Source organism: Salvia miltiorrhiza, chromosome 3 (assembly GCF_028751815.1).
Source record: "Salvia miltiorrhiza cultivar Shanhuang (shh) chromosome 3, IMPLAD_Smil_shh, whole genome shotgun sequence".
Taxonomy (NCBI): Eukaryota; Viridiplantae; Streptophyta; class Magnoliopsida; order Lamiales; family Lamiaceae; genus Salvia; species Salvia miltiorrhiza.
Genome location: NC_080389.1, coordinates 8,370,788 through 8,441,428, shown reverse-complemented (window position 1 = coordinate 8,441,428; position 70,641 = coordinate 8,370,788). Strand labels below are relative to the sequence as shown.

At 37.2% G+C, this 70,641-nt stretch overlaps 2 protein-coding genes and 2 long non-coding RNA genes across 4 annotated transcripts; all 4 read right to left on the bottom strand.

Moving 5' to 3' along the window:
- Positions 1 to 22,084: 22,084 nt before the first annotated feature.
- LOC131018256 (uncharacterized) lies at positions 22,085 to 22,945 on the bottom strand. Its single transcript, XM_057946979.1, has one exon. It carries the CDS (start codon positions 22,943 to 22,945, stop codon positions 22,085 to 22,087), a length of 861 nt encoding a protein of 286 aa, XP_057802962.1.
- Positions 22,946 to 34,457: 11,512 nt separating this feature from the next.
- On the bottom strand, positions 34,458 to 36,016 carry LOC131018255 (protein TIC 214; the record flags this gene model as incomplete). The annotated part of the gene is made up of 2 exons (XM_057946978.1): positions 35,989 to 36,016; positions 34,458 to 34,963 (listed from the first exon to the last, which is right to left on the bottom strand). Coding segments are annotated over exons 1-2 (534 nt in total), but the record flags the coding sequence as incomplete, so codon positions are not given.
- Positions 36,017 to 49,601: 13,585 nt separating this feature from the next.
- On the bottom strand, positions 49,602 to 53,255 carry LOC131017361 (uncharacterized). Its single transcript, XR_009099563.1, has 2 exons — positions 52,746 to 53,255; positions 49,602 to 49,900 (listed from the first exon to the last, which is right to left on the bottom strand). It is a non-coding gene; the product is annotated as an uncharacterized LOC131017361 (long non-coding RNA).
- A 2,335-nt stretch (positions 53,256 to 55,590) lies between these two features.
- Positions 55,591 to 59,244, bottom strand: LOC131017360 (uncharacterized). The gene is made up of 2 exons (XR_009099562.1): positions 58,735 to 59,244; positions 55,591 to 55,889 (listed from the first exon to the last, which is right to left on the bottom strand). It is a non-coding gene; the product is annotated as an uncharacterized LOC131017360 (long non-coding RNA).
- Between the last annotated feature and the right edge of the window lie 11,397 nt (positions 59,245 to 70,641).

Sequence of the window (70,641 nt, the reverse complement as noted above, 5' to 3'; positions counted from 1 at the left end):
CCCATATTTCCTTTTTCGTCCGTCCACGAAATGAGTACCCATTTCCCTTTTTGGCAAGTGTACCCCACACATCTCTTTAATTAATACACTCAAAAAGTGGGACCCTTAAACTATTTACACTACACTCCATACATTTCTTAAAACCCGTGCCGTCCACAAATGGGTACTCATTTCGTGGACGGAGGGAGTATTAATTTTTTTTAATTAATATTCTAATTTATTCTTATTTTTAAATTATTGAGAATATTTTAAATTTATTGTTATTTTCAACAATAATATATATATTTTTTAACTAACTATAATATTAATATTTTTTATTATTTTAAATTCGATCGTATATTTAGCGTCAGTCTTTCGTCGGCACCACAAGTCTTAGATATGACTTCAGCATATTCTAAGGTCATGAATAAATGATATTGTATATTAAAATAGAGTTTAAATGAATTAATAGGTGATAGTTATATCAATAATACGCGTGTTTTGTACTGGTGACCACTTGAAAAGAACTTCAAGATTAAGCGTGCTTAAATTAGAGCACAACTAAGATGGGTGACCCACTGGGAAGTTCGTCTTAACGTATGCAATTAAGTTCAAAATACATTAGAAATACCAAAATACTTGTGGAGAATAAAGCTAGACTGATAAAAAAAAATTATTTTTTTATTATTTTTCGAAAAAAAAATAGCGACGGAATTCATTTCCGTCGCTAATACCGACAGAATTTTCCGTTGGTATTTCCGTCGCTGACGCTTGCGTCGTCGTGTGCTTACCTACGGACGGTCCGTCGATATTTCCGTCGGTAATTAGCGACGGAAATGAATTCCGTCGCTATTTTTTTTACCGATCACTTTTACAGCTACACACGGCGGCCGTCGTTGATCCGTCGGTAAACGAATTTAGCGACGAAATTTTGGCGATTAGCGACGGAAAATTTCGTCGCTAATCGCGCAGTTTCTTGTAGTGAATAAAGTAGGAAAGTTCAGAGTAGATTCGGAGTGGGAAAAGTGTGTCCCTTTGGACACTTTGGCTCAGATTTTTCCACTGAAAGCTTGGCTTCTTCCGGCAGCTTAATGATCACAGCTCAGAGGAGCAGGGAGAACAGATCGGCACTCAGATCTCAGTTGAACAGCCACCAGCAGCAGGAATCTGATGGGCAGGATTCCGATGGCTTCACAAACAAACAGAGTATCACCAATCAGGAATTCGATGGACAGGAATCCGGTGATAACTCTCACAGCAAAGGGAATGCTTCGTTCACACACAGCAGAGAAATCACACAGAAGGAGTAGCAGAGCCTTCTCAAGAGTTTTGCCTGAAAACCTTCCCATTGCTTTGCGGAATTAGGACCAGATTAAAAGGGGGTGAAAGGCATCGGGAAGGGGGGTGGAGAATTGAAGACGGAAGGGAAAACGAGGAGACGGGCGGCGGAGGGGAATTGGAGAGGCGCAGATGGGAGGGTGAGAGAGAGAGTGAGATTAGGGTTTCATCAGAGCGCCGCAAGTGAGTGAGGGCGAGAAGGGAGGGGGTATATCTGGTGTGATAGTGGGCTAGGGTTTGGGAATGGGCCGCGTAGCAGATTTGGGCAAAAGAAAAGAGGATAAGGGATTGTGGGCTTGGGTTTGGGCTAAGGGAATTAATGAGAATTGGGCCAACACTCCACATTCCACCTTTGGCACAATGATCATTAAGTCACCAGGGAAGAGCCAGCCTTTGATTTGTGCTTTATCATCACAGCCATTTTTACTATCATCCTATCACAGAGACAAGATAATAGAGGGTGAGAAAAATATTATACATATTTAACTCAATCCCTACACTAGAGACCAACCCAAAGGAAATCACCACATTCTCAAACCTGAAAGGTTATCATTGAAGACACAACAGACTCAACAACTGAGACACACAGAGCAGACAACAAAAGACAAAGTAGAACAAGGCTAGCACACACAAACAGAACAAAGTGAAAAACATAAAAGGAAGACAAAGACAGGATAGAAGCAAACATACAGACCAGAACAAGACACAACATGCAACACAAAGACAACACTTAACATGCAAACAAGGGAGAAGCAAAGACAAGGAAGAGGCAAGCAGCCACAGAGGCTGAACTTGACCCACACAAGAGATGGGAAATCATCCAGGAGCAATATTCAAAGTTTCCATGCAAGATTCCAGCTTTGCAACTGGAAGACACTTAGTGCCCATATCTGCAGGATTGAATTCAGAGGGAATTTTATCAAGCAAAACATTTCCTTTTTCAACTACATCCCTAATGAAGTGATATTTTACATCAATATGCTTAGTTCTATCATGAAACACAGGGTTTTTGCATAATTGAATGGCAGATTGACTATCAGAGAAAACAATAGGTTTATCATCAATGAATCTGATTTCAGACAGCAAACCATCAAGCCAAATAGCTTCTTTCACAGCCTCAGTTGCAGCAATGTACTCAGATTCAGTAGTAGACAAGGCAACAATGTTTTGCAATTAGGATTTCCAACTAATGCAGGCATCACACAGAGTAAACACATAAGAAGTGGTGGACTTCCTATTATCCCTATCATTAGCATAGTTAGAATCAACATATCCAACACATTTAATACCATCTTGAGCTTTAGAAAAATTCAGACCATGATGCATAGTAGACTTCAAATATCTGAACAACCATTTTAAAGCTTCCCAATGAGGAATACCAGGATTTGCCATATATCTACTCAAACAAGAAACAACATAAGCAATATCAGGCCCAGTACTAATCATCAAGTACATGACAGAACCTATAGCATTAGCATAAGGAATGTTTCTCATTTCTTCAAGTTCAAGATCAGTTTTAGGACATTGCTTTTTACTTAATTCAAAATGAGAACCAAGAGGCACACTGACAGATCTGCTATTTTCCATGTTGAATTTCAATAGGACTTGTTTCACATAATCAGTCTGATGCAGCAGCAAGGTGGATTTCTCCCTATCTCTTTATATGCTCATGCCCAAAATTTTCTTGGCATCACCAAGATTTTTCATGTCAAAGTTTTCACACAATTTTTTCTGCACGTTTTCAATGGTTTGCAGACAAGGGCCAAGCAAAAGCATGTCATCAACATATAGTAACAGAAACACAGGAGGTTCAGAATTGGAGTAATACAAGCAATGATCAAATTGACTTCTAGAAAAGTTCAAATTCTGCATGCATTTGTCAAATTTGAGATTCCATTGTCTTGGAGACTGTTTAAGACCATATAGAGACTTTTTTAGTAAACACACATGATCAGGAAACTCCTCACTCACAAAACCCTCAGGCTGTTTCATATAAATGTCATTCTCAAGATCACCATGAAGAAAGGCAGTAGTGACATCCATTTGCTTGAGTTCCCAGTTAAAATGAGCACATAAAGCAAGCATAATGCGCACAGTAGTGAATTTAACAACAGGGGCAAATATCTCATTGTAATCAATGCCTTCCTTTTGTGTAAAGCCTTTAGCTACAAGTCTAGCCTTGTATCTAATGTTATCAGTTTCATGCTTGACCTTAAATAACCATTTACACTCAACAACAGAACAATTCTCAGGTTTCTTGACTAAAATCCAAGTTTCATTATCATGCAGAGACTTCATTTCAGAATTCATAGCAGTCAACCATTTATCAGACTCAGCAGAGTTAACAGCATCAGAATAAGTGCATGGTTCAGAGTAATCCACATTGTTGAACACATTGAAAGCATACAGAGACAAATTATAATCATCAAACCTAGCAGGAGGTCTGATATTCCTCCTTTCCCTGTCCCTTGCAAGTTGATAGTCATTCAAAAAGTTATTATCAGAAGGTGCAGGGTTGGTGGGATCAATGATGAGTTCAGGGTTGGGAGTGGGGTCAGTTTCAGCATGCTCAGTCAAAATATGAGGATCATTGGGCTGAGGATCCACCTCAGGAGGCTGGATCCATGGGTGGGGTAAACATGAACTCATATCTGTTGTAGTCATAAACATGCATTTTCTCCACCTCACTTGGAGTAGCAGAATGTGAGGATTCAAGTAAACAAGGAAAATTAAGCTCATTGAAGGACACATCTCTGCTCACACAAGTTTTGAATCCAGGAACTGACCTATCCCACAGCCTATAGCCTTTCACCCCTTCAGGATAACCAAGGAATATGCATTTCTTAGCTCTAGGTTCAAGTTTCCCAACATTTTGATGAACATAGGCAGCACACCCAAACACTCTCAAATGCTTTAAACAGATAGGTTTATCATAAAACACAGATTCAAGGAGTTTGCCAAGTAAGGGGACAGAAGGAGATCTGTTGATCAAATACACAGTAGTCATGAGGGCCTCACCCCAGAAGTGTTTAGACAAACCAGATGCAACAAGCATGCTCCTAACTCTCTCAAGGAGAGTTCTATTCATCATTTCAACCACTCCATTTTGCTGTGGAGTGTAAGGAACAGACTTATGCCTCATGATGCCAGACTCAGTACACCAGTTATCCATAGCATGATTACAGAATTCAAGACCATTATCAGTCCTAATACATTTAATCTTTTTTCCAGTTTGATTTTGAAACTGTGCAGCCCACTTTGACAACTTTTCAAACACATCAGATTTGTTTTTCATTAAAAAGACCCAAGTTTTTCTTGAAAAATCATCAATGACAGATAGGAAATACAAGTTTCCACCATTAGTGGGCACTTTAGCAGGACCCCAGACATCAGCATGCAGGTATTCAAGTATCTCAGTGCTAACATGCTTTCTAGGATAAGGAACAGAAACAGGAAAGGCAGACTTATGATGTTTTCCCATTACACATGGTTCACAGAAGGGAAGCTCAGAAATCTTATCATTACCAAATACACAAGTCTTTTTCAGAATTTCCATGCCTTTATTACTCATGTGTCCTAATCTAGCATGCCAGAGTGCAGATTTGTCCTCATGGACCACATTAGCAACAGGTAAAGGAACTGACTCAGCACATACAAATACAAGTCTCCCTTTCTTGGAGCAGTAAAGTAAAGCATAGAATCTTTTTCAAATTGAAATCTCAAGTAGTTCACAGAACCATTTAGCATTTTGTCAGCAATTTTAGACACTGAAAGCAGGCTGAATTTCAAGTTTGGCACAAATCTAACATCATTCAAGGTAAGCAGACTCCCATTTTCAAATTTCAGGCAGACATCACCCTTACCCAAGATATCACAACTTTGACCATCAGCCAAAGAAACATGCCCAGACTTGACCAACTGAAGGTTTTGAAACATATGCTCAAAAGGGGTCACATGAAAGGTACAACCAGAGTCAATCAGCCACTCATTTGAACTTACAGATTTAGACACAGCATTTGAGTAATTTATGAACTGAAAATCATAGTCATGGACCATATAGACACCATCATCTTTAAAAACATTGTTTGCATGCTGTTTAGGCTCATTAGGAACAAAGTTCTTATTCTTTTTAGGCAGCTTGCACCTATTTATGAAATGCCCAGGTTTTCCACAATTCCAACACACTTTTCTAGGTTTCTGATTAGGATTATGATTCCTATTTTGATTGTGATCAAACCTATTTTCTACCCTCTGTTCATTTGAAGTATCATTTTTATGATGATCAGACTTCTGGCCCTTAGTGAAATGATGATGTGGGTTTCTCTGATTATCCTTATTAACAAACATGACCTCTCCCTGAAGGGACTTGGGTTTTTGCAGTTTAAGTTCACTCTCTTTGGTCTTAAGACCATTGATAATCATATCACAAGAAACCTTAGACCCACCATATTTTAAAGCTGACTTTACTTCAGAAAATGACTCAGGAATAGAACTCAACAAAATCTGAGGGGCATACTTTTCAATATTGTCATCACCAGCAATTTTCAAATCATGCAGTAGTTTGTGAAAATCATCAAGGTTTGAGTCAACATCCTTTGAAGGATCCATTTGAAAATTCATAAATTGATTTTATAAAGACCATGCAGACTCTTCAGATGAAGTGGAGTAAATGGAGTTCAGATCATCCCACAAATCCTTAGCACATAAGTGATGAGACACTTTCCTAACCACAGAACTGCTCAGATTTAACAAGATAGTGGCCCTAACATTATCATTCATATCATGCAGTTTTTCATCAGTCACAGACTTGTCAATTTTAGACAACAGAGCTTTATTAACCTTCTCTTTGACTAATATGCACTCTATTTTGGTTTTCCAATCTTGAAAATCATCCCTGCCATTGAATTGCACCATATGCAAGTAGTTCATGATGTATGCAGATGTAAACATGGCTGAACACTCCAGCAAGACACAGAGCAGGCAACACCACAACAAAGGTCACAGGGACCTTAAGGAGGAGACACCTGGAGTTAAGGAGCAGGGAAGAGCCCAGATTGATCTGTGGAGCAAGGATTCACACTGGTCCCTCCAAGAAGTTCCAAAAGGACTGTCTGAGTCCAGAGGAGGGTAAAACTCTCAATCCAAGAGAGTTTTTCAGGACAAACAGAAACATCATAGAGATCAAAAAACAATCAGCAGAGACAGTAAGAAAACAAGGCACACTCAACCAATCTAGATAACCCCCTTTCTCCCTTGATTTCCAGGATACTCGCACGAGGAGACTCCTTTAAAGGAGAATCCAGACGAACTGGACCAAATACAAGGGAGATCTTACTTGGCTTTGAATGCCAGGGGTTTATCGAGATACAAGGCAGCAAGCGGAAGCACACAGAAGATCAGGATCGCAAGATACCAAGACCAAACAAAAAAACATGCAAGAAAGAAAAGCAGCAGGCAAAACCAACCCTAGAATCTAGGAGTTTCAAGATTAAGCCAATTTACCAGAGCCGTCTCTCCCAGGAAGGGGAGAGGCCGGACCTACCTCTTTCCTTGCTCGTCGGGAGCCAATCGGCGCAGCCCGAAGGGGCGGCGGGGTGAAGGAGGTGCGGTCAGAGGGTGCCCCGGCTAGGTCCCCGTGGCTCTGATACCACTTTAGGGTATCTTCGCCTAGCCGGAGGTTCACCGCTTGGTTCCCGACCGTCCTGCCGCCTTCCACGGCACTCTAGTGCCAGGATCCACTTCACGACTCTTCCTCTTCGTCTTCTTCTTCTGCTCTTTCTTCCTCTTTTGCTTGTACCTGTAGAACACCAGAAAAACAACAAGTAAGTGGGCACAAAAGGAGAAAGAGAAAGAAAGAAAGAAAGTAGGAAAGTTCAGAGTAGATTCGGAGTGGGAAAAGTGTGTCCCTTTGGACACTTTGGCTCAGATTTTCCCACTGAAAGCTTGGCTTCTTCCGGCAGCTTAATGATCACAGCTCAGAGGAGCAGGGAGAACAGATAGGCACTCAGATCTCAGTTGAACAGCCACCAGCAGCAGGAATCCGATGGGCAGGATTTCGATGGCTTCACAAACAAACAGAGTATCACCAATCAGGAATCCGATGGACAGGAATCCGGTGATAACTCTCACAGCAAAGGGAAGGCTTCGTTCACACACAGCAGAGAAATCACACAGAAGGAGTAGCAGAGCCTTCTTAAGAGTTTTGCCTGAAAACCTTCCCATTGCTGTGCGGAATTAGGACCAGATTAAAAGGGGGTGAAAGGCATCGGGAAGGGGGGTGGAGAATTGAAGACGGAAGGGAAAACGAGGAGACGGGCGGCGGAGGGGAATTGGAGAGGCGCAGATGGGAGGGTGAGAGAGAGAGTGAGATTAGGGTTTCATCAGAGCGGCACAAGTGAGTGAGGGCGAGAAGGGAGGGGGGTATATCTGGTGTGATAGTGGGCTAGGGTTTGGGAATGGGCCGGGTAGCAGATTTGGGCAAAAGAAAAGAGGATAATGGATTGTGGGCTTGGGTTTGGGCTAAGGGAATTAATGAGAATTGGGCCAACACTCCACAATAACTTGTGAAAGGATAGTACGGGGATTGGCGCAGGTTCATATCAATTTATTTGACACCAATACAAATAATTACATTATAGTTTAGTCAAACAATTGTGTTCACAATTTGCAATTGTCATGAAACAAAAGTGAAAAATCAAAACATGCGGAAAACAAAAAAAAGAAAAAGATATTCGCAATTCATGTGTTTAATTAAATACACATAAAAAAATGAATTTGATGACATAAATTGAAAAATGCAAACCGTCTCTATTGTTGATACAAAGTGTACTTATTGTTGATACAACCATCTCTATCGGTTGTCAATTACTTTTGATTTTAATATCCATCAGCGTCGACAAGGAGACGACGGGGAAAATTCACCAGATTCCGAAAAAGCTCCTAAAAAAGGACCGAAATCAACCCCGAATCTGCTTGAGACGATGAGCAAGAAGAAAACCCGTCCAAGGCAAAGACTTGTTTTCCTGGATTATGGCTGGTATCAATAACTGCTCGACATAACGGTGGGAAGAAGGAGAAGAGGAAGCTGAGCATCTCTATCCCTCTAACAAAAGAAGAGATTGAGGAGGATATTTTTGCTCTTACCGGATCGAAGCCGGCAAGGAGGCCCGAGAATAGAGCAAAAACATACATAAACAAGTAGATGTAAGATGAGATCTGATTCTGAGTTCTGAATTACAGATATGGATGGCGGCGGTCTTCTGCACATGGCTAGATGCAGTTTCTGAAAATTCTAAGCTGCTCTGCTACTAACTTTTCTATCTCCTGTTTCTGAAATTGGGGATAGCGATAGGGCCAGACGTTGACCGGTACCGTGTTCGGCAGTAGGTGTATACGGTGATCAATTCTCTGATGCGGTGGCAAACCCGTGGGAGCTGAAAATAAATGCTGAAATTTTCGCAGCAATGGATGCATTGTATTTGGGGTGCACTCTGAAATTTCCAATTGGGCCGTCTGTGAAGGCCCATCAGTGGTAGGGTTGGGTCGAATGAAGATAGCGTAGAGTTGGTGCATCTCCCTCCTTCGGACAGCGGCCTGCAGAGAAGAAAAAGAAATAGGTTGGAGATCGATAGATGGATCTTCGATCAGTCGATTCACCACTCCGGCAGAGGTAAACTCAATCGATTGAGCTACATAATCGTGAGTCACTGGTCCAAGTGTCTGAAGCCACTGGATGCCGAGCACGACTGAGGGCCCTGCTATCTTCAGAAGGTGCGTGGTGATCCACCGTAGCGGTATACCCTTGCAAATCAATAGGGACCGCCAAACAGACGCGATCACACACGATGAAGTCTCCGTTATCAACGAACACCCTAAATGGTGGTATAGATTGTGTGTTCAGTTTCAAGTTTTGAGCCACTGTTGGGTGTAGAAATTTCTGAGTGCTCTCATTATCCACAAGCACTTTAACGGCATGGCGGTGGATAGAACCACGAAGGTGGAGCGACCGCGGTCGGCCTAGCCCAGACAATGTATTGAGGGTGGAAATATCTCCACAAATTGCTGGGTCGATGTGTTTTCGTGGGAAGGGTCAGGCTCTACCGGGGAATTGACGATATCATTCTCATCGTCCGTTCCCAACAGACCATAGAAATGGCTCTGGCAACAATGAGAAGGAGCTCATTTCTGGTCGTAGTTGTAACAAAGGCCCTTCCTTTTCACATTTCTCCTTGAGCTCTTGTGGTGAGAAACGGCGGATGGGCCTGGGAGCAAAGGTGTGGATGGTGGTTTTGATGGTGGAGGTAGAGTCGGGGACGCAGTAGGGGCAGACGTCGTGATCAATGGCGAGGGAGACGGTGGATATGAGGTGAGTGGGGTAGCCTTCACTAGAGTATGCGCTGACCACCGTTGGTCAAGGCGGGGCTCTTCCAGCCTGGCCTCATAAGCGCGTGCTAACGTAAAAGCCTTCATGACTGTAGTGGGTTTTGAGAACAAAAGTTCTCGGCGGATGTCAGACTTGAGACCTGTAACAAAAAAACTCACAACTAAGGTTTCAAAGATGCCTTCAACCTTATTCATAAGGTCTTCAAATTCGGCTTAGAATTCAACCACCAAAGTTTTTTTGCGTGAGCTTCGACAAAGTACCTTGGGGGTCATCATAGATGGATCCACCGAAGTGATGGCGAACGCTGTGGAGGCACACCGACCAAGTCGATAACAGATGGTTTGTTTTCATCCACTGGAACCAGGCGGTGGCGCGACCCTCCATGTGGAAGGAGACAATCCGCAAATGTTGGGGTTCCAGTGTCTGGTGGTAGTTGAAGAATTCTTCGACGCGGAAAATCCATCCCGCCGGATCGGTACCGTCGAAGGTCGGGACCTCCATCTTCATAGAGCGAAATGTAGGTGTTGTTGGGTCAGGCGGTGGTGGCGGGGGTGGTGGACAGGAGCCGGAGGAATCTTCGTCGAAATGCAGCTTAGCGAAACGGGCATCCACCGAGGTCATGAACTTCTGGAGAGTAGTGTTGATTGCCACGAGTTGCCCTTCTAACTGGGATTGGAGGGCTTTGATCGCAGCTAGCACCTGAGATTCTCCCATGGGGACTGGTTGGTGGGTGAAAGAAAACAATGAAAGCACTAATTGTTAAGAGATAACAAGAATGCAACGGCTACTTCGAGTGAGCCAAACTCCTAAAGACGAAAGATAGGGGAAAGCACAAATCTTTTCAATAATTGCATATCCTTTTCATACAAACGTGGTGGACGTCGCCAACCACCAAATAATTCCTGCGGAATTACCAAAATAAATTAGTATAATGGTAAGCAGGGTCGATCCCACAGAGAGCAGTTAAAAATCATTCAAATCCCTAAATCTATGAAATCGGTGATGCCACCACGCCTTAACTTTGGAGAAAATATTAATTAACTAAGAATGCAAAATTTAATCAAATAAAAACTACTCTTGAAATAAATCAATAAAAAGGTAATTCGGCTCAAATAAATCCACACTAATTCAAAGCTCTGATCATCGACGCAATAATTAATTAATCCCTATTAACCAACTAGTAATAGGATACCGTGATACGCACTGACATACCCCAATTCCTACTTACTGTGTCGATAAACAGCTGGAGACGCCAGACCTGCTTATTTCCCTTAGTAAAATATAACCTAGCTGGAAACGCCAGACCTAGATTTAATATTATAATAGCATTAAGATGAAGGAACCCAATTTAGACCAATTATCCTAGATACGCTAGTAATAATTAATCCACCAATTTATTCCTACTACGAACATGGTAGTTTTATCACTAATCAGCCCTATTCCAACAATTACGGATTGGAGGTGCTAATTGACTGTAATCCAATTTAATCTAAGTTGATCAGGCTTAAATAAAATCAGAATTATCTTTAAACCCTAGGAATAAATCGAAATCAATAGGAACCAATTTTATAACCAATTAGGTCTCACAGATTAATAAATTAGAATTTCATTATTCTCGCCAAATTAAAAGTTTAGCTACTCATAATTAAACTAATAACAATAAAATAAATAAAATCAAAAATGAAACAGAAAAATAAATTACAAGTAAAATAAAAGTCACCACTTGAATTAAACAATAAAAAAAACTCGTTGCTTGATTATCTAAAGTAGCTGCCACTTCTGCCAAATCCCCAAAGCTAAGCAATTAACTTAAATCCTATTAAACTAACTAGTAAATACATGATGTGCTTCAAAATAAAAAGGAATCAAAAAGTGTGTCCAAAAGTCAACCTAATTTTCTAACTTATATACTAAAGTGGCGGCTAAATTCTAATGATAAAAGATAAAACAAGAATCCTCCTATCAATATAATAACTATGCGGCTATATGGAAACAAAAAGAGGCAGCACCCTAGTCTAGCCAAAACCTTTTAGTCATAGAAAATTCTAGCCATATAAATAAAAATATGGAAATAATAACATTTCTGACTAAAATACCCTTTTAGTGTGTAACAATATAAAATATACTATTACACACTTTCTAGAAACGAAAAAAGTGTGTAATAGTGTATTTTACATTGTTACACACTTTTTCGCAACCACACTTTTACATTATTACACACTTTTGTGAAAAAGTGTGTAACAGTGTAAAATACACTGTTACACACTTTTCGCAGTTACACACTTTATGTTATTACACACTTTTGCGAAAAAGTGTGTAACAGTATTAAGGGTATAATTGTACATTTACGTTAGAAAAGGCTAGTTTTTCCATATTTTTATTTGGGTGGACATTTTTTCCTTTTCTTATACAAGAACGGCTAATTGAGCCCATTAACTCAAACGAAAAATTAGGGAATTAAGACTCCCTTAAGCCACCGCCTCTCTAATCCCTACGGGCTTCGGCCTTTAATAAAATAAAACCCAAAATATTTAAAAATATGAGTTTTGGACTTAATTAAATTTGGAACAATTATCTTCAAGCCCAATCTCTAAACTCCTCCACAATCAACTCTAATCTTCATCAAATCTTTAACTTTCTCCGACTTCCTCCATCCACGAGCCTTCTTCCACACTTCATCTAATTCCTATGCCAAAATACCACAAACCATGTAAAATCATATAAAATAATGGCGAAACACACACCCAACTAAGTAGCTAAAATACACACATCAAAACATACTGCTACTTATTCACCAAAAACTACTACGTACTCTGCTCTGGCTGTCCCAAGACTCTAACAGAAAAGTGGGGACCAAACTCCACGTGTTCCCTAATTCAGCACGTAATCTCCCAAGCGAGCTGGCAACTTTGTAGCCCTAATGGGTCGACTCTTCTCCTCTGGATCATGATTGTTTTGGGCTTCTTCCTCCTGCTGCTCCCTTGGCCCAACTAGGGAAAGTCTCGTAGTTGTATCATTCGCTTAGTTTAATTAAAATTAAAGAACACGTCCAAAACGACGTCGTTATGACGCTTGTCTTGCCAGCGTGTAAAAATTGTCACGCATCATGTGATGTAATGTTAAATAATGTTCACATCATGGCCGGTCAAAATTATTTCTAATCGGAATTTTCGATGTGTGCAAATTTTAATTAAATCAAAAAATGATGTATTGTGGAGCTATTTTTTAAGGTCATGTGCAATTTATAAATTCCGTGATAGTTCGTGTATTTTTCGACTATTAACCCCAAAAAAGAAGGATACTCTCTACTCGCAATTCACGTGTTCAAAAAACAAAAAATGGATTTGATGACCGTAATAAATATAAAAATGCAACCCAATGTCTATGATTGATACAAAGCATACTTAATAAAAAAAATAATTTATTTATGATATACATATTAGTTCTTTTGGTTTCTAATACTCCCTCTGTCCCAGCCAAGATGACACATTTCTTTTCAGCACGAGATTTAAGGAGTTGTAGATTAGTGTTTTAAGTGTATAAGTAATAAAGTATAAAAATAATAAAGTAGGAAAGAGAAGGTGATAAAGTGATAAAGTAGGAGAGAGAATATAATAAGGGAATACTTAATTAGTGTTAATTAAGTATTTAAAATCCCTTATTTTTTCTAAATATAGAAATATGTCATTTTAGTTGGGACGACCCAAAAAGGAATATGTGTTATCTTGGTTGGGATGGAGGGAGTATATAAAATCACACGACCAGAAACGTGGTTTCTTAGATATAAATCCAATTAAAAAAAAAAACTGTTAAATAAGATGATCATTATTTGTCTTTAAATAGAGTTGTAATATTTTCAGTCATTATAATTAAGACCATTAATTAACAGACTCGTTTGCAACCTTCCGAATTAATTACTTACGTTAACTCCAATAAATGTAGACAAGTATATGTAAATTTTAAAAAAATTTGAGAAAAGATTTTTGGACACCAGGTGTCTTAGACACCTTTATAAAAAATCGGTTTTTGTTTCATATTTAATTTGACCGATTTTTTGCTATTTAGTGATTTGTCTAAAATATCATTTTCAAAAATATATTCAATCGATTTTGTTATTATTTTCGATTTTTATAATTTTTTATATTTTTTTTCCAAGTTCACTAATTTTTTTATATAAAAAAATATAAAAATCGAAAATAATAACAAAATCGGTTGAATATATTTTTGAAAATGATATTTTAGACAAATCACTAAATAACAAAAAATCGGTCAAATTAAATATTAAGCAAAAATCAATTTTTTATGAAGCAAAAATAGTGTAGTACCGCTTGATGATAAAATCTACCCTCAAATTTTTCTCTTTTTTCATAGGAAATCAAATACTAATAGTTACTAGCATGAAATCCTCAAGAATCGGAGTTGTGGGTGCAATTTTGATGGTCCTAATATTTGCTGCTAATTATGCAGTGGCATATGATCTCATTTATAGTAATTGTGTCTTTGGATGTACAAGCAATTGTGGGGCAACCTGTGAAGACTACTGTGATCGGGTCGAGAACCGCATTAATACGCCACCACCTAACATCCCGACTGTCAAAGGCTGACGCCGATTGATTCAATGATTTAAATATTTTTATCAAAAAATAATAGAATGGACCTTTGTTTCACATATACACAGGGAAGGGTTCAAATGAGAACTCTTAACTACTGTGATAATAAAACATTATTCCATATATGATGAATGGTTGTAGATGTGGTTCCTAAGAAATGTTAAATTTTTTATTTTTTGTTTTATAATATATTAATTGCAACTCAAATCGTCCAATTTGTTGCATCACCACTTTCAAAGGTACCAAACAAAATAAGGCTATTCATTTTTAGGATTTGGGACCACGCCCAATTAATCTTTCCGTTGACGTACGTAAATTATGAATTGACTTCAACGTAGATTTTTTCTTTTTTCACGTGGTTTTTTGTTTTTAATTTCCATATGGACATTTTTAGTTTAAAGAAGATTTTGTTATCACTAAAAATCATCTCATTCAATCATTTCATCGAACATTTCCCAGTCATCAGACCAAGAATATTACTCCTCACAGTTTTCAGCAACGTTTTAGGATAGTTTACAACATATTCGATTTCAACCAGAAAAGCCTCAGTAGAGACGACGACATGGATCTTCACATGGCTTCCGCCGATCCACACATATTACTCTGTCTTGGCTACGGCAGCGTCGTGCTTGACTCCCGTCGGCGATTGCTTCACCAGCGAATTGAAGATTACTGTTGCAAAATATTCATTCTTTATGATAGGTTTGTATCACTCACAAAAAGTTATGATTTCGGCTGAGTTTGTTAGATTATTGGCTTTTCAAATATGGGGAAAAGAACTAGATGAAACAATAATTATGAGATTGAGGTGATGATTTCTGCATCGAAAAATTGCTATTATTATTCATCAACTTATGTCCGAATGTAATTCGATGAAATGCTTGACAAAGATTATAATTGTATTAAAAAAAAAGGGTTAATTGCCCATAAAATACTGAACTTTCGTCCAATTCTGGTTTTGCACACAAACTTTGAACTGTAGCGTGATTATTACTAAACTTTAGATTTTATCTGATTTTGCTACTAATCTAAATTCCGGTCAAATATCAGGCTAATATGACGTGCTAATATTTGACGTGATGCATCTATTGTTAATTTCTTATTAATAAAAAAAAAAACAAAGCAAATAACCCAATTTGTCAATAACTTAATATATCAAATCAAATAATAGTATTTTTTTTAATTCTCAAGTTTAAATCAATTTTTGTCTAGTTCACTACTACACAACTGATTACTCCAATATATAAAATAGAAGTCATTCAAATAGTATAAATTATAGTTTATAAAAAGAATTAATCTTTAAATAATGAAAATTTAAGAAACTTTATTTCTTAGCTAAATAATTTTTTTATATATTAAGTTATTAATAATTAAAATGTTCTTTGGCTGACACACCTACATTCGAAGAATACCCTTACTATTATTGAATTTAATTAATTAATTAATTCAACTAAAAAAAATACTATTAAATTATTGACAATTTGAGTTATTTGCTTTGTTTTCTTTTTTTATTGATAAGAAATTAAATAAAATAAATTATTTTGCCTACTAATTGTCACGCAAGAATAAATACGCCACGTCAAAATTGGCGCGCCATGTTATATATTAGCTTGGTATTTGGCCGGAATTTGGATTAGTAGCAAAATAAGATAAAATCAAAAGCTTAGTAATTATCACGTTACAATTCAAAGTTTGTGTGCAAAACCAGAATTGGATGAAAGTTAAGTATTTTATGGGCAATTAAACCCCCCCAAAAAAAAAACAATGTGAAAATCATCAATAGGTTGTATTTATATATATATACACTTAACTTTCTAAATTACTCCCTCCGTCCCAATAATGAAGACACACTTCATTTGGGCACGGAGATTAAGGTGAGGTAGTTTAAGGAATAAAGTGTGTTGTGGGTATTTGATTAAGAAGTTGATTAGGGACTTTATTTATTTTTATTTTACATTATTTTAACTCTCACTCTCTCTCTCTCATCTGCTCCGCCGACCAACGCCGCCACCGCCAACTGCCACCGTCGATTCCCTCTGTTATGCCGCCGGAAAATCAAACTTAGAAGTCACTAATTATCCAAACAATTTAGCACCAAATCTGTGACTGCAAAATAAAAATTGGCAAAGAACAAACAATTCTCATTACAAACAAAACTATATCCATTCCAAAACAAAAATTGGCAAACGTTTGAAACAAAAATTGGAAGAAATAAAAATTGACACAAAACTATTCTCATTCCAAAATGAAAATTGAGGGTTCTGAAATTGGGGTATGAATCTTCAAGGGGAACTTAGGGATCTAGGTTTTTGGGAGAAGTAGAAAAGATTGGGAGTTGTGCGATGGCCGCTGGCCGGAGCTGCGTGGTGGTGGTTCGGCTGCATAGGGTGGTGGTGGTTTGGCGGATCTAGATCCGCCATGTATCTCGAGTGACGCCTCTCTCTTCCTCTCTCAAATCGACCCTAGAACCAGATCCACCGGTTTTCAAATCGAACCCAGAAATTTCAGATCCATCTTCTCTTCCTCTCTCAAATCGAACCCAGAAATTGAGGGTTCTAAAATTGGTGGACTGCGTGGTAGTGGTTTGGCGGTTCAGGGTTCCGAAATTGGTGGTTCGGCGACGCCAGTGGTGGCTCGTTGTTGCTGTTCTTCCGGCGTCGAGAGAGAGAAGGCGAGACAGAGGTGAGACAAGTAGCGCCGAGAGAGAGAGGGTGAGACAAAGGCGAGACAAGGGACGCTTGCGGAGGTCCGGTTGATGTTCGCCGGAGTTCTGCAAAGGAAATGAGAGAAGGGGTTTGACTGTTTGAGGGAGAATCGGAGAGAAAGAGGGAGGGGCTAGGGCTCGGCAGGGCAGCGGCGGTGATGAGGGAGAGAGGGCGCGATGAGGGTGGATGCTGCCGGCAGGGCATGCAGCGGCGGCGCCGTGGTCAGGGCGGCGGCGGCGCCAAGAGAGCCGAGAGAGAGAGACGATGAGTGAGAATATTCAAGAGAGGGAGAAAGGATTTAGGGTTTTATTAGACTTTTATACCCTAATTAGTGATAAATTAATTAATGATTGTTAAATTCTAATTCTTTCCTTATTTGGAAGTGTGTCTTTATTATTGGGACAACCCAATAAGGAAAGTGTGTCTTCAATAATGGGACGGAGGGAGTATAATTTTTGAAAGGATAGTATGGGGATTGGCGCAGGTTCGTATCAATTTATTTGACACCAATACAAATACTCCCTCCGTTCCCCATATTTTTTCGTAACTTTCCTTTTTGCTATATTCCCAAATCTATGCATACTCTATTTTTGGACACTATCTCAGACATAATTTTTACATTTTCAATTAAAAAACTGTTAAATAGGATAATTTATTTCTCTTTAAAAATAGTTGTTACATTTTCGGCCATTAAAAGGCCAATTAAGAAACCTCTATGCAACCTCCCAGATTAATTACTTGCGTTAACTCCAAATAAATGAAAGATGGAGACAAGGTATATGTTAATTCAAAACTATTAATAGTATAGTACTACTTGATGATAAAACCCACCCTCAAATTTTTCTCTTTTTCAAGGGAAATCAAATAATCAAACATGAAATCGTCAAGAATCGAAATTGTGGTTTCAATTATAATTTTCCTGATATTTGTTGCTAATTATGCAGCGGCAACTGATGACTATTATTATAACTGTGTAATGTCATGTGAAGACAATTGTTCCAATCACCCCGACAACTGTTACGGTTACTGTGAAGACTACTGTGAACGTTACCGAAACGACGAAGATACGCCATTCACGGCGGTGAAAGGCCGACGGCATTTGATTGAATGATTTAAATATTTTTTTATTTTTTGACGAAAAATAAATTTATTAAGCACACGAACATGAGGTGCTATAATATCTCGTGCAGCTTTAGCTATATGATGAGCAATAACATTTCTAGATTTAAATATTTTCTAGTGCATCGAAAGTAGTGGAAATGTTTCATAATTCATATAATAGGGGAGGGTTTAGATAAGAACTCTTAACTATTGTGATTGTGATGAAACAATAATTATGAGATTAAGGTGATGATCATTTTTGAGTTGAAAAGTTGCCATTATTCCTTAATTTATACCTGAAAACTATTCAATTAAATGCTTGAAAGAGATTATATTTTCCATGTCTCTGATCATTCTTATACAAACACAAAATTTGTATAAAAAATCATGAAACATTACAAACTATAAAAATGCCAGGATTTCATTTCATTACTCGTATACCAACAAATTGGTATGGTGGATCCCTTTCAAACACAAACATTATTTATTTAAAAATCAGCACGATCTGTATGCGCCGAATACAAACTTATTTATTACATCGAAATATTTAAGTACTCCCTCCGTCCACGAAAAAAACGGATATTTTCTCAATTTATATTTGGATCTGTTGACTTTGCTGTAGCTGGTGGGCCACCAGCATATGCGCACTTATATCGACACCCTCTTTCACAAGGGTCGACCTTTGGATTGCAATTGGCCAAGCAATTTTTTAAGCAAGTTTCGAAATTATCAGCAACAACTATATTATTATTAACTAAAAGAACTAGCACAGCTAAAAAAGCAACCAAATATGCAATTCTTGAGAATTTCATGTTGAGTAATAATACTGTGAAAAATATATTTATATGTGATGATTAAGGATGATATATATTTGAATATGTAGTTGAGGGTATATATAGGTTCGTCATTTGATTTGGGTAAATTATGGTTAAGGTAATGAGACGGATTAGATTATGGGGTGTAAGCTATTCTATCACAAATTAACAAATTGTTATATTAATAATTTTACTTATGTGATACTATGCAGGCAGATTTGATTTCACTTGATAGTCGAAATTTTGGTAATTGTCACAATTCCATTAATTTGACTTGTGTAATACGATGGAGGCAGATTTGATTTACTTGATAGTCAAAATTTAGGTAATTGTCACAAATTTTATAATTAGTTGGTTGGAGATTTTGTGAGCTGATTCAGATTGTAATAATATTAGATTATCGAGAGACACTAACATTAACACAAAGAATTAGAACCAACACCACAACAAATACATATCCAATTCTTGGGAATTTCATGCTTAGTTATCGATTATGTGAAAATCATATATATATAAATAGGAATTTAGGATGATTGTTACATATATATATATATATAGGGGGCCGCTTCAATGAGACCCTCTAATTTTAGTGAGATTTAGGGCACGATCTGGTGCGTTTATTTTATCAATCCTATGGCTGATATTGTATCTGGAGGGTGATTTTTTTTCGCAGGGTTCGAATCCTGGAGGGAGCAGAATATTTTAAATTTTGTTATTCATCAGTATATACTGCATTGTTCATCAGTATATGCGGCACTGATCATCAGTATATATGTCTTATTCATTACGAATTTTTAAAATTTTATTTTTCATCAGTATATACATCTTGTTCATTAGATATACATTTTGTTCATTAGTATTATATGTCTTATTTATTGTACTCATGTTACACGAAAAATAGGGGGTCTCACTGGAGCGCGCCCCTATATATATATATATATATATATATATATATATATATATATATATATATAGGGGAAGGCTAAAATAAAAACGCTTCTTAAAATATAAATTAGGAACTATTTTCAGCCCTTAGATCATCAAGATCTACGGCTGATTCATCACCTTGTTGGATAAATTCATGGTCCTGAGTTCGAATCCCAAAGGTAGCAAAAAATTATTTTTCGCAATTCATGCCTTTATACAGTTTATTCATGCGTGTTATACATAAAATTCATGCATTTTGCTGGTTCGTAATTCTTAAAATAAGGGTGGTTTATTGAATAACCGCCCCCTATATATATATATATATATATATATATATATATATATATATATATATATATATATATATATATATATATATAGGGGGCGGTTATTCAATAAACCACCCTTATTTTAAGAATTACGAACCAGCAAAATGCATGAATTTTATGTATAACACGCATGAATAAACTGTATAAAGGCATGAATTGCGAAAAATAATTTTTTGCTACCTTTGGGATTCGAACTCAGGACCATGAATTTATCCAACAAGGTGATGAATCAACCGTAGATCTTGATGATCTAAGGGCTGAAATTGGTTCCTAATTTATATTTTAAGAAGCGTTCTTATTTTAGCTTTCCCCTATATATATATATATATATATATATATATATATAGGGTGAAGATCAAATGAGAGTGGATAAATATGGTGAGAATGGAAAATGATTGTATAAGCAACATATATGTTGCATAAGATGCTTCTAATAACTGTATAACGAAATTCAATTAATTAGATAAAGTTTTTGCTCTCTCCAGTATTCGAACCCGGGTAAAAAATTTATGCAGTATTATACTGCAGCTTACGCAACACTATATATTGGCTTATGCAATCATTCTCAGTATATATATATATATATATATATATATATATATATATATATATATATATATAGGGGAGAGTTCAATGGAGACCACTCCCCTATATAGAGAATGAAGACCAAATCTGGTTCCTTGATCTAACTTAATCTAATGGTTGTAATTTAATTGATTAAATTTATTAATTTTTATTTATTTTATAATCAAAAGGTTAAGCATGTCATTTTCTATTTAACCCTAATCTCACTCACTCTCTCTCATTCACGCTCTCTCTCTGAATCACTCTCACCCCTCCCCCGCCGCCTCCCCAATCCTTTCTCCGCCAGCATGGATCTCGCCATCTCCATGACTGTTCGATTCTTTCTTTCCGACACGCCGTTTTGTTGTGGAGTGTAGGCCACCGTTAGTTGATGCTCCACACCTTCATCTTCACAGAACTTGTCGAACTCTTTTGAGTTGTATTCGGTACCTCGATCGCTTTCTCAGTTTCTTTATTTTGCGACCACTTTGTTTCTCCACAAAGTTCTTAAATCTCTTGAAGATTCTAAAGACTTCTGATTTTTCTTGGAGGAAATATACCCAAGTCATTCTAGAGTAGTCATCAATAAAGAGGATGAAGTACCTGTTTTGGTTTACTGAAGGTGTGCGCATTAATTGGACCGCAAACGTCGGTGTGGACAAGCTCTAGTGTCTCCTTGGCTCGTCAAATTTTCTCCGTTGGAAATGGTTGTCTGTGTTGCTTTCCGGTCATGCATCATTTGCATACACCTTCTCTTTCATTTAGAAGAGGCATATCTCTCATCATATTTTTTTGATGAAGTAGCCTTAAGGCATTTAGGTTGAAATGCCCAAATCTCCGGTGCCATAGACTCGTATCGTCGAGTTGAGCCACCATTGCCTTTTGTGGATATTGCCATTGAATGGGAAAGTTTCTATTTTTTCCCATTTTTACTACTGCAATATCTTGGTTATTTTCCTTGTCGTAAATTCGACAAGAATCTTTCTCAAAGTGGAGGGCATATCCACTTTCCATCATTTGGCCAACACTTAATAGACTTTGTGTAAGACGAGGTACTAGGAGAACATTTCTAATAAATCGCGTACCTTTATTAGTTTCTATGGCAATTGTACCTTTCCCTTTTGTCTCCACCAGTTCTCCATTGCCCATCTTCACCTTCGTCTTGACTGAAGTATCTAACTCACGGAAGATGGTCTCGTTGGATGTCATGTGGTTGTTGCATCCGCTATCGATGTACCATTCTTCTTCTCGTGTTTCCGTTGCCGAGTGACATGCATAGAACATGTACTCCTTCTCTTTTTGATTTTCTGAATAGTTGGCTTGATGATTTCTTCTATCTCTGCAATCTTTTTCCACATGCCCGAACCTTTTTGCAGTTTTTGCACTGTGGTTTTCCTCGATGATAGCAGTCCTTTTCTAAGTGATTTGTCTTCTTGCAAATTCCACATGGTGGAAAGTTTGCCTTACTCTCCTTGTTGCTGGAGCTTCCTTCCTTGTGATTGGTTTTAAAATTTCCGCCGCTTCTTGACTTATTGCCTCTAACGTTGAGCTTGGACTGAAAGGCACTCTCTAGTGAACTTTCATGTCGCCTACTCAATCGTTGCTCGTGTGCTTCCAAGGAACCCATCAGCTCCGTGACAGGCATTTTTGACAAATCTTTTGATTCTTCAATCGCCGCCACTACTGGATCATACTTCTCGGTAAGGCTGATTAAGACCTTCTGTACGATCCTTTCATCGGAGACATTATCTCCATATGACCGCATTTGATTGATTATTTCCATTATTCTCGAGAAATAATCTTTTGCAGCTTCTGAATCTTTCATTTTAAGATTCTCTAGTTCTCGCCTCAAACTTTGTAGTTCAATGGTTCGAACTTTAACATTTCCTTGGAACTCCTCCTTAAGGATATCCCAAGCTTCTTTTGCAGTAGTGGCTCGAATAATTCTTGCCATGATAGAATCACTAACAGATTGTTGGAGAAGATAAAGAGCTTTAGCATTTTGTTGCTTTAATTTCTTATGTACCTCGGATGAGGATGTCTTGTCGATATCTTCTCCCGGCATGGTGATTCCTTCTTCAATGACACCCCAAAGATCATGGGATTCAAGGCAAGTCTTCATACGAACACTCCAATAGCCATAGTTTTCTCCATTGAATATTGGAGTCGTGATGGAGAGACTTGACGACGCCATAACGCCCGCTTATGATCGAACAAGCTCTGATGCCACTTGTTAGGAAATGGAGGTGATTATATAGTGGTTTGAGTGTGGTGAGTGATTGTAGTGAAGTGGTGTAGAGAATATTGTTAGGGGTGAGCATTCGGGCGGGTTGGGTTGAAACCGAACCGAAATATCCAATCCGAAACCCAAACCGCCTAAAAAATTTCAAACCAAACCAAACCGTTTGACTGGTCAAAACCGAACCAAACCGAACCGTAAATTTTCGGTTCGGTTCGGTTCGGTTTGGCCAAAACCGTTTTTTTTTTTTTTTTTTTTTTTTTTTTTTAAGCTATAAGCAAAAATTAAAGTACTATGAATAAGCAAAAATTACCACATCTAGATAAATCCATTTACTTCTACAATCAAGAGTTTGTAAAAATTAAAGAACAAGCACAGAATAAAAATCTTATGTACTTTTGAATTTAATGTAAAGTGTAAAATTCTAAATTTAATTTTTAAATATTTATTAATTAATAATTTAAAAATAAATATTTATTAATTATATTTAAATCGGGCGGGTTCGGTTTATAAACCAAACCGTTTTTCTCAAACCGAACCCGAACCGTTTTCTGGCGGTTTGAAAATTTTCAAACCAAACCGAACCGTTTTCTCTACATAAACCGAACCAAACCGCCCGATTTGGTTCGGTTCGGTTCGGTTTGGCGGTTCCGGTTTGGTTTTGCTCAGCCCTAAATATTGTGAGTGTAGTGTGTGTAGAAGATAAAGAGAATGATTTTAGAGTGGAGCTCTTGTCTCCAAATAACTTAGATAATATTAGATAGAGTGATGTTTTTTTTGAGATGGTTACAAATGGCTCACAAGATAAAGCTCTATTTATAGGTGTGAGAAGATCTCTCTAGATCCCACTACATTAGTTTGTATCTAGAATTCTCTACTAGCATCTACTTAAGGAATTCTCTAGATACTATATGAAAAATATCTAATCTCTAGAATACTCATACTTGTCCTAAGTATTATTTAGAATACTCTAGATTAATCTAGCTAGTGGTGAATTCTCTAGATTATACATAGCTTATTTTCACTTAGAATATTCTAGATAAATGCATCACACTTCAATAGAAAAAGAACTAGATGAAACAATAATTATGAGATTGAGGTGATGATTTCTGCATCGAAAAATTGCTATTATTATTCATCAACTTATGTCCGAATGTAGTTCGATGAAATGCATGATAGAGATTATAATTGTATTAAAAAAAAAACAATGTGAAAATCATCAATAGGTTGTATATATATATACACTTAACTTTTTAAATTACTCCCTCTGTCCCGCTCCAAATGTCTCTTTTCTTTTGGGCACGGAGATTAAGAAATGTGTATAAAATAGATAAAGTGGATATAAAGTAGATAAAGTGGGTTGGTGGAAATTGTTTAAATATAAAATGAGACATTTGAAATGGGACAACCCAAAATAGAAAATGTGACAACCCAAAATAGAAAATGGGACATTTGGAGTGGGACGGAGGGAGTATAATTTTTGAAAGGATAGTATGGGGATTGGCACAGGTTCGTATCAATTTATTTGACACCAATACAAATACTCCCTCCGTCCCCCATATTTTTGCATAACTTTCCTTTTTGCTATATTCCCAAATCTATGCATACTCTATTTTTGGACACTATCTCAGACATAATTTTTACATTTTCAATTAAAAAACTGTTAAATATGATAATTTATTTCTCTTTAAAAATAGTTGTTACATTTTCGGTCATTAAAAGGCCAATTAAGAAACCTGTATGCAACCTCCCAGATTAATTACTTGCGTTAACTCCAAATAAATGAAAGATGGAGACAAGGTATATGTTAATTCAAAACTATTAATAATATAGTACTACTTGATGATAAAACCCACCCTCAAATTTTTCTCTTTTTCGTGGGAAATCAAATAATCAAACATGAAATCGTCAAGAATCGAAATTGTGGTTTCAATTCTAATGTTCCTCATATTTGTTGCTAATTATGCAGCGGCAACTAATGACTATTATTATAACTGTGTAATGTCATGTGAAGACGATTGTTCCCATCACCCCGACAACTGTTACGGTTACTGTAACGACTACTGTGAACGTTCCCGAAACGACGGAGATACGCCATTCACGGCGGTGAAAGGCCGACGGCATTTGATTGAATGATTTAAATATTTTTTTATTTTTTGACGAAAAATAAATTTATTAAGCACACGAACATGAGGTGCTATAATATCTCGTGCAGCTTTAGCTATATGATGAGCAATAACATTTCTAGATTTAAATATTTTCTAGTGCATCGAAAGTAGTGGAAATGTTTCATAATTCATATAATAGGGGAGGGTTTAAATAAGAACTCTTAACTATTGTGATTGTGATGAAACAATAATTATGAGATTAAGGTGATGATCATTTTTGAGTTGAAAAATTGCCATTATTCCTTAATTTATACCTGAAAACTATTCAATTAAATGCTTGAAAGAGATTATATTTTCCATGTCTCTGATCATTCTTATACAAACACAAAATTTGTATAAAAAATCATGAAACATTACAAACTATAAAAATGCCAGGATTTCATTTCATTACTCGTATACCAACAAATTGGTATGGTGGATCCCTTTCAAACACAAACATTATTTATTTAAAAATCAGCACGATCTGTATGCGCCGAATACAAACTTATTTATTACATCGAAATATTTAAGTACTCCCTCCGTCCACGAAAAAAAGAGGTGAATAAGAATTATTTTCTCAATTTATATTTGGATCTGTTGACTTTGGTGTAGCTGGTGGGCCACCAGCATATGCGCACTTATATCGACACCCTCTTTCACAAGGGTCGACCTTTGGATTGCAATTGGCCAAGCAATTTTTTAAGCAAGTTTCGAAATTATCAGCAACAACTATATTATTATTAACTAAAAGAATTAGCACAGCAAAAAAAGCAACCAAATATGCAATTCTTGAGAATTTCATGTTGAGTAATAATACTGTGAAAAATATATATGTGATGATTAAGGATGATATATATTTGAATATGTAGTTGAGGGTATATATAGGTTCGTCATTTGATTTGGGTAAATTATGGTTAAGGTAATGAGACGGATTAGATTATGGGGTGTAAGCTATTCTATCACAAATTAACAAATTGTTATATAAATAATCTATACTATATTAAAACAGCAGTTTTCAATTAGAAATTGATTTCAAATCAATTTCAATGGCAATTTTGTGATTTCTTACAAAAATAATGACTTATTGTATATATTCAAAAATTAAGTAACTAACTTAATTAAAATTACGTGTCCCACGTGGGGCACCAAAAAAACTGCTTTAATTCATGCAATAGATTGATAAATTGCATTTGGATTTAAGAAAGTGGAAATATAACATAATTTTGTGCATAAAAAATTATTTTTTATTTATTTTCTTTAATTTCATTATTATTAAAAATCCCCGTTCAAGAAATTATATGCAATATGGATCTTGAATTAAAATCATGATACAAGCTTTAATTTGATATATGATATTTAAAAAATGAATTTAAAATAAACACATTATAATCATTTAAAATTCCATAATGAATTATTGTTCGCTAATATTTTCACCACGCCGCAAGTATACGGTGTAGTTGCAATATAGGGAAGCAAGGTCGTATTCCACAAGGATTAGTAGTCAAATTCTAGTGATTACCTTAAGTCATTATGCTAGAGCTATTTAGACTAAACAAGGAGGTGAGTGGTTTGATTAACTAACAAATTCAAAGACAAAATAAGAACAATCAAACAAAGTGGATTAATTAAGTGATGAAGGTGGTTTAGGGATTAGGCATCGATGGATTAGCAATGGACTTCAAATTAGCTCAATATTAGTCTTGATATTCCTATTTATCTAGAGTGATCTCCCCACTAGTTCTAGCCCCCTCCCGGACGACTAAAACGGTAGATTACGGGTCATAGTTGCCGTCCCCGGTCAACTTCTAACCTATAACTCCCAAAAGCACAAAGGATCGGTAAACTCTCACCCAACTCTCAACCTCCCGGTTTATTGAGTCAATATGTTTCAAGCTCCTAATCTATTATGATTATCCTCTCCCAATTCAAATCACAAATTAGAAATGCATAGAAAGTGACCAACAATCCATACAAGAATTAAAGCTAGGACTTGAAAAGATAATAACAAGGAAATAATCAAGACATATATTAAGCATAATAATCAATCCATCACATAATCAACTAGCCTAATCCCCAAACCAATGGGGGATTTTATCCAAACATGTTCACAAACAACAAACCTAAATCAAAGAAATACATAAATGAAAGAGAGAGTAAGAAGTGACAAATCCTATTAATGAGCTTTCTCCAATCTTCTCTCCTCTTCAATGCATTCAATCTTGGTAAAAAGATGTGGTAATGGAGGCTAGGGTTTGGTGTGGAGGAATTGGGGAAGATGGAAAATGGGTGTGTTTGAGGTTGGGGAAGATGAATAATGTGAGGAAAAGGGGAAAAATGGGGGTTAAGGGCTGAAAAACGCGACTGGGGCCCACTTGGGGATGCTCCGCTCTTTTCCCGCGGTCACGGCCCGCGTCCGCGGCCTTCAAACGTGGGGAAGAGTCAGGGGACCCGCGGTCCCACCCCGCGGCCGCGGGTGGTGACCGCGGGTGTCTCCTGAGTCGGGGGCAGCTGACCCGCGGTCCCACCCCGCGGCCGCGGGTGGTGACCGCGGGCTACTGGGCGTATTGCGCAGGCCGCTCGTTTTGCTCCGTTCTCCCTCGTCCGGACTCGGATTTGGTCGCCGTTTGCGCTCACGGATTCCTCTCGAGACGTACTTCAATCTCATATCTTCAAAATCCTCCAATTAATCCTTGATTTTTCCTGAAATTACTCCAAAACTACACAAAGATATCAAATCTTCATAAAACTAAATATTCGGGCACAAACAAGCATTCACAAGCAAAACATGAAGGGAAATGACAACAAAACATGTGGAATTGAGGTACGAAAACCATGTTTGTCAACCCCCCCAAACTTAAAGTGTTGTTTGTCCCCAAACGACGAAGAGAAGAGAAATAAAAGTAAACAAACATGTAAGCATGAATTGGTGTCATTTCAAGGGCTTCAACAATTTTTCAAAAAATCTTTAAAAAGTGTATCACAAGTAGAAATGCATTCCAAGAAATCACAAGTGATGAAGAGTTCAATATTATGGCCTCCAAGCTTGAATCCTCACAAATGTGGATGTTTCAATGATGCACTCAACTCTCAAGTGTTTAGATTGGACGTGTTTGCACTCAAATTGAACCATGTATGCAATCTACCATAGGCTTGCCATTTATCCTAACTCTCTATACTTCAATGTGTTATAAATAATGATCAACAAGGGCTTTCATAAGGTTGTAATGAGGGCTCTTTGGTGAGGTGAGGTGTTTTTAGGCAAATGACTCATATCCCACAATCTAACAATCACAATGAACAAGTCAAATTCACCATTTCTCTTTTTTAATCAATCAAAAACCAATATCCCCACATTTCTTCTTTTCACCCTTAGTGATACTTATCATGATATGATTCAAAAGGCAAATCACTCCCCTTTATGCTCTTTTATTCACATTCATTTTTATTTTTTTTTTCTTTTTTTTTTCTTTTTCTTTTTAAGCTCAAAGGGAACTAGTGATTTTCACTCAATCAAAGCTTGATAAGCAATTTCAATCATTTCCCAAACATTTTTATCAAAGTAACCACTAACAATCTAAGTTCTACCCATCATTGGTTAATTCAAAGAAATGCTACAAGGCATAAAGAGGGTAAACTAGGATCATATGAGAATTTGGACACAATTTAAGTCAAGTGGCTAACAAGGATGGCCTTAAATCACTTCAATATTAACAACACATCTACTTTTATTTTCAAGAGAGGACTCATGGCAAGTTCTAGAGATCAACACACATGCTCAAATGATTTACACTCAAGAACAAAATGAGATTGTAAATGTATGACAATCAAGGGCTCAATTCTCACAAGCTCATTTTCGTTTTCAAGTTCTTGGAGGTACAACATTTAGCTCATTTGTCACAAGTTCAAACTCTACATGCAAAATCAACAAGTGAAACACAACAAATTCTTTTCAAAAACAACATTCATATCATAAGCCCAACACACATTTCATCTAACTCATGTTTTTCAACAATCAAGCTCAAAAATAAAAGACAAGGAAAAGCTCAAAAACATAGACAAAACTAATTATTGTAAAATAACTAAACTAAAGTAACTAAACAAGAAAAAAAAAATAAAATAAATAAACAACGGATAAATGAGATAAGTAACCCGTCTTCACCCTCCCCCCAAACTTATTTCACACAAAGGAGAAATAAATTTGGACGAAGAAGAAGAAAATGGCTACTTGTCTCGTACTCACAAGGAAGGTGGAGGCTTAGGCGGTGGCCATTTCTCATCAAATTTGTATGCTCCATCCACCGCGACCCAAAAATATGGTGGCTTTGCAATTCTTGAGACATCACGGGCGTCATGGTAATCTCGTTCACCATCTAAAGTACCACAACACTCAAACAATTCCTTATTAGATAAATCAAAATGAAAATCAAAAGATGAAGATAAATAAAAGTGAAAGAAGCAAGCCTTCATAGAATCGCCCGTGTCGAGGTAAGGATCGACAAAATTTTTGACTTTGCTTTCTTTAAAGCTTGTGAAATCTTCATCTTTTTGGAATTGAAGAGGTTGTGTCGGAAAAGTTGGGCTCTCGACTTCAAGGGGTTTGGAGAATTGATCCTCATCTTCTTCATACTTTTCTTCAACTTCTTGAGGCTCTTCACTTAGCATTGGCATTGGTTCCTCATACAAGGTTCCATTTTGAAGGCTAATGGTCATACACAAATCATCAATTCGCTTTTGATTTTCCATAGTGGTAGCCAAAGACCTTCTTTGCTCTTCTAGCATAACCTCCGATTTTGCTAGACTTTTTTCTATCCAAGCTTGTGTAGCTATGAAGCATTGTAGAAGATCGTCTCTAACGTTCGGTTTCTCCTCTTGATAGTACCATTTTCCCCCTTGAAAGCCTTCTTGAGTGAAATAAGAATTTTCATAATTCCAACTATTGAAATGGTCTTCATACTCCGAAGGTGATTTCCACTCCATGGCATTGCACCCCATGTAATAATACCCACCATAATAAGGTGTTGGTTGGAAGGCTTCTTGGATCAATGGTTGCCTACAATTTCTTTTGGCTTCTAAAACACGCAACTTAAGTTGCATCAACGCCAATTGTAGTTGGAGTTGCTCAACCAACTCATTCCTTCCATCATCCATTTTTGGTGCCGCTTTCACGGTTGTGGAGCAATTTTCTCTAACAAAAATAAATAAACATATAAATAAACAAACATAAAAACAATATCTAAATTAGATAAAAACAACTTTTCACAATATCAAAAGTAAAAACTCAACCAATCCCCGGCAACGGCGCCAAAAACTTGTTCGCTAATATTTTCACCACGCCGCAAGTATACGGTGTAGTTGCAATATAGGGAAGCAAGGTCGTATTCCACAAGGATTAGTAGTCAAATTCTAGTGATTACCTTAAGTCATTATGCTAGAGCTATTTAGACTAAACAAGGAGGTGAGTGGTTTGATTAACTAACAAATTCAAAGACAAAATAAGAACAATCAAACAAAGTGGATTAATTAAGTGATGAAGGTGGTTTAGGGATTAGGCATCGATGGATTAGCAATGGACTTCAAATTAGCTCAATATTAGTCTTGATATTCCTATTTATCTAGAGTGATCTCCCCACTAGTTCTAGCCCCCTCCCGGACGACTAAAACGGTAGATTACGGGTCATAGTTGCCGTCCCCGGTCAACTTCTAACCTATAACTCCCAAAAGCACAAAGGATCGGTAAACTCTCACCCAACTCTCAACCTCCCGGTTTATTGAGTCAATATGTTTCAAGCTCCTAATCTATTATGATTATCCTCTCCCAATTCAAATCACAAATTAGAAATGCATAGAAAGTGACCAACAATCCATACAAGAATTAAAGCTAGGACTTGAAAAGATAATAACAAGGAAATAATCAAGACATATATTAAGCATAATAATCAATCCATCACATAATCAACTAGCCTAATCCCCAAACCAATGGGGGATTTTATCCAAACATGTTCACAAACAACAAACCTAAATCAAAGAAATACATAAATGAAAGAGAGAGTAAGAAGTGACAAATCCTATTAATGAGCTTTCTCCAATCTTCTCTCCTCTTCAATGCATTCAATCTTGGTAAAAAGATGTGGTAATGGAGGCTAGGGTTTGGTGTGGAGGAATTGGGGAAGATGGAAAATGGGTGTGTTTGAGGTTGGGGAAGATGAATAATGTGAGGAAAAGGGGAAAAATGGGGGTTAAGGGCTGAAAAACGCGACTGGGGCCCACTTGGGGATGCTCCGCTCTTTTCCCGCGGTCACGGCCCGCGTCCGCGGCCTTCAAACGTGGGGAAGAGTCAGGGGACCCGCGGTCCCACCCCGCGGCCGCGGGTGGTGACCGCGGGTGTCTCCTGAGTCGGGGGCAGCTGACCCGCGGTCCCACCCCGCGGCCGCGGGTGGTGACCGCGGGCTACTGGGCGTATTGCGCAGGCCGCTCGTTTTGCTCCGTTCTCCCTCGTCCGGACTCGGATTTGGTCGCCGTTTGCGCTCACGGATTCCTCTCGAGACGTACTTCAATCTCATATCTTCAAAATCCTCCAATTAATCCTTGATTTTTCCTGAAATTACTCCAAAACTACACAAAGATATCAAATCTTCATAAAACTAAATATTCGGGCACAAACAAGCACCCGCGGTCCCACCCCGCGGCCGCGGGTGGTGACCGCGGGTGTCTCCTGAGTCGGGGGCAGCTGACCCGCGGTCCCACCCCGCGGCCGCGGGTGGTGACCGCGGGCTACTGGGCGTATTGCGCAGGCCGCTCGTTTTGCTCCGTTCTCCCTCGTCCGGACTCGGATTTGGTCGCCGTTTGCGCTCACGGATTCCTCTCGAGACGTACTTCAATCTCATATCTTCAAAATCCTCCAATTAATCCTTGATTTTTCCTGAAATTACTCCAAAACTACACAAAGATATCAAATCTTCATAAAACTAAATATTCGGGCACAAACAAGCATTCACAAGCAAAACATGAAGGGAAATGACAACAAAACATGTGGAATTGAGGTACGAAAACCATGTTTGTCAATTATATGTTTATATGTTTATATATATGTGTGTACACAATTTATAGGCATTCGTTGTAAATAATTTACAAATTTATATTTGCATAATACTAATTTATAATATATTAAGAAGGTAATTTTTAATTTCAAATTAATTTTAAAATTAATAAATGACAATTTTGTAGTTATAATAAAATTGAAGGTTTATTTGTCAAGTATAATTTTTATTTATTCATTTTTCTTTATGTTCTTACTTTTTTTATTTTATTTCTTTCTAAAATTGTGAAATTCGACTATTTATAAAATATTTAATATGCATATCAAATCTAATAGTATCACAATAAGAGCTTTAATTTAATATGTTTTATGTTAATATTTGATTTAAAATGTAAGAGTTACATTTATTTAAAGATTAAATTTTTTAAAAAATTCTCTCTCATCTCTCCTCTTTTTGTAAAAAAATCTTCTTTTTTTTGTTTTGTCTTTTTACTCATGTTATAACTTTTCATAAAATTATTTTTTATTATATTTATAAATATAAAAATTAAGTTGATATCAATTTTATATAAATATAAAAATATAAAAATATTTTCCGTGCATTGCACGGGGTGCAATTGCTAGTTTTACTTATGTGATACTATGCAGGCAGATTTGATTTCACTTGATAGTCGAAATTTTGGTAATTGTCACAATTCTATTAATTTGACTTGTGTAATACGATGGAGGCAGATTTGATTTACTTGATAGTCAAAATTTAGGTAATTGTCACAAATTTTATAATTAGTTGGTTGGAGATTTTGTGAGCTGATTCAGATTGTAATAATATTAGATTATCGAGAGACACTAAAATTAACACAAAGAATTAGAACCAACACCACAACAAATACATATCCAATTCTTGGGAATTTCATGCTTAGTTATCGATTATGTGAAAATCATATATATATATAATTAGGAATTTAGGATGATTGTTACATATATATATATATATATATATATATATATATATATATATATATATATAGGGAGAAGATCAAATGAGAGTGGATAAATATGGTGAGAATGGAAAATGATTGTATAAGCAATATATATGTTGCATAAGATGCTTCTAATAACTGCATAACGAAATTCAATTAATTAGATAAAGTTTTTGCTCCCTCCAGTCAGGGACGGATCCAGAATTTTTTTATTGTGGGGGCACAAAATAACTATAAATATAAAATACGTTAAACAAAATCAAAAGTTACTCTATTTGTCCACAAAAAAGAATCTCATTGTGTGTTAGACACATATTTTAATTAAATTGTTAAAGTTATTGTAAGTAGAAATATAAAATAAATATACAATCTTGTAACGATAGTGTTAATACAAAAAAAAATGTATATTATTAGTTAAACAATTGAAATAAAAGTATAATTAATGTATAGGTAAATAAGATGTAATAGTTCATAAAGTGAAGTGAATTTTTTTTCGTAGATAAATAAAAATAGGTAAGTGAAACTCTTACGTAGACCGGAGAGAATACTAATGCGTAATGTATTGAAGATTGAAAGTTTGAACGGTTATTTATTATATATATATATATATATATATATATATATATATAGGAATGGGATCATGTAGATCCCCTATGCTTATAATAGATCCGTAGATCCAAATCTAGACCACACATTTATGACATATGGCACATCAAGATGGTGACACGTGGCAAGGAGTTTCCAAGCAATTCAAGGCAAAATATGGAGATGGGTAAAATTGGAATGTAATTTTCGGATTTAATAATTAAAAAAAAAAATTTAGATTTTCTCAAAATAGATATTTTAGATGCATATAGTTTCCCACAAAGATGCATAAAGTTTTCACATGAAATGCATGACTTTGAACAGAAAAATGCATTTGATTTTTACAGTTTTGGTATTTTCACCACCCCACCCCGCACCACCCCCAACCCACCCCACACCACCCCCCAACCCTCCCCATTACCACCCCCCAAAATAGTCATGTTTCACATGCATATAAAATCAAACAAAAGTGCATAAAGATTTTACATAAAAATGCATTAAATTATACAAAAAATGCATTTCATTTTAATAAATCTTGTATTTTCGCCACCCCACCCCTGCCCCACCCCCCACCCAATTTTTTTTTTTTTAACTGATTTTCTGACCACTGACCCCCCACCCCCACCCCCAAATTTTTTTTTTCAAAACTGATTTTCTGATTGTTGAGTCGCTGACCCACCCACCCCCCCCCAATTTTTTTTTTTTTTTTTTAAAAAGAAAGGCTTTTTATTTTCCGTTTTTGAATCATTTATTTTGAATCTTGAATTTTCCTGATTCTCGTTGATATTCATTAGATAAGACTCTTCAGAAACGGGTCTATTTTTAGAGTCTGTCTCTGTAAATCGAAAGTGGAATTCATTTTCCTTTCCATTCACTCGGATTTCTTCCGTTTTATCGATTTTGTTCGGATCCGCCTTTTCTTCCGAAAAAAAGGAAGGAGAAGGATCTTCTTCGGTGGATCCCTCTTGTTCCTGTTTAGTCCCCTTCATTTCGGAAGCTGTTTCTATTTCTACATCTCTTTCTTCCGTTTTTGAGGTTTCTTTCAGTTTCTTAGTAAAAAGGGGTGACGGTATTCTGCCTAAATAGTAGACACAGGTAATAAATAAGAGAATACTAAAGATCCGAGCCATAGAATTTATCAATTCTGATACAAGGTACTTATTAGATCGAATGTACTTATTCGATCTAATAGAATGATTTTGCCGTATCCAGACCCCCACCCACCCTCCAGCCCAAAAAAAATTATATTTTTTCAAAAAATGTAATGCATTTTTGTGTGAAAGTATATGTATTTTTGTGTGAAAGTATATGCATTTCTGTGCAAAAGTATATGCATGTAAAACATGTAATTTTTTTATGCATGTAAAAATCAATTTTTCAAAAAAAAAATAGGGGGGGGGGGGGGGGGTCAGTGGTCAGAAAATCAGTTTTTGAGAAAATAAATAAATAAATATTTTTTTTTGGGGGGGGGGGGGTTCTGGGGTAGGGTGGGGTTGGGGTGGGGTGAAATCTTATGCATTTTTATATGAAACTTTATGCATTTTTATATGAAAGTTCATGCATTCTCGTATGAAACTTTATGCATCTAAAATATACCTATTTTGAGAAAATCTATTTTTTTTTTTTTTAATTTCGAAAATTATATTTCATACCCCTCTCCAGATTTTGCCTTGAAATGTCTTGCCACGTGTCACCATCTTGATGCGCCACATGTCATAAATGTGTGGTCTAGATTTGGATCTACGGATCTATTATAAGCATAGGGATCCACATGAACCCAACCCTATATGGGGCCACTCCAATGAGACCCCCTAATTTTAGTGAGATCTAGGGCACGATCTGGGGCGTTTATTTTATCAATCCTATAGCTGATATTGTATCTGGAGGGTGATTTTTTTTGGCAGGGTTCGAATCCTGGAGGGAGCAGAATATTTTAAATTTTGTTATTCATCAGTATATACTGCATTGTTCATCAGTATATGCGGCCCTGTTCATCAGTATATATGTCTTATTCATTACGAATTTTTTAAATTTTATTTTTCATCAGTATATACATCTTGTTCATTAGATGTACGTTTTGTTCATTAGTATTATATGTCTTATTCATTGGACTCATGTTACACGAAAAATAGGGGGTCTCACTGGAGTGCGCCCCTATATATATATATATATAGGAGAAGATCCATAGAGAATGACAAATAATTTGAGAATGAAGAATGAATGTGATCCATTAGATTTATTAGATCTTACGGTCAATATCAATTCCTTTTAATGTCATCCGTTTTTTTCATTAAGGCTATTTGTGTAATTTTGTTTTTTTTAATTAACTGTCTCTCATAGTTTTAGGTTGACCGAATCTCATTGTTTTTTGGATTTAATTATGAAGATATCCATCATAAATTTTATATTATTTATTTCTTAATCATTCGTCCTTTTTTTTTCGAATTATATATATTTAAATTTTTTTTTCTGTTTTTGATATATTTATTGATTTTTCTTGAACTTGTTTGTATGCTTCGAATTGGATTTTTTTTTTAATGATTTTATTGTATGTGTTTAACGAATTGTAGTACTCCCTCCGTCCCATGAAGAATGACACACTTCTTTTCGGCACGGGAATTAAGAAATTGATATTTTGTGTATTAAGTGTGGTAGGTGAAAAAGTGAAAATGTGAATAAAGGGTAAATTTTTTGCCATTTTTAGAAACGTGTCATGCTTCGTGGGAAAGACCAAATAGGAAACTGTGTAATGCTTCGTGGACCGGAGGGAGTACATGTTTGTGTTTCTGTTTTCTCGTTTTCAAATGAAAGATATGTTTCATATTATGATTTTCACAATATAATATTATTTTCATTAAACTACTTCACTTTTGAAATTTGAATTAAAGAGTATTAAATGAATTAATTTTCTGAATTAATTTATAATTCTTCTTTATTTTTTTACGGAATTAATTTCATAAAATTAACATATCTTTCAAATGACATTCATTAAAAAAATCATTTACTTCGTTATTTTTGTATATTTATTCAAAATGTTTCATATTAATTATTTTACTTTATATTAGTAACAAATATTTTATTTAGATGTTCGGAATTTTTATGTAGTCTATTCGAAAAATTTTGGTTTTATTCAAAATATTTCATGTTAATTATTTTACTTTATATCAATAAGAAAGATTCTAATATTTCATTTAGATGTTCGAAATTTCTATGTAGCTTATTTGAAAATTTTTAATGTTAAATATTTTTACTTGTATTATTAAGAAATATAATATGGAACGAATAATCTCAATTTTTAAATGAACTAGCACACGCCCACTCGTGCGATGCACGATCAATATCGAAACTAAACGATATTTTAAATAAATAAATATGCATATTAAATACTATATACTATAATTTAAATATAAATATAAATCTAAATAAATAATTTAAATTATCCACGATATAATTTCAATAAAAAACACGAATTTGAAAATATATAAATTTTCAATTTTGTATTTTCAATTACCAATTAATTGATTTTTATTGATAATTAAAAGAAATTATAAAAGAGAAAGTAGAGATAAAAGATGAGAGAGAAAAAAAATAATTTTGTAACTTTAATTAATAATACCTTATTCGTTTTAAATTTATTTTTTATAATTTTTATATTAAATTAAAGATCTTTTCGTTATCTTTAATTTAACATCCATGTTGAATATCTTTTTATTAATCAAAATTGACGATTTTTATAAAAGAATCAAAATAAAAAAAGAAAAATGAGGAGAGAGAAATTTTGTTGGGAAAAAGTAACCGTTATACTGCTCTTTTATATAATATATAGATATGTCATAATTTTCGACGAATATAATCCCAAATCACTCATCTTCTTCAATTTCAATTCCATCAACACCAACAACACCACCAATAATTCCTTCAAGAACTTATTGACGAAACTAACAAATAACTTCAAGGGACAAATACAGATTTTATATACAAATTAACACCAAGACAAGGACTTCAATATTCATACAAAAGAATAACTAGAAATTGAAACTAAAGCATTTACATACATATATCTTTATGCAAATTGTGATAAATAAAGAAGATCTTTATTCAGAAGAGGGAGGACCGGCAACAGAGCGGCTCGCCATGGCAGACAACATCAGCTCTCAGTCCTCGACCGAGAGAGTAGCAACGGCGGCCCGAACCCAATAATTGTGCGACTGGCGGCGCTGAGGCGCCTAAGGGCGGCGGCGGGGGTTTTCGGAACCTACCTTATTCGATGTCACGTTCCGTTTGCCCACAAAATGAACAAATTCAGTTCTTCATCGATTCTGAACAAATCCTCGGCCGAGAGAGTAGCAGCGGCCGTCTGAAATTCAACCCTATTCTACGCAAGAATCATCGTGAAGATGTGGAGTGTGAAAGTTGGATATGATGGAATCTTGCAGATTTATTGAGAGAAGTAATTTTACGGTTTTCACCTTTTGATTGTAAAATTCTTATGTGTTAATGTGGGACGCGTTTTTATGTTCTTTTTTATTATTTTATTTGTTTATTTTGTAGCCATCGGATTAGCTAGATCTAACTCTTAGGATTAATTCTCTATTCTTTACTAATGCTTAATTCTCTCTCTCTCTATATATATGTATGTATATATTTAATAAAATAAAATAAACTTGTGGGGGCACGTGCCCCACCCTGGGCTATGTAGGTCCATCTCTGCCTCCAGTATTCGAACTCAGGTAAAAAATTTATGCAGTATTATACTGCAGCTTATGCAATATTGGCTTATGCAGTCGTTCTTATTTCTCATAAAAGATAGCATTCTCAGTATAACTCTTCCTTATATATATATATATATATATATATATAGTTCAATTCAATAAAAAAGAATCCCTTAGATTAAGAATAAAGAATCAATCTAGTTCATTGATTCTAGATGATCTAAGGATCCAGATTTTATTAATTATTGCTTTTTGATTGATATATATTGTGCATGAAATTAATTAAAAAATCGAGAAGGTTAGATTGGTCACTCTTGCAAATCACGATTAAGGTAAGATTAATTAATTATCATTAGAATCCCTTATTTTCAGCAACAAATTGTAGAAGTAGATCTCATTAGATATTTCAACGAATTGTTCTTCGCCCGTTCGTCGAAAAACTTCCTGCTCATATTTTCACTGTTATTTTCATAGTCCCTTATGGCTCAACATTTCTTTGTTTGCCGAATTTGTTCAATGCATTTATATTGAATATTCATTGTTGGTAGATATTGAGTTCATAAAGTTTAGTATGTGTAACATGTTGGTTATTGTAATGAACTTAGAGTATAACGTAATGAACATGTAACTTTTGAACAAATAACCGAATTTTTTTTTTTTGGTTATTGTAATGAACTTAAAGCATAAAGTAATGAACTTAGAGTATAAAGTAATGAGCTTAAAGAATAAAGTAATGAACTTAGAATATAAAGTAATGAACTTAAATAGCTGAAGACTACGTAATTGAATTTTAAAACTAACTGCATTACATGCTTAAGGTTAATAATAAGGGTAAATATCATGTTAAACCTTGAACTATATCCGCTTTATCAAAAATATCTCGGAACTCTCGAAATGCTCTCTAAACCCTCAAAGTACCAGGGTTTTATCAAATATATCCCGCATCTCTTTTTCGGTGACCAAGAAAGTGACGTGGCTCGCCAGATGCCACAATGTAATTTAAATTCTATTTCTTTTAATCCATGCCATTTTTTATTCTCTTTTTTAATCCATGTCATTCTTTTATTATCTTTTATTCTGGAAATTAAAATACACGGTTCTTCTATTTTTTTATCACATAAAAAAAATAGAGTGAGAATGAGTCGGAAACATGCTGCCATGATTTTGGGAAAAATTATCTCCAATTTTTCTTTCAATTCATCCACTCTCCCCATTGCTTCTTTACACTCGTTTCTTGTCAAACTCAGATTCAATTTTTATAATCTCAGCCACCAAATTAGATACTTCTCCGCCTATCCCAGATTCGAATCTCGAAATTGCTGAGTGTTGTGGTCAAGATGAAATAATACTCTCTTGCGCTTCATCTGATCGACGAAATGCTTCAAACGGATGCTCCTATAGATCACTACACGTTGAGTATTGCGATTGATTGCTATTGCCGACTCAAAAGGCCTGATTTTGGGTTTGCGATCTTAGGCATTTTTTTCAAGCGTGGGTTTGAGCCTGATGTTGTAACCTTTAACACTATCTGTGTATACCGCTGTCTCTTCCCCCCGCCGGAGCTACCGGCCTTCGACTGCCACGCAAAGATCGGGGCAAATCTTGAGAGATTTTTCTTCTCTGGTAGAGATCGCAAGTTTGAGTTGGTAGAGAGAGGTCACCGTGTTTTTTTTTTTTTCTTTAATTAGGGTTAAAAGATTTTAAAAAGGAAGAAAATCGTGTATTTTAATTTCCAGAATAAAAGAGAATAAAAGAATGACATGGATTAAAAAAGAGAATAAAATGAGATGGATTAAAAGAAATAGAATTTAAATTACACTATGGCATCCGACGAGCCACGTCGCTTTTCTGGCTGCCGGAAAAGATATGCGGGATATATTTGATAAAACCCTGGTACTTCAAAGGTTTAGAGAGCATTTCGAAAATTCCAGAGTATTTTTGATAAAGTACATATAGTTCAAGATTTAATATGATATTTACCCTAATAATAAAAATAAATACACATTGATTATGGAGAAGATGTAACCAAAATTTTAAGAGAATTATATAAATTAATGTCATTAATTATTTGTTTCTGAAATATTGTTATAATTGCACATTATATTTAATCTTACAAAGAAATAATTAAATTAAGTTAATGAAATGTGATTCAAAAAAACTTAAAAAGTTTGTAATTGTATGTTTTTAAAATAGTGTTTAAAATTTTATGGTGAAAGAATAAAATAAAACACGTACAAAAAATTAATTAATTATGTTAAATAAAAAAAGTTGTGCAAAATTAGAATAAATTAATTTTGTGTATTGTACATAAAGAACAAGAAGAGAGAAGAATCATTACGTGAATGAAACATAATAAAAATGTTGTTTGAAAATAATATTTTTTACATAAAAAAGCATGAAGTCAGAATCTACCAAATACAGATAGATTTGGTTTAGCTTAACTATAGAGAATCACGGTTATGTTTTCTAAGCATTTTACAATTGTATCATTTTTATCAATAAAAACCGCATGAAATCAGAATCTTGGCGAACAAATTCATAGAAGGATAAATATCATGAAAACCCTTGAACTATACCCACTTTATCAAAAATACCCTAAAACTTTCGAAATGTTATTTAAACCCTCAAACTATCAAATTTTTATCAAATATATCCAGTATCTATTTTCCGGTCACCAGAAATGTGATGTTGCTCACCGGATACCACAATGTAATTTATATTCTATTTTTTTAAAATGACATGGCAAAAACGACTTCGTTTTGTATCATATTCTATCGTGTTTATCCCTAATTCTAGGTTATTAGCGTGAATTTCAAACACGATAGAAGTGGATTTTAAATTTTAGAGTGGATTTTTTTAAATGATATGGTACGAAACAACGTCGTTTTTGCAATTGCATTTAAAAAAAATAGAATATAAATTACATTGCGGCATCCGGTGAGCCAAATCACGTTTTTGGTGACCGAAAAATAGATGCGGGATATATTTGATAAAAATTTGATAGTTTGAGGGTTTAGAGAACATTTTAAAAGTTTCGGGGTATTTTTGATAAAAACGGGTATACTTCAGGAGTTTTCATGATATTTACCCTTCTTAGAAATTAGAAGTCGTTAGATTAAGTAAGATGGAGGGCCAAGATTACTTCTCTTTTCTCAATTACATATAAGCCTTCTCAATTGAACCTTGGCTATATATATATATATATATATATATATATATATATATATATATGGGCGCGCTCCAGTGAGACCCCCTATTTTTCGTGTAACATGAGTACAATGAATAAGGCATATAATACTAATGAACAAAACGTATATCTAATGAACAAGTTGTATATACTGATAAAAAATAAAAATTAAAAAATTCGTAATGAATAAGACATATATACTGATGAACATGGCCGTATATACTGATGAATAACAAAATTTAAAATATTCTGCTCCCTCCGGGATTCGAACCATGCGAAAAAAAATCACCATCCAGATACAATATCAGCCATAAGATTAATAAAATAAACTCACCAGATCGTGGCCTAGAGCTCACTAAAATTAGGGGGCCTCATTGGAGCGGCCCCCTATATATATATATATATATATATATATATATATATAGTGTCGCGTTCATTGAAAAACACGAACACGCCCATGTTCATCAAAATATATTGAACATATCAGTAAGTTCCTTGAACATGGCGTGAACATAAAAATATTTTGGGGGTTCTGGGGTTCGACACCCTACATATGTTCAACATAAAAAACCGTTGAACATGGCGTGAACATATGCTAACCGTTAGATTAGATAAGATCAGTGACTGAGATTTATTCTCTGTTCTTTGAATATTTAGTGCTCTCAATTGAGCACCCACTTATATAGGGTTAGGTTCAATGAAGAAGGCCTATATGTAAGTGAGAAAAGAGAAGTAGTCTCATCCGTTGTTCTTATCTAATCTAACAGTCAACATTTATTCACGCCATGTTCAATAGATTTTTTTGTTGAACACTCATCAAATATATTGAACATATACAACATTTTTGGGGGTTCTGGGGTTCGACCCTGTTGAATTTGTATACTGTAAAGCAAGAACGTTTTATGCTTATATACAATGTTTCCTGTTACCACTATCTAATCTCCTATCTGATTGTGTTCATGATTGCACATGTATGTCCCTTATCTCTTTATAAGTAGATTATATGGTGTGTTGTAGATCACAGAAGATCATATAATTGGAATAACCTTAAGAGAAAATTAAAATGATCACAACCGAGATGACTTCAAGACGAGTCATTGGTTTAGGCTGCGGTATAGATGGAAGTAGTTTGTCTTGACTACTTGTCTATACTGGTACGCCATAACGTATTGATAGGACCACAGTGAGATGTATTCTTCTATCTGACTTAAGTGAAGAATCAAAGATCTCGGCGACTTATAAGATCTTAATACTAATAAGGTTTCAAATATATATGTTGATTCGTTGATCACTTTGATTTACTATGGGTGAGAGTTATATCGTAACTTGAGTACTCTGTATCTTGGGAGATAGCGGTCAATATATGATATTTGGTTATCTGTATTAGTACCCGTATCCGGTATAGGATAATGACATCCCCTTAAGGAACTCAATAAGGTTTATTGCGTCAAACCCTACAGGTTGATTAAGTTCAGGCGCAGTAATAAGGTTTGAGTGGTACTACTTAAGGATTACAAAGAGATTAATTAATTTAAGTTGCCAGAGCTATAATTAATTAGTGGATGTCGGATATTTTAAATACGAGGATTTAATAAGTCTAAATACAAGCCCCGACTCATCACCGGCAATAAAGGGGTAAGTCAGTATTGGTTCTCTAGTGGAATGAACTAATATTTATAAATTAATTATGGTCTGGGCTGACCATGGAAAATTAATTTATTTGAGACCCATCTTTATTCCTTGTATCTGGTCCCTGGACTGGCCCAAAGTCTCCTTGCCCTAGAACAGAGAGAACACGCCTTTTACTGTGAAACTGGCGCCCACACGTATTTAATTTATTTAAATACAACTGTCTGCTCTCAGGAAATACACACTAATTAATTAGGGTTTTGAGAGAGCAGAGAGGCGCCAGAAACGTGTAGGCAAATTCTCCTAGGGACTTTCACAGCTCGTTGTCCATCCAACGCTGAAAGCTGAGCGGGATACAGTTCAGAAGATCTGAGCTGGAGTCAGATTTTCGCAGGAAATCAAGTTCTGGCAGTTTCGGGAGAACGGCCATAACTTCCTCCACAGAACTCCGATTCAAACGAAACAGGCGGCCACGGAAATCTCTCTCGAAGACGAAGAAGTCGTATTTCTAGGAAAAATACGATTCGAGGACGTTTGAGGCTTCAAACGAAGGCTTGAAGCTGACTGGTCTGTTCAGCTGCGATTTGACGAATTCTTCTGAATTCTTCAGGTATTTCTGAACACCAACGTGCAGCACTTAAATTCATAGGAGCATGTTAGGGATTAATCGTTGTCTGATAAATTAATAATAATCCAAGAAACGATCTTCGGATAAATTGAGTATTAATTCAGTTTAATATTCCTACAATTGGTATCAGAGCCCAGGATTAATTTCTTGGCTCTATTATTAATTTATGTACGATTAATAATGTGCGTTGTTTTTACTGCTGTTGTTCTTTGTGGTATGTTGATTCGTGGGATACGTCATTTTGACGTTGTAATCGTTTTTCACCACGAGATAAATCTGTGGTTAGATTAGGATTTCAAATTGTATTTGTTTTTCTTTTGTAATTCTGTAATTGTGAAAAACGAGATGAAAACGACGACGATCAGACCGGATTAAATGGAGGACGGGTTGGTTGCCTGCCATTGAACTAGGGCATGCGGTGGCTGCGCACGCCGAGGGCTGCGCGTCCGGTCGAGCGCTGCCGTACCGCCGCTGCTGCCCTTGTTCTGCTGCACGCCGAGGACTGCCAAGGCTGGTCATGCAAGGTAGGGCGAGGGAAGACTAGGGGTGTAATCGAGTCGAGCCGAGCCGAATAGTGTCTTGTTCAAGCTTAGCTCGTTTAGCTAATCGAGTTGTTTGATTAATTATCGATCGAGCTTTAATCGAGTCGAATACAATGCCGAGCCTAATCGAGCTTTTTAAATTTAAATTTTTATTTAAAATTTTAGTTATTTTTCTAATACATAAGTTAAATTTCAAATATATAAGTTATTTTATTCACAGAAATATAATATATTTACTATTTTCTTGTAAATAAATGATGTTAATTAGATACTTAATCCAAATATTACTACATATAGTATAAAATATAGTAAGACATTTAATGAATAAACTTATGTTTTTAAGATAAATCACTTCACGAGCTTGTTCACGAGCTAACGAGCCGAGCATCGTCATGCTCAAGCTTGGCTTGTTTAGCTAAACGAGTTGTTCATTAAATTACAGAACGAACTTTATCGAGTCGAACGTCGAATAGCTCACGAGTAGCTTGGCTCGTTTACAGCCCTAGGGAGGATAGGCGACTGGCAGGGGCTGCGCGCACCGAGGGTTGCGCGTGCGCGCTTTGCGCGCTGCGCGCCCAGCAGGCGACGCGCGGCCGCTGCTGCCGTTGCTGCTGTCCTCGCGCTGGATCTGCCGAGGTTGCTGTGACCAAGAGCCGAGGCTGCCGAGGTTGCTGTGACCAAGAGCCGAGGCTGCCGAGCCCTGCTGGTGCTGCTGCTGCTCGCGAAGGAAGGTCGCTGCCGAAGCCAGGCGGCTGTCGCGCCGGGCTGCTGCGCACGCCGGGCTGCTGTGCGCGCCGGGCTGTTGCCGTGCCAGGCTGCTTCCGCGCGTTGGAAGCTGCTGTCAAGGGAAGGTGGCGGCGCCGCCTAGGGGTCCCAAACCCTAGGTGGCGCATTTTTCCAAACCCTAGGGGGCCCAAACCCTAGTTTCAAAGACGAGCCTGTTTGAAGCTTTTCGGGCCGAGTTTACGTTTTTGAATTTTATTTCTTTTTCTTTTCTGTTCTTTGTAATAGATTAGAAATATGGGGTTCCACGAATGGGTCACGAAGAACTTTATTCTTTTAATTCTGTTCTTTGCATGTCGTGGTGTTAATCCTTTATGCTCTTTGCATGTTGTTTTGTCTCTGCTTGTTAATATGTGTTTATTAACTGCGCTTAGACAAGCATGCTAGGTTTATCATTTTCTTAAGCATGTTTTAGAATTCTGTGAGTATGTTTTACATGTTGCGTTCTAGATGAGCATGTTTAGGATTATGTGTTGAGTATGATCAAACCTTTTGAAAGAAAAAGACTAAACTATTAATAATTTTATAGATGATTAAAAATTATTTAAACTCTCCACAAACGGTCTCAAGACAAAGTGATTGACAATGTGAGTAAGCGTCCACACGATCGTGGCTTACTTCATATTTGATTTCACAAGTTTGTTAAGTTGAGATTTCTATTAAAAATATTTAAATCCATTTAAGTAGTGGGAGTTATGCGGTAAACGTCCACACGATCGTGGCTTACTCGTATAATTTTTTCACGAGTACTTTAGATGATGGAATTAAATAAGATAACTAAGAAATTAAATTGAATGCGACATGGTCCTAGTGTGTATGTCAAATTCGAGAATTTAATTTCAAAGTTAGATTGTGGTTATTGTTTAATAATTTTATTCTTAAAATTATATAGACCTCCACATGCGGTCTCAAGACAAAGTGATTGAGGATGTGAGTAAACGTCCACACGATCGTGGCTTACTTCATGTTCGATTTCACAAGTTTGTTAAGTTGAGGTTTCTATTAAAAATATTTAAATCCATTTAAGTAGTGGGAGTTATGCGGTAAACATCCACACGATCGTGGCTTACTCGCATGATTTTCATAAGTACTTTAGAGGATGGATTTTAAATAAGATAACCAAGAGGTTAAATTGAAAGCGGTATGGTCCTCGTGAGTATGCTAATTTTGAGAATTTAACTATCGAGGTTAAATTGTGGTCGCTGCTTAGATATCATTTCAAGTACAATGTACAACTCCCCATCGGAGTCCCTTCTTGAATATGATATGATCTAGTTAAGGTCCAACTATTAACTTCCTTTGTCAAAAGGTTAAGTTGACATGGATGGAAATTAAACGACTAGGTAAATAGTCTGGTTGAGGGGTTCATGTGTAAACGTTCACACGATCGTGGCTTACTCGTGAGATTCCTTGGGCAGTTGGAGGTTTCATTAATATTGTTTTATCAAAAGGTTACAATATTATTGTTACGAATTATGTGCTTTATGTTCGTTACTTTCAGATATGTGTTCGCTATTATTTTCACCACGCCGCAAGTATACGGTGTAGTTGCAACATAGGGAAGCAAGGTCGTATTCCACAAGGATTGGTGAATTTAAACTTCTAAATATTATTAATAAGTTGTTCTCAATCTATTTAGACAACCAAAGTTCAAGAGGTGTTGATAACTAAAACAAAGCTAAATAAAGCAAGTAAATAAAATAACAAGAAAATAAACTTAATTAATAAATTGGGGAATGACTCGAAGGAAAGTTATCCTAGGGACTAGATTTCGATGGATCGTAATAAACTTCAATCTAAATCAATATAAATCTTGATATGGCCTACTTATCTAGGGCGATCTCCCCACTAGTTTTAGCCCCCTCCCGGACGACTAAAACAGTAGATTACGGGTCATAATTGCCGTCCCCGGTCAATTTCTAACCTATAACTCCCAAGAGCACAAAAGATCAACAAGCCCTCACCCAACTCTCAACCTCCCGGTTTATTGAGATGATATGTATCAAACTCCTAATCTATTGTAATTATCCTCTCCCGATTCAAATCACAAATTAGAAATGCACAAAAGGTGGCCAACCAATCATACAAGAGATAAATCTAGGACTTGAAAAGATAACAATAAGCACAATCAAGATATATATTGAACAAAGAAATCAATCCATTACAAATCCATCTAATCTAATCCCTAAGATAAGAGATTTTAGCCAAGCATATTCATAATAAAAGCAAATCTCAAGTCATAAGAAAACATAAATAAAGATATAGAGAGATAGAGATTCATAGACAAATCCTATAATCTTGATCTTCAATCATGTAGTCTTGATGAGCTCCTTTCCAAGTCTTCCCCTTCTTTATTTGATTTTGGTGTTGTTTTTGTGTGTGGAAGAGAGAAAAAATGGTAGAGAATGGAGGCTAGGGTTTGGAATTGGAGAGAATTGGGGAAGATGGAGTGGGTGTGTGATGTTGGGGATGATGAATAATGTGAGGAAAAGGGGGAGAAAGGGGTTAAAAACGCGTTTGGGGGAGCCCCGCCCTTTTCCCGCGGTCACGGCCCGCGTCCGCGGCCTTCAAACGTGGGGGATGCTCAGGGGACCCGCGGTCCCGCCCCGTGGCCGCGGGTGGTGACCGCGGGTGTCTCCTGAGTCGGGAACAGCTGACCCGCGGTCCCACCCCGCGGCCGCGGGTGGTGACCGCGGGCTACTGGGCGTATTGCGCAGGCCGCTCGTTTTGCTCCGTTCTCCCTCGTCCGGACTCGGATTTGGTCGCCGTTTGCGCTCACGGATTCCTCTCGAGACGTACTTCAATCTCATATCTTCAAAATCCTCCAATTAATCCTTGATTTTTCCTGAAATTACTCCAAAACTACACCAAAACATCACATCTTCATAAAACTCAACATTATGGTACAAACACGCATTGGCAAACAAAACATGAAGGAAAATGACAACAAATCATGTGGAATTGAGGTACGAAAACCATGTTTGTCAACCCCCCAAACTTAAAGCGTTGTTTGTCCCCAAACAACAAAGAGAAGAGAAATAAAAGATAACAAACATGTGAGAATGAATTGGTGTCATTTCAAGGGCTTCAATTTTTTTCAAAATATTTCACTAGTGTATCACAAGTAGATATGCATTTCAAGAAGTCACAAGTGATAGTAAGTTCAACATTATAGCCTCCAAGCTTGAATCCTCACAAGGTGAATGTTTCAATGATGCACTCGACTCTCAAGTGTTTAGAATGGACGTGTTTACACTCAATTCGAAATAATGCATGCAATCTACCATAGGCTTGCCGTTTGTCCTAACTCTCTATGCTTCAATGTGTTATAAATAGAGATCAAAAAGGGCTTTCATTGGGTTGTAATGAGGGCTCTTTGGTAAGGTGAGTAGTTTTTTTAGGCAAAGTGACTCATCCCACAATCCATCAATCACAATGAACAAATCAACTTCACCATTTCTCTTATCAATCAAAAACCAAAATCCCTACATTTCATCTTTTCATCCTTAGTGATATCTATCATGGCTATGATTCAAAAGGCAAATCACTCCCCTTTATGCTCTTTTATTCACATTCATTTTCATTTCTTTTTCTTTTTGAGCTCATAGGGGATTAGTGATTTTCACACAATCAAAGCTTGATAAGCAATTTCAATCATTTCCCAAACTTTTTTCTTCATCAAAGCAACCACTAACACTCTAAGTTCTACCCCTTTATCATTGGTTCATTCAAAGAAAGGCTACAAGGCACAAAAGGGGTAAACTAGGATCATATGAGAATTTGGCACAATTGGGGTCAAGTGGCTAACAAAGATGGCCTTAAATCACTTCAATATTAACAACACATCTACTTTTATTTTCAAGAGAGGACTCATGGCAAGTTCTAGAGACCAACATACATGCTCAATCGATTTACACTCAAGAACAAAATGAGATTGTGATAATATGACAATCAATGGCTCAAATCTTACAAGCTCATTATCAAGTTCTTGGAGGCAAAACATTTAACTCACTTGTCACAAGTTCAAACTTTTCATGCATAATCCACAAGTGATACACACAATTTCTTTTCAAAAGCAACATTCATATCATAAGCCCAACACACATTTCATCCAACTCATGTTTTTCAACAATCAAGCTCAAAAACAAAAGACAAGGAAAAGCTCAAAAACAAAGACAAAATCTCATTATTCGAAAACTAAACTAACTAAATGTCACGACCGGCCTTAATTAAGGATAATTAATCCGGGAAAACCATGACTGGGGAAGGGAAATTAAGAAGCGGGTTGAGAAAGGGGCGCATAAAAGAATACTCAAAGGACTTGAATACGCGTGAAATATTCCTTAAAAAGGAAAAAGGCATAGGTCGCATAAAAAGGGTACTCAAAGAACTTGTATACGTGTTATATTCCTTAAAAGGAAAAAGGCATAGTTCGCATAAAAAGGGTACTCAAAGAACTTGTATACGCGTTATATTCCTTAAAAGGAAAAAGGCATCGTTAGGGGCTTGGCTAAAATATTATCAGAGTTTGCAACGGAAGGCGTAACTGAAATAATCAGTGTTTACAGCGGAATGCATAACTGAGATACATGTATGAAGACATGTACCCTTTCTGAGCCTACTTTAAGTTCGACAAAAACTCCACTCAGCAACAACACTTCATCGCCCATCACAGCTCAACCTGCACAAACATAAACATCGAAGGGCTAAGTACAAGAGTACTTAGTGGGCAGTTGCCAAGCATATAACATAACATCATTAACAATTTCACAATATCGCATAAGAGGCATGAGTTTCTTTCATATCCTTTGCTCATTAAACATTTCCAAATTCATAAATAGCATAAGGGCATTCTTCATCATCAATCTTCATTAACAAACATCGTGTCGTGGAGAAGGCCTTCCCCAACGAACACGGGCATCGCGCCGTGAAGGGGGCCTCCCTCAGCGGTCACGGCATCGTACTATTGAGGGAGGCCTCCCCCAATAGACGCTGTAACACTGGCATACTGGCATCGCGCCGCTAGGGAGGCCTCCCTTAGCGGACACGGGCATCGCGCCGTGAGGAAGGCCCTCCTCAGCGGACACGGCATCGTACTGTTGAGGGAGGCCTCCCCCAACAGACGCAAGCATCAAACATAAGCATAAACTTATCAGCGTAAAGCATTCAAGTGTAAATAAGCGTAATCATTTAACGTGCATCATAATAAAGCTTAACTCATTTAAGCGTAATAAAGCATACCACACTTGAAGATCCAATTTGCATTTAAAGCATAACACTTGCATAGCATTTTATTTACGCGTAAGAAATTGCCCACCTGATCGCAAAGTTTTGCTAAATACTGTGACTTCTTGAATGGTTCTTACTCTCGCGCTTGACCTTAATCACGAGAATGTAAAATAAGACATTGCCTCGAGGAAAATTCTCAATTAATGAGAAAGCGTAATTAACTATGCATGAATCTAGTATGCATGAACTAATATTCTGAAATAATAATCAGGGAACATTCTATTGTTAATCCAGGTTATCGGATTTAAACAAAAGTTAAGTCTCGTCTCATGATTCCGGATAATTAACTAAAATTAATCCGTTCTTTTCAGGGTGTTCTAATCCGTCGATTAAATAAATCCCGCTCCTCGTAGTCGATAGAAAATAATTAAATACTTCAGCTTATTCGCTTTATAAACTCATAATCAACCGGGCTTAATAATGAGAATTTGAAATGTTATGAGTTCGAATAATTAAAAGGCTCAACATAAGGTAGCCCAATAATTAATTAAACAGAAATGGGCTTCGATAGCTAAAATGAAAGGTCCAATTGAAATAATTCATTGGGCTTAGTAATTAAATAATTCTTGACCCAAATGATTAAATAATGAATAGTTGGGCTCAAATAAATAAATCATGTAAGGCCCAACTAAATAAAATTTCAGTCCATAATTTAAAATTAGCCCAAGAATAGAATGAATTATTCTGAGCTTAAAATTAAATAAAACTCGGCCCAACTGATATGGTACAGCAGCCCAAAGAATTAAAAGACAAAACCCAATTCCTAAAATGAACTCGGCCCAACTAAATAAAAGATACTCTGGGCTTAGATCAAATGAGTAACTTCAGCTCAAGCTTTAAAAGAATTAAAGCCCAACTTAAAAAGTCTTCGACCCAAAACAATTAAAATAGGGGTCCAAATAATAATTAATGTGGACTGAAAATAATTAATCTTAGCCCAAAAAGGCAATTTAATCGGCCAAAATGATGAATTAAACTGGCCCAACGAAATATAAATGGGACTAGAATAATAGCCCCAAAACTCAAGCCCAAACTGACTTAAGCCCATTCACTTTCCTTCTACATTTTCGGCCCAACGGAACAACTCAAGCCCAACACAATTAAAATTCCAGCCCACAATTTAAAATTGGATCAAACATAAATGGAAATTTATCTGGGCCTAATTTAATAATCTCGGCCCAATTAAATAAAAATTTGGAGAGGCCCAAATGAAAATAATAGTACACAGCCCAAACTCTCTCTCTTTAAACTCTCGGATCTCGGTCTCTCTCTCTTTCTCAAGGCCGATACTCTCCTTCTTTCTCAAACAGACGCACGGCGCTCCTCTCTCTCTCGACCTGCTTCTGGCCGGCTGCACCTCTTCCGGCCATTCAACCGGCATCTGCTTTGGTCGGCTTCGACTGCCGACTCGTGAAACCCCGGCATCCCAGAACCCAACATCGAGCCCTGATTCTGGAAATCATCGTCGCTGACGCACCTCCGTCTGGAATCCGGCGAGCGGTCGGCGCCGATCGTGGCCGTCTCTCTCTCCCCGTCTGAAATCCGACGGGCTGTTGTCGTCTGGGAGCGGCGCTGTCCTCTTTATCGAGCCATGGATCTGAAATATCATTGTTGCCGCGCCCTATCGAAATTGGGCGGCCGGTCGCCGTCTGGGAGCAGCGTTGCTTCGCCTGGAGTCGCCGCCGACTGCTGCTGTTTCGCCGGAGTCGCAGCCTTTCTTCTCCGTTCCGGCAGTCGGTGGTTCGCTGCCCCTTGGGCAGCTGGCCCTTCTCTATATTTCCCCCTCTGACCTCTAGTCTTGGTTTCCAGAAAAGAGGAATTTGCTACTGTCGAGCGGCCGCTGCTCCGGCCCTGGTACCGGTCGGCTTCGCCCCCCCCTCCAGTTCGGTATCGCCGTGGCTGCCGTCCTCGGGTCTTGATGAGGTTGGGCGAGTTCGCCCTGTTCCGACCATCGTCGTCGTCATCGGGCAGTCAGCCCTTTCTCTCAAAGCTAAGTCTTTTTCTTACTCAATTATCTCGGTTCTTATCGTGAATTAGGCAATGATAAGGTGTAAACTCTCTTTGTTTTGCATAATACATAGTATGCTCATTTTAAAACTACGTATGAACTGATTTATGTGCTTGTGACTTTGCTAAGTCCATAACCTATACTCATCTATACATTCAATATTTCTACTTAATCATGCTTGTTGGATGAAATGCAAATGGGATTCAAATGAAGGGAGCTTAGTATATACCTGTAATTGCTTGTTGTTGGTGGCTGTTTGTTGCCATTGAATTTAATGAGGAGATAGCTGAAATTTTCAGATGCTTATTGACATATGCAGGGGAATCAAGAATGGACTGGTGGAAAAACTTAAACCAAAGCTTACATGTTCGAAGTTTGGCAGCAGTAAATGAAATCTCTCATTCCTTTGGTTGTTGAAGAACTAAGGAATGAGTAAAAGGGCTGATAATAGCCTTAAAGAATCGAATATGGTGGGGAGCAAAGGGTGGTGGGTAGCTGATGGAGTAGGTGGGAAGTTTGGTGGAGCAAAGGCGTGTAAACTTTAATTGATTGGAAAAAAAAAACTTTTGCTTTTGCTAATTGATTTGGTTGTCTTCTTGATTGATTCTGTATATTTAATCGCGTTTTTGCAATCAAATACTGGCTTCTGCTCATTATTCGTGTATAAATTAAATACGTATATTTAATCTGCGTTGCAGTCGGAATAATTTCTCGACTTCTATTAGCACTAATAAAATATAACTGCTTCTGTTTTTTTCGATTAATAAATAACATGACTTTGCTAAGTCAGTTATAACTTGAAAATAATGATTATTGAATGGCTCAATAATCCTCGTCGCATTTTTCTCATACTTATAAAAGTATAAAGCTAAAATAATAACTTCGTTTTTGATAAAAAAAAGATCAGGACCATAAACTGGATTCATATATAACTGGCAACTGGGTTTCATTTACTAAAAGATGCGATATTAATTATCGCGATACCATATTAAATAAAAATAAAAATGCGGGTCATTACATACTACCCCTCTTAACAAAAATTTCGTCCCGAAATTTGCATATATCTGCTAAAACAGTTCGGGGTATTTTCCTTCATCTTGTCTTCAAGTTCCCGCGTAGCTTCTCTTGTCTGCGGTGTCTCCATAAGATTTTCACTGATGTGATTGAGGCTGATTTCGCAAGTGTCCACGTATTGCTGGCAAGGGGGTACGGGTGTTCTCAATTGCTGAACCTCGTTATTTGTTGGGGCATTGCGTGGAGTAGTGACCCTTTTGGCCACAATTGTAACAATCGTTAGTTCCGGCACGACAGACACCCCTATGCATCTTACCACAATTTGGGCAAGGTGAAATTCCTCTCTGACCTTGGCTATCCCCAGTTGGCTCGAGGTTAGTCTGTGCCTCGTACCTTGGTTGAATAAACTGTTCGGCCCGTTCCTTTTCTTGCCACACTTTCTTACTAGTCTGATTGATATTGTCTTCGTTGTTGTCCCACTTGCGCTTCCCTTTGAGAGTATGTGAGGCTACTGGTGGATCATTTGGCGTTGAGATCAACAATGGGGCTGACTTGTCCGACGGCATTGCAGCTTCAACGTCAAGTGCCCTGTTCAGAGACTCCGTGTATGAGAGTCCTCCGTGGCTTGCTAGAGCCATCTTAATTTCGTACCGTAGACCGGCACAAAATTTCTCTGCCATCTTCTCATCTGTGTCCACTTGTTGCGGAGCAAACCTAGACAGGTTGCAGAATTCCTTGTCGTATTCAACCACAGATTTATTTCCTTGCTTCAACTCGTAGAACTCAGCTTCTTTCTTCTTCCTATAGCTTTTCGGAATATATTTATCATATAATCCCGTCTTAAAATCTTCCCAAGTATAACTTGCCCATTGTTCAGGTGTCAGAATTTTTCGACGTGCTTCCCACCAGAAGTCAGCTGATCCTGTTAGTTGGAAAGAGACGCAAGATAGGCGCTCCTCATCAGTACAACGTAGAAAGTTGAAAATGCGTTCCATTGCACGCACCCAAATCTCAGCTTCAGCCGGTTCACTCGTTCCGTCAAACGTAGGTGGATTTTGCCTTAAAAAGAGTTCTTCGACTCTCCTAGTCGGAGGCGGAGGGGATGGGTTATGTCCTCGAGCATCTTGTGGTTCTTCGGGTACAGCGTTACGGTTTCTGCGATTGTTATTATTTCTCGCAGGGCGTCCTCTCTTAGGCGGCATTCTGATAGCAAAGATGTGCCAATTAGTACACTCTAGCATAATCTAATACAAGCCTCAAAAGAATTCTTGTACATGTTAACTTATTATAACTTGTAAACAAGTCATAACTCCAATAACAGCATTGATGTAGTAAGCTCTAAGGGTCCTTAGCATCTCAAATCTATGAGTCATAACAATCCTTAAGCATATATTATCACATCATCTAAACTGGATACTTAAGCATAAGTCATGGAGATTTATAGCGGCTATAAAATCATGAGCTTAAAAATTATTCTATACGCATCACTTATCTTGCTGCCTTCACTATAGCCACCAAAAGATACAATCTAATTTCTTCTATGTTTGCTTCTATGTTCTGTAGTAGTGGTGATCTCATAACTTAATAGCTCTATGTTCATATGGATTCATTCCATAGGCATACTTAATCGCATTTACGTAAATCTTTTCATTCAATAACAACATAACATAGCTATTAACAGTTACTCACTTTGCTATTACGATAATTCTCATTTTTTTTGTAAACATTAACTCAAAACTTGGAATAGCTTACCATTCTGCTTCGTTGAGTGTGATGCGATGAAGTGCTGAGCTTTGTCGATTGAACTCTAGACACTTTAGTGATCAATTCAAAGTTTGGCTTAAATAAACTCTTAGGCTCAGAGCAAACGAACTGCTCTGATACCACTCTGTCACGACCGGCCTTAATTAAGGATAATTAATCCGGGAAAACCATGACTGGGGAAGGGAAATTAAGAAGCGGGTTGAGAAAGGGGCGCATAAAAGAATACTCAAAGGACTTGAATACGCGTGAAATATTCCTTAAAAAGGAAAAAGGCATAGGTCGCATAAAAAGGGTACTCAAAGAACTTGTATACGTGTTATATTCCTTAAAAGGAAAAAGGCATAGTTCGCATAAAAAGGGTACTCAAAGAACTTGTATACGCGTTATATTCCTTAAAAGGAAAAAGGCATCGTTAGGGGCTTGGCTAAAATATTATCAGAGTTTGCAACGGAAGGCGTAACTGAAATAATCAGTGTTTACAGCGGAATGCATAACTGAGATACATGTATGAAGACATGTACCCTTTCTGAGCCTACTTTAAGTTCGACAAAAACTCCACTCAGCAACAACACTTCATCGCCCATCACAGCTCAACCTGCACAAACATAAACATCGAAGGGCTAAGTACAAGAGTACTTAGTGGGCAGTTGCCAAGCATATAACATAACATCATTAACAATTTCACAATATCGCATAAGAGGCATGAGTTTCTTTCATATCCTTTGCTCATTAAACATTTCCAAATTCATAAATAGCATAAGGGCATTCTTCATCATCAATCTTCATTAACAAACATCGTGTCGTGGAGAAGGCCTTCCCCAACGAACACGGGCATCGCGCCGTGAAGGGGGCCTCCCTCAGCGGTCACGGCATCGTACTATTGAGGGAGGCCTCCCCCAATAGACGCTGTAACACTGGCATACTGGCATCGCGCCGCTAGGGAGGCCTCCCTTAGCGGACACGGGCATCGCGCCGTGAGGAAGGCCCTCCTCAGCGGACACGGCATCGTACTGTTGAGGGAGGCCTCCCCCAACAGACGCAAGCATCAAACATAAGCATAAACTTATCAGCGTAAAGCATTCAAGTGTAAATAAGCGTAATCATTTAACGTGCATCATAATAAAGCTTAACTCATTTAAGCGTAATAAAGCATACCACACTTGAAGATCCAATTTGCATTTAAAGCATAACACTTGCATAGCATTTTATTTACGCGTAAGAAATTGCCCACCTGATCGCAAAGTTTTGCTAAATACTGTGACTTCTTGAATGGTTCTTACTCTCGCGCTTGACCTTAATCACGAGAATGTAAAATAAGACATTGCCTCGAGGAAAATTCTCAATTAATGAGAAAGCGTAATTAACTATGCATGAATCTAGTATGCATGAACTAATATTCTGAAATAATAATCAGGGAACATTCTATTGTTAATCCAGGTTATCGGATTTAAACAAAAGTTAAGTCTCGTCTCATGATTCCGGATAATTAACTAAAATTAATCCGTTCTTTTCAGGGTGTTCTAATCCGTCGATTAAATAAATCCCGCTCCTCGTAGTCGATAGAAAATAATTAAATACTTCAGCTTATTCGCTTTATAAACTCATAATCAACCGGGCTTAATAATGAGAATTTGAAATGTTATGAGTTCGAATAATTAAAAGGCTCAACATAAGGTAGCCCAATAATTAATTAAACAGAAATGGGCTTCGATAGCTAAAATGAAAGGTCCAATTGAAATAATTCATTGGGCTTAGTAATTAAATAATTCTTGACCCAAATGATTAAATAATGAATAGTTGGGCTCAAATAAATAAATCATGTAAGGCCCAACTAAATAAAATTTCAGTCCATAATTTAAAATTAGCCCAAGAATAGAATGAATTATTCTGAGCTTAAAATTAAATAAAACTCGGCCCAACTGATATGGTACAGCAGCCCAAAGAATTAAAAGACAAAACCCAATTCCTAAAATGAACTCGGCCCAACTAAATAAAAGATACTCTGGGCTTAGATCAAATGAGTAACTTCAGCTCAAGCTTTAAAAGAATTAAAGCCCAACTTAAAAAGTCTTCGACCCAAAACAATTAAAATAGGGGTCCAAATAATAATTAATGTGGACTGAAAATAATTAATCTTAGCCCAAAAAGGCAATTTAATCGGCCAAAATGATGAATTAAACTGGCCCAACGAAATATAAATGGGACTAGAATAATAGCCCCAAAACTCAAGCCCAAACTGACTTAAGCCCATTCACTTTCCTTCTACATTTTCGGCCCAACGGAACAACTCAAGCCCAACACAATTAAAATTCCAGCCCACAATTTAAAATTGGATCAAACATAAATGGAAATTTATCTGGGCCTAATTTAATAATCTCGGCCCAATTAAATAAAAATTTGGAGAGGCCCAAATGAAAATAATAGTACACAGCCCAAACTCTCTCTCTTTAAACTCTCGGATCTCGGTCTCTCTCTCTTTCTCAAGGCCGATACTCTCCTTCTTTCTCAAACAGACGCACGGCGCTCCTCTCTCTCTCGACCTGCTTCTGGCCGGCTGCACCTCTTCCGGCCATTCAACCGGCATCTGCTTTGGTCGGCTTCGACTGCCGACTCGTGAAACCCCGGCATCCCAGAACCCAACATCGAGCCCTGATTCTGGAAATCATCGTCGCTGACGCACCTCCGTCTGGAATCCGGCGAGCGGTCGGCGCCGATCGTGGCCGTCTCTCTCTCCCCGTCTGAAATCCGACGGGCTGTTGTCGTCTGGGAGCGGCGCTGTCCTCTTTATCGAGCCATGGATCTGAAATATCATTGTTGCCGCGCCCTATCGAAATTGGGCGGCCGGTCGCCGTCTGGGAGCAGCGTTGCTTCGCCTGGAGTCGCCGCCGACTGCTGCTGTTTCGCCGGAGTCGCAGCCTTTCTTCTCCGTTCCGGCAGTCGGTGGTTCGCTGCCCCTTGGGCAGCTGGCCCTTCTCTATATTTCCCCCTCTGACCTCTAGTCTTGGTTTCCAGAAAAGAGGAATTTGCTACTGTCGAGCGGCCGCTGCTCCGGCCCTGGTACCGGTCGGCTTCGCCCCCCCCTCCAGTTCGGTATCGCCGTGGCTGCCGTCCTCGGGTCTTGATGAGGTTGGGCGAGTTCGCCCTGTTCCGACCATCGTCGTCGTCATCGGGCAGTCAGCCCTTTCTCTCAAAGCTAAGTCTTTTTCTTACTCAATTATCTCGGTTCTTATCGTGAATTAGGCAATGATAAGGTGTAAACTCTCTTTGTTTTGCATAATACATAGTATGCTCATTTTAAAACTACGTATGAACTGATTTATGTGCTTGTGACTTTGCTAAGTCCATAACCTATACTCATCTATACATTCAATATTTCTACTTAATCATGCTTGTTGGATGAAATGCAAATGGGATTCAAATGAAGGGAGCTTAGTATATACCTGTAATTGCTTGTTGTTGGTGGCTGTTTGTTGCCATTGAATTTAATGAGGAGATAGCTGAAATTTTCAGATGCTTATTGACATATGCAGGGGAATCAAGAATGGACTGGTGGAAAAACTTAAACCAAAGCTTACATGTTCGAAGTTTGGCAGCAGTAAATGAAATCTCTCATTCCTTTGGTTGTTGAAGAACTAAGGAATGAGTAAAAGGGCTGATAATAGCCTTAAAGAATCGAATATGGTGGGGAGCAAAGGGTGGTGGGTAGCTGATGGAGTAGGTGGGAAGTTTGGTGGAGCAAAGGCGTGTAAACTTTAATTGATTGGAAAAAAAAAACTTTTGCTTTTGCTAATTGATTTGGTTGTCTTCTTGATTGATTCTGTATATTTAATCGCGTTTTTGCAATCAAATACTGGCTTCTGCTCATTATTCGTGTATAAATTAAATACGTATATTTAATCTGCGTTGCAGTCGGAATAATTTCTCGACTTCTATTAGCACTAATAAAATATAACTGCTTCTGTTTTTTTCGATTAATAAATAACATGACTTTGCTAAGTCAGTTATAACTTGAAAATAATGATTATTGAATGGCTCAATAATCCTCGTCGCATTTTTCTCATACTTATAAAAGTATAAAGCTAAAATAATAACTTCGTTTTTGATAAAAAAAAGATCAGGACCATAAACTGGATTCATATATAACTGGCAACTGGGTTTCATTTACTAAAAGATGCGATATTAATTATCGCGATACCATATTAAATAAAAATAAAAATGCGGGTCATTACACTAAATAAATAAACAACGGATAAACGAGATAAGTAACCCATCTTCACCCTCCCCCCAAACTTATTTCACACAAAGGAGAAATAAGTTTGGATGAAGGAGAAAATGGTTACTTGTCTCGTACTCACAAACGAGGTGGAGGCTTAGGCGGTGGCCATTTCTCATCAAATTTGCATGCTCCATCCACCGCGACCCAAAAATATGGTGGCTTTGCAATTCTTGAGACATCCCGGGCGTCATGGTAATCTCGTTCACCATCTAGAGTACCACCACACTCAAACAATTCCTTATTAGACAAATCAAAGTGAAAATCAAAAGATGAAGATAAATAAAAGTGAAAGAAGCAAGCCTTCATAGAATCGCCTGTGGCGAGGTAAGGATCGACAAAATTTTTGACTTTGCTTTCTTTAAAGCTTGTGAAATCTTCATCTTTTTGAAATTGTAGAGGTTGTGTCGGAAAAGTTGGGCTCTCGACTTCAAGGGGTTTGGAGAATTGATCCTCATCTTCTTCATACTCTTCTTCAACTTCTTGAGGCTCTTCACTTAGCATTGGCATTGGTTCCTCATACAAGGTTCCATTTTGAAGGCTAATGGCCATGCACAAATCATCAATTCGCTTTTGATTTTCCATAGTGGTAGCCAAAGACCTTCTTTGCTCTTCTAGCATAACCTCCGATTTTGCTAGACTTTTTTCTATCCAAGCTTGTGTAGTTAAGAAGCATTGTAGGAGATCGTCTTTCGAATTCGATTTCTCCACTTGATAGTATCGATTTCCCCCTTGGAAGCCTTCTTGAGTGGAATAAGAATTTTCATAATTCCAACTATTGAAATGGTCCTCATACTCCAATGGTGATTGCCCCTCCATGGCATTGCACCCCATGTCATAATACTCACCATAGGAAGGTGTTGGTTGGAAGGCTTTTTGGATCATTGGTTGCCTACAATTTCTTTTGGCTTCCAAAACACGCAACTTAAGTTGCATCAACGCCAATTGTAGTTGGAGTTGCTCAACCAACTCATTCCTTCCATCATCCATTTTTGGTGCCGCTTTTACGGCTGTGGAGCAATTTTCTCTAACAAAAATAAATAAACATATAAATAAACAAACATAAAAACAATATCTAAATTAGATAAAAATAACTTTTCACAATATCAAAAGTAAAAACTCAACCAATCCCCGGCAACGGCGCCAAAAACTTGTTCGCTATTATTTTCACCACGCCGCAAGTATACGGTGTAGTTGCAACATAGGGAAGCAAGGTCGTATTCCACAAGGATTGGTGAATTTAAACTTCTAAATATTATTAATAAGTTGTTCTCAATCTATTTAGACAACCAAAGTTCAAGAGGTGTTGATAACTAAAACAAAGCTAAATAAAGCAAGTAAATAAAATAACAAGAAAATAAACTTAATTAATAAATTGGGGAATGACTCGAAGGAAAGTTATCCTAGGGACTAGATTTCGATGGATCGTAATAAACTTCAATCTAAATCAATATAAATCTTGATATGGCCTACTTATCTAGGGCGATCTCCCCACTAGTTTTAGCCCCCTCCCGGACGACTAAAACAGTAGATTACGGGTCATAATTGCCGTCCCCGGTCAATTTCTAACCTATAACTCCCAAGAGCACAAAAGATCAACAAGCCCTCACCCAACTCTCAACCTCCCGGTTTATTGAGATGATATGTATCAAACTCCTAATCTATTGTAATTATCCTCTCCCGATTCAAATCACAAATTAGAAATGCACAAAAGGTGGCCAACCAATCATACAAGAGATAAATCTAGGACTTGAAAAGATAACAATAAGCACAATCAAGATATATATTGAACAAAGAAATCAATCCATTACAAATCCATCTAATCTAATCCCTAAGATAAGAGATTTTAGCCAAGCATATTCATAATAAAAGCAAATCTCAAGTCATAAGAAAACATAAATAAAGATATAGAGAGATAGAGATTCATAGACAAATCCTATAATCTTGATCTTCAATCATGTAGTCTTGATGAGCTCCTTTCCAAGTCTTCCCCTTCTTTATTTGATTTTGGTGTTGTTTTTGTGTGTGGAAGAGAGAAAAAATGGTAGAGAATGGAGGCTAGGGTTTGGAATTGGAGAGAATTGGGGAAGATGGAGTGGGTGTGTGATGTTGGGGATGATGAATAATGTGAGGAAAAGGGGGAGAAAGGGGTTAAAAACGCGTTTGGGGGAGCCCCGCCCTTTTCCCGCGGTCACGGCCCGCGTCCGCGGCCTTCAAACGTGGGGGATGCTCAGGGGACCCGCGGTCCCGCCCCGCGGCCGCGGGTGGTGACCGCGGGTGTCTCCTGAGTCGGGAACAGCTGACCCGCGGTCCCACCCCGCGGCCGCGGGTGGTGACCGCGGGCTACTGGGCGTATTGCGCAGGCCGCTCGTTTTGCTCCGTTCTCCCTCGTCCGGACTCGGATTTGGTCGCCGTTTGCGCTCACGGATTCCTCTCGAGACGTACTTCAATCTCATATCTTCAAAATCCTCCAATTAATCCTTGATTTTTCCTGAAATTACTCCAAAACTACACCAAAACATCACATCTTCATAAAACTCAACATTATGGTACAAACACGCATTGGCAAACAAAACATGAAGGAAAATGACAACAAATCATGTGGAATTGAGGTACGAAAACCATGTTTGTCAATATGTCTATGTCCCCTACTGTTTATTTATTTTTGCACAAAGTCTTTTAACCGGTCCACATATATAAAATGGAAACGCAGTTTTGGTTTTTTATCTTTATCACAAACTAACACATTTTTGTGTTGCTTACTACTCCACGTTCTTATGGTCCGAACAATAGTCAACTGATGAGAAAAATGAATTACATAAAAGGTAGCATAAGATGAATAATGTGGCTATATGCTATATTATGAGTATAATGTCACAAACCTTGTAGCTCCAACATCAGGGCATGGACGATGCTATTAGCATCATACTGAATCTTAAGAAAGTTTTTGGAGAATTAGACTGAGCTGCTCATTTAAATTTGATGAGAGTAATCTTGTTATTTTTATGAGTGAACACAACTCAGTGCACGAGCATGTCATGCAAACTTTTGACGGACTTTACTTGCTCAGTGGGAGTATCGACGGTAAGGCAAAAGTCGATATTATCCTGAACTCTCTTCCCAAGTCTTTTAATTAAGAACTTCCGCCTCAACGCTGTTATGAGCAAGAAAGATAATACTCTTTTTGAGTTGTTGAATGCTCTAGTTACGACTAAGGAAGTTGTGGGAAAGAGATGTGCAAGCACTTGTTATTGCCAAAGGAGAGCCATCTTCTTCGTCGAATGACGGGAAGAAGAAGGGTCCAAGGGGCAAGAAAGACAAGGGAAATAAGTGGGAGTAGTGGTGTGATATGATTGAGTATTGGAGATTTTTTCTTTCAATACTCAAGGCAAAGGGTTGAGGTACTTCACTTGCTATAGTAACTGAGACATATCAGCTCATTTTCTACTCAGTTGTGAGTAGTGGATAACGAGAGAAACTGATAATGATTGTTACACCTTGCATGGCCTTTTATAAGTTGACAAGGAAGCTGAGAAGTGATGAGATGATTGTCTTCGTAGGCAACGTGACTGGAGTCGCAGTTGTTGCAATTGAAGACTTGTCTTTAAGTCCTAAAGACATAGTTTAGTTTTTTAGAGTTCCTTATCATGTTCCAAAAATTTTGAATAGATGGATCTTATGTCATTTTTGATAGTGGTGTTTCTATCATAAGAAATGACAAAGTTGTCTATTCTGGTATTTTTGAACATCTCTCTTCATACTATAACTTGTCTACAAAATACCTTTATATTGCATTTACATCATCGAACAAAAGAAAGAGAAAAGTTAAGGCTAATCTTTCATGAGGATCTTACACATATATTGATACCCTAGATTAGGTCACATCTATCTTAACAGGATCCAAAGGTTCGTGTCTAAATAGTACATTGGATTCAATCCAGGTTGTACCATTTGGAACCTGCGAATCCTGTATAAAGAAAAAGATGGAGACCAGGTCATTCATGGAAAAGTGGATAAAGGGCCAATAATGTGTTAGGAATGATCTTTTCTGATTCATTGTCAGCTTTTGGGATTCCAACCCAGTTTACTACACTGTGTAATCCCTATATAAGATGGTGTGGTGGAGAGAAGAAATAGGTCACTCTTGGAAAAATATGTCCGATGATGAGTTATGCATCTTTGCAATTAGTCCTAAAGAATCAGAAGGTGGTTATTAGCAATAACACACGATTCTTAGAAGTGGATTATGGGAAGTAATCACTAATCCAAGTCAGATAGCGTGCTTCAAGAAATTGAAGACATTAGACAGACGATTCCATCACCCAAGCCAAGTGTGCAAGAGTTTTGTATCACAAGACACTGCACGCACTGTTGACACACATGTGCCACCACAGATCCATTGTAGTGGGAGGGTTGTGGGACAACCCGATCGATTTATGTTCATGGGAGAATCTTTGGATTCAGTCCCTGGTAGTGAATATAAGGGAATCGACCCAGATATCTACTTGGAATTAGTGGGAGACGAGAATGTAGATTCCTGGCACGCCTCAATGGAGCAATCCATTAAGAATATGGGTGTATACTAGAAAATCTTGCTACCAGGAGGCAGTAAAGCCTTAGGTTGTAAGTGAGTATACAAGATAATGACAGGCCCAAATGAGCAAGGTTGTAGCTTTCGAAGTTAGACTGGTGGCGAAAGGTTATGCCCAGTGTAAGGGTATAGGTTATGATGATATTTTCACCAGTGCCATGCTCAGAACATTCGGATCATTTTACCCATAGCAGCTCACTTAAACCATCGAGGTCTGGCAAATGGATGTTATATATATATATATATATATATATATATATATATATATATATATATATTACCTTGAAAAAGGTAAGGACATCCATGTGCAACAGTCTGAAGGTTACGTGAGGGAGGGAGAGAAGCATCTCGTGTCAATCGCTCTCGTGTCATCGGTGATGTGGTTTATCTTGCATTTTATGTAGATAATATCCTCCTAATTGGCGACAATATGGAGCTATTGTCAAGACATAAAGTAATGGTTATCCGAACAGTCTCAGATGAAAGACTAAGGAGGTACAATATACATCTTTGTGATCAAAGTTATAAGGGATCACTAGAAAAAGATGTTGAGCTTATCTCAAGTGTCTTACATTGATACTGTGAATGCTCGTTTTAGTATGAATACCGCCAAGAAAGGATTGCTACCTTTTAGATATGGCGTTCCTTTATCTTAAGACTGTGTCTTAAGATGCCTGTTGAGGTTGAGGAAATGAAGGCAGTATTCTACGTTTCCGCAGTAGACAGCTTCATGTATGGATTGCTATGTACGAGATCTTATATTTGCTATGCAGTTAGCATGGTTGTGAGATATCAGTATAGTCCTAGTTAAGGACACTGAACTGTGGTAAATTATATTCTCAAGTCCATGACTAGAGAATAAGGATAGTTTACCAGTTAGACAGTTTAGTTCCTATTTGGATTATATGATTTCGGATTTCCAGGCTGACCGGAACAAAGAATAATTATCTCGAGCTATGTGTTTTCCTTGGGAGGTAAAAACTTTTGGTTTGACCACTACCTCCAGGATCTAAGGGTGATTCCTAGTTTGCGTGAAAGCATCACCTTAGTGATACCTCAAGTGCAGTTGCAAACTCTAAGGAAGCCAAGAACCACAAGGGGTCAAACACATGGAGAGTAAGTACCAAGTTATACGATTATTCGTAAATCGAGGTTTTGTGCTCGTAGAATAAATTCTCACATATTGGAGAAACCTACTAATCTTTTCAAAAAAGGCTTATCGCAAATGGTCATTGAAAGATGGGAATGCGATTGATGCCACCCACTTATGAAACTTTAAGTATAAGTGGGAGAAGTGTTAGGTGATTGGTATATAGACGCATTGTATACTAAAAGTTTGCTTTAGTATAAGTGGGAGATTGTTGGATTTGTATACTGTAAAGCAAGAACGTTTTATGCTTGTATACAATGTTTCCTGTTACCACTATCTAATCTCCTATCTGATTGTGTTCATGATTGCACATGTATGTCCCTTATCTCCTTATAAGTAGATTATATGGTGTGTTGTAGATCACATAAGATCATATAATTGGAATAACCTTAAGAGATATTAAAATGATCACAGCCGAGATGACTTCAGGACGAGTCATTGGTTTAGGCTGCGGTATAGATGGAAGTAGTTTGTCTTGACTACTTGTCTATACTGGTACGTCATAACGTATTGATAGGACCACAATGAGATGTATTCTACTATCTGACTTAAGTGAAGAATCAAAGATCTCGGCGACTTATAAGATCTTAATACTAATAAGGTTTCAAATATATATGTTGATTCGTCGATCACTTTGATTTACTATGGGTGAGAGTTATATCGTAACTTGAGTACTCTGTATCTTGGGTGATAGCGGTCAATATATGATATTTGGTTATCTGTATTAGTACCCGTATCCGGTATAGGATAATGACATCCCCTTAAGGAACTCAATAAGGTTTATTGCGTCAAACCCTACAGGTTGATTAAGTTCAGGCGCAGTAATAAGGTTTGAGTGGTACTACTTAAGGATTACAAAGAGATTAATTAATTTAAGCTACCAGAGCTATAATTAATTAGTGGATGTCGGATATTTTAAATACGGAGATTTAATAAGTCTAAATACAAGCCCCGACTCATCACCGGCAATAAAGGGGTAAGTCAGTATTGGTTCTCTAGTGGAATGAACTAATATTTATAAATTAATTATGGTCTGGGCTGACCATGGAAAATTAATTTATTTGAGGCCCATCTTTATTCCTTGTATCTGGTCCCTGGACTGGCCCAAAGTCTCCTTGCCCTAGAACAGAGAGAACACGCCTTTTACTGTGAAACTGGCGCCCACACGTATTTAATTTATTTAAATACAACTGTCTGCTCTCAGGAAATACACACTAATTAATTAGGGTTTTGAGAGAGCAGAGAGGCGCCAGAAACGTATAGGCAAATTCTCTCTTGGGACTTTCACAGCTCGTTGTCCATCCAACGGTGAAAGCTGAGCGGGATACAGTTCAGAAGATCTGAGCTGGAGTCAGATTTTCGCAGGAAATCAAGTTCTGGCAGTTTCGGGAGAACGACCATAAGACTCGAAACATCACTCTCTCTAAAAAGAAAAGTAACTTCCGTAAGACCCGAAATATCACTCTTGCTAAAAAGAACAATAACGTCCGTAAGACTCGTAATATCATTCTCTCTAAAAAGAGGCGCAGGTATAATAACGCCTAGAACACGCTGCTCATCCCACGCGCAAGCAAAACATAAATTATAGCAAAAACGAATGAAATGATGTTTGCAAAGAGATGAACAGCCGGAACACTCTGCATACCCGAAATATCACCCTGCATTCCCGTCCTTTACTTTATCAAAAGAAACAATTGGGTCGGATGGCCCTATTCAACATACAACATCAAATTTTGTCCACCATTTGAAAAAACATAAATTTTAGTCATTTTTTGTATGTCATGACTATTCTACCCTTCTCTCTCTCTCCCTCTCCTCTCTCTTTCTCATCTCCCTCTCTCTCTCTCCAACGGGCAGCGGTTGCCGCTCTCTCCTCTCTCTTTCTCATCTCTCTCTCTCTCTCTTTCTCTCTCTCCAGCGGGCAGCGGCTGCCGCTCTCTCCTCTCTCTTTCTCATCTCCCTTTCTCTCTTTCCAGCGCGCCGCTTGGGCAAAATTTGTTGGAATAGAGGATGAGGCGGCGGCGGTGGAGGAGATCCTCCCTCTCTCTCTCTCCAGCGGCTGTCGCTCTCTCCTCTCTCTTTCTCATCTCTCTTTCTCTCTCTCCAACACACCGCTTGGGCAGAATTCGTCGGAGTAGAGGATGAGGCAGCGGCGGTGGAGGAGATCCGGTCCTCTGAAATCGGCGGCGTGGAGGAGGGACTGGTCAGGTGGCGGAAGATGAGGCGGCGGCGGCGGCGGATCTGATCTGATGAAGCGGTGGTGGATCTGATCTGATGAGGCGGCGGCGGTGGATCTGATCTGATCGTTGCACCGCCTCCTCCATCGACAGATCTGATCTCCGCCTCCTTCGATTTCAGCCATCGGCAGATCTGATCTTATTTGTATTTGTGCTGCACATATGACACTTATGGCACTAATTGTAGTGCTGCCGCCGGTTCAGGAACCGCCGGTTCCGGGCCCGAACCGGCGGTTCTGGGTCCGGAATCCGGCGAACCTGAACCGGCCCGGATGATATTATAAGGGCCGGTTTTCTGACCCTGAACCGGCGGTTCCGGTCCGGGCCGAGAACCGGCGATTCAAGGGCCGAAAACCGGCGGTTCCGGTTTTTTCTTTTTTTTTTTTTTTTTCTTTTTTATGAAATTAAATGATTTGTGATGAAATTTCAAAATTCTAATTCAACTTAAATCTTAAAATATATAATATAAATGACTTGTGTAGAAAATTTAATGATTGTGATGAAATTAAATGATTTATGTCATATTTTTTTTCCTTTTATGCAATTAAATGATTTATGTCATATTTTAAAATTAAATGACTTGTGTTGAAAATTTATATTTTATGAAATTAAATGATTGTGAATTTGGGATGAAATTTCTAAATGTTAATTCAACTTTAAATATAAATTATAAACATGTGTTGAAATCGAAAATATAAACATGTAATAGTTTTTATGTCATATTTTAAAATTAAATGACTTGTGTTGAAAATGTATATTTTATGAAATTAAATGATTTGTGATGAAATTTCCAAATTTTAATTCAACTTACAATATAAAATATAAACATGTGTTGAAAATTGAAATCGAAAATATAAACATGTAATATCTTTTATGTCATATTTTTAAATTAAATGATTTGTTGAAAATTTATATTTTATAAACATGACAATTAATATATTTTTTATATAATATTTTGTTATGTCATCTTAATTCTTTAGTAATGCTTGTGCTTTTTATTATTATTATTATTAAATGACTTGTGTTGAAAATTGAAATACAATAAAAGTACAATAATTGTAACACATTGAGTCATTGACAATCAAAATAATGATTAAAACTTGAATTTATTCTATGTATACAAAAAATGTTATAAGGATACAAATTACAATCTTCAAAATTGAATAAGTAAACAAACTAACACTAACTAAATAACTAATTCATTACAAGTTTACAATAAATTCCGAAAAAGAGTTGTCTAACAGGGGGGAAAAAAAATTAAAAAAATTAAGGGCTTGAGCTCAATTTTAATATAAATATTAAAATTGAGTGGCCTACGTATCTTCATTGAATAATGAAGAATCAAAGCCCACGTAGTTCTTTTACCTTAACTTACCTAATCGTAGTCCTCGCCGGGCTCGGATCGTTCGGACTCGGTGAATTCATCGTTTGGGCTCTCGTCGGCTTGATCCCATTCATTCTCTTGTTGGCGCAACTCGGCTTTGGACCAATCATCAAGCAACATGGTGGCCTCCATGTTTCGAGGATCCATGGTGCTTCTTCTTTCGTCCAAGACAAGCCCACCAACGCTAAATGCTTGCTCGACGGAGACCGTGGAGGCCGGGACCGCGAATAACTCCTTGGCCATGGTGGCGAGTATGGGATATTCCCTCTCGTGGGAGGACCACCATCTCAAGACGTCAAATTGTATACCACCTACAGGCTTGAAAGCAAATGTACTAGACAAATATATATCTAGCTCGTTAGTAGTATAGCTCCTTTGTGTATTCATAAATGAATAAGCGGCTTGAGCCCATTCGTTTTGATCAAAACAACTTCCTAAGGTGGAGGAGCCATATTGACCTTGTGAATTAGAAGTGCCACTTGAAGAGTATGAGGGGTTTGCAAGAATATATTTTTGTTCGTAGTCATTAAACAAAATTCTAAGTGTGTTATCTATTCTATGTTTAATATCATCTAAGTTGGGAAGGTACCATTCTAGCATTTCATTGTTTCCTAATCTTGACTCATAGATTTCTCTAAAGGCACCATAATAAATTTCTAATAGACGATAAACACCACCAATTTTCATAGAAGGATCTAAAATCTTAGCAATTAAAAAAACATCGGGAATTTCAAGAAAATATTTAAGCCACTTAATGATCATTTGATATGATACATCCTTCAAATCGTTTCTTTTATAACAATCATTTAAAGCAATACCAATAAACATGCAATGTTCTAAAACTTTAATACTAGTACAATAATAAACACCGGATAAATCCGTGGTAGCATTTTGAAAAACCTTTAAAAGTTGAAATAAACTACCACATTGTTTCCAATAAGCGGGCAATAAAAGCAAGTTAGCCTCGGGAGTTACTCTAAAAAAATCACATAGATGCTCAATATGTTCCATGGTAGATGCAAGCATGCCAAATGTTGAATTCCAACGTGTAGAAATATCTTTAACAAAATTTGTATATCGAATTTTTTTGTGACGACAATATTTTTTGCCATTTTTTGCCAATAGCGGCTTTTCTATGCAACATATTAACGGCTTGTCTAATGGGATCAACAGCATTATTAATAAGAGTATAAGCATCTTGTACACATCTATTTAAAATATGACAAATACAACGAGCATGAAAATACCTACCTTCAAAAGAGGGTGCGCACGCGGCTTGTAACTCGGGAATGGAGGCGGTGTTGGCGGATGCATTATCAAATCCAACCGAAAATATCTTGTTTAAAATGCGATACTCATTTAACACAGAAACAATCAATTGAGCAATATTAGTAGCATTATGTGTTTCATTGAAATCTCTAAATGCAATTAAACGTTTTTGAATTAACCAACATTCGTCAACCCAATGACAAGTAATACCCATATAAGAATATCTTTGGAAAGAATCACTCCATATGTCGGAACATATAGAAAAATTTTGTTTTAAATTCTTAAAATGTTTTCATAAATCACGTTTTCTTTCTTCGGCTTGTCGCCTAATATTTTTGCACATAGAAGTTCGGCCAATTTTTTTGGCGGCCGGATTATAAGCATTTTTCATAGTATGTTCAAAAGTAAATTTATCGGCATGCATAAAAGGCAAATGCTCCATT

Excerpts from the sequence above, each read along its gene's own strand:
- LOC131018256 (XM_057946979.1), bottom strand. The coding sequence starts at position 22,945 with ATGGCGTCGTCAAGTCTCTCCATCACGACTCCAATATTCAATGGAGAA.